This window comes from Grampus griseus, assembly GCF_964374135.1.
Source record: "Grampus griseus genome assembly, chromosome: 14".
In the NCBI taxonomy this organism is placed as follows: domain Eukaryota; kingdom Metazoa; phylum Chordata; class Mammalia; order Artiodactyla; family Delphinidae; genus Grampus; species Grampus griseus.
Window position 1 is genome coordinate 58780956 of NC_139008.1, and position 67865 is coordinate 58848820.

Below are 67865 nucleotides of genomic sequence, written 5' to 3' on the forward strand. Positions count from 1 at the left end.
GGGCAGGCAGGGGCTGACCCATGCTCGTAGCCTGACCCCAGGGGAGGTTAACAGGCAAACAGAAGTCCCAAATGCACCAGAAAATAGCTCATGCCTGCATACCGTTTCTGGTGAGATGTACTTGAGGTCTTGGTGCTTTCCATCCACAGTCTGTAGGAGGAAGGCCTGAAGGGAAGAGGAGAGAGAGGGGAGAGAGAAAGTGAGATTGGTAAGATGGAAAAGATGGAGTTTTTTCCCAAGCCCAAAGACCACACCTGCTTTGACCTTCAAATTCAGCTCTGGTTCCCATAGCAACCAAGAGGGGCCTCTAGGGTCTGATCCCCAGGGAACAACCTTCCAAGGGGAAATGAAGATGGGGAGAAGAGATGAACCCCCATGCCTCCTGCCCCCATGTATTGCCAAGCAAGCCCCAGGATGAGGCCCAAAGAAGCTCCAATCAAGATGTTATGGTTTGGAAATGTTTTCCAAGGTTGAGACACCACTGATGCCCTGTACAGATTTGGGTACAGTCGGGATATCAAGGAGAGTGAGAGAGAGGAGTCTAGATGAGAATAAAGGATAAGATGCAAAGGACAAAGCGAGGGGCCTCTGGGGAAAGAGGGAGTTGCTGAAGCAGCTGCTGGGCTCAGGGGTCAGTCAGTAAGGGATCGAGCCTTCTGAGGGATCCCACTGCTAGTACCTTGGAGTAATCCCCGATCAGTTCTCGGTGGTCACTGTCCAGGATGTTCTCAATCTCGTCATGACACAAGGACTTTGAGCGGAGAACGCGGGCTTTCTGTGAGGCAGGTGGCAGCCAGGGTCAGGGGTGAGGCTGCCCCTCAGTGCCCCGTCTGGCTAGGACCCCCCTTCCCTGCACCCTGTCCTCTGCCACAAACCCGGCTGAGAAGGACTTGCAGGGTGGACTTGGAGGGTGGCAGCTCAGCCCTGCCAAGCCCAGTCCTGCCCTAGAAGGAGGGCACTCACGGGTTCCTCAGCCTCCCGCTGCTCCTCCTCTGGAGGGGTCACGCTCCTTCTCCGCTTGCTCTGTATGGGCAGGTCCCTGTCCTGGGGCCGCTCCAGCCTCTTGAGGATGGGCCGGATCACGCTGCAGGGCATGGACGGAGAGCGGAAGAGCCGCTGGCACTTGCTGTAAATGATGAGGTCCTGGCAGAGGTGGCAGGTCTGGGGTCAGAGTTTCCAGCCCCTGCTCTCCACCCCAAATCCCACCTGAAGGGTAGGGCCCCACCCCTCCAAATTCTGAGGGGCCTCTCCAGAGGCTCACCTGCTCCTCTTCCTTTTCTGAGGTCTTGACCAGTGGGGCACTAATGAGGCTCTCCATGCCTGGGGGGACTACATCATCATCCTGAGGCCAAATCAGCAAGGATATGGTTACATTCGCAGGCAAAGGTCCAACCTCTAAGGCCCCGAGTCCTCCAGGATAGGCTTCCCAGTTCTCCCAGCAAACTTCAGGCCAGCAGCCCTCCCTGACCCTGCTCACACCTCCCTCGCTTTGCCCGAGCACAGGGCAGCCCCCCAGAACTAGAAAGCTGCAGGGCCCCACTCGCTGCAGGGGCTTGCATAGAACTGTGAGAAGTGTGCCATGCAGGAGGACCAGGCCTCCCTCTGCCCTGCCCATCCACCCTTCACTGCAGCACCAGCCACCTCCTCTCCTCTGATTGGCCAGAGGTCAGGCTGTGACTCAGTTACCTCCAATTCTTCTTCTGACATTGAAGTGAGGTCATAGTCTTGCTGTAGGAGCTCAGAGCTCTCCCCTTTTCTGAGATCCCAAGGAGGGAGAGGTAGGGGGCCTGACAGGGCAAGGCTGTTCACCTTTAAGTCACTCTCCAGGATATCCACGAATCCATCATCTTCCTCGGCAGCCCCCTTGGTTGGGGTTAGGGAGAAGCAGCATTGGGCCAGGGGAGTCAGTTCCTCTACTTCCATCTTCCGCTCAGGGGTGAGACACTGTGTGGGTGACGAATAGACACAGACGACTCAGGGGTGGGGCCCTGAGGCAGTCCCCACCCCAAATTTCTGAGAAAAGTTTCCCAGCGCCTCAGGGCTCAGGATCACCCTCAAGTCCCCCAGGCTGCCTTCACAGGCACCTGCCCCGCGTGCATGCCTGCCCTGCATGGGTCAGCTCTCCTGATGTACCATCAGGTCGGGAGCGGAGCTTGGCCTCTGGGCAAAGGCTTCTCTGCGGCTGGCCCACTCTGCCAGGGCATGGGTGTGGCTGGGATGTGTGGGCTTCCCCGGCATCTTGAAGACAAATCCATCCTGCGGGCAATACAGGGAGCGGAGGGGGGTGCGTGATCAAATGCCAGAGAACCATCCCAGCAAGCCCCCTTCTCTCCCTGGAGTGCTCCCACTCTGGCCTTCTGGAAGCGCACATTCTCTTTGTCCTCCCTAGAGCTGTGGGCAGCTCGGCCACATGCTTCACTCTTCCTCCAGGTGCCAGGTGCTTGGGAGTTGGTGATGTTCCGTAGCACAGGGCTGTGGCCCAGAAGCCTCCCCTAGAGAGCCAGGAGGGCAGCAGGTACAGAAGGCTGCATTCCTCTGGTGCCAGCCCAGGCCCTACCTTCTCCCACCCCTCTTCCAACTCCCCCAGCTCCCCTGTCCACCTCCAAAGCCCCAGCTCCCAGAGCCAGACCAGAGACACCCAACCGATTCAAGTCCACCCTCTGGGAACCAACCACAGTCCCTCCTGCCCCTCCACAATCCTGGCCAGCAAGCCCGAGCCTCCTGATGGGCCTCAAGGACACTCACCGGCAAGGACTGGAAGCGTCGGATAGAAAACTGCTCACTGCAGAAGGAAATAGGGATACCTCAGGGCTGAAGAGTTGGGCCGTGACAGAGAGCATGCAGGGTCCCCCTCCACCACAGAGCCCTGTGCACCCCTTTGGGAGGACCTGGGAAAGCACCCTCCCTGGGCCTACTCCACCCACACGGGGCAGGGGAGCCTGCGTGAGGAAGGCCCAAGCACTTACTTTCGAATAACTCGGCTGGCTGTCTGGATGGCCTGTTCAAATCTAGGAGAGAGAAGGGTCCCATGCATCCCAGCTCCCCTCACAGCCCATCGCCCACCCCCAGCATTACGTTTTTAGTCCACAAGGGCCAGGGCCAAGGTTCAGGCCAGGGGAAAGAGGAGGGAGGAAGAATGCAGACTATCAGGGGGCCCAGGTGTAGGGGAAGGGGAGATGAGAGGCAGCCTGGGATTTTAAAGGCTGCCGTGAATGAAGGAGGCCTGGAGAATGGCAGTGACAGAGACAGCTGGGGTAGGTTGCAGGGTGGCTGAGGAGTTACCAAGGCAACAACAGTCTCACCAGCCTGCCCACAGGCCTTCCACCTGTATGCAAATCACCTCAGCAGGGCCATATGGCTGCCAGGAAAGGCATCCATCCATCCTATGATGACAGGCCTTGTCCTGACAATGTGGATATCTCCAGGGCCTGGATGCCAGAAAGGCTGGGCTTCCCTCCCTTGTGTGGGACTGTCCTGGATCCTCCAGGACAGGGGCCTGGTTCAGTCTGCTGTACCAGACCCCCTAGCGACAAATGTGCAGGGTCACAACCTCTCCTCCCTCCTGTGGAATTTTCCAGGACCCAGATTCTGTCCTACCCCCTCCTCCTGCCTTAAAAGAGGCCAGCAGGCAAAGAATTCCAACAGATGTTCCTTCTGAGGCTAGCTATGTTACCAGAGATCACCTGCCAGGCGGGGCTTTTGTGTGTCTATGTGTACACACACACACACACACACACACACACACACACACTTCTTTCTGTGTAACCATCAAAGCAGGTGCAGTGGTGGTGGGGGGAACTGAGGGCTAAAGTGTCAGGGGGATGCCCCTGCCCCGAGTAGGGGGGTGGCTCTGCCCAGCCAACCTGGCATCAGGATGACCAATTTAATTGGCTTGGTTTTCAGTCTGCACCTGGGCCCTGGGGGTAAAGCAGGGACAGTTCTGTGTTACCATCAAAACCCAACGTGCAGTCCCCACACCACCACCCAATGCTCTCCCCATTTCCTGTTTATGAACAAACCTGCAGCCCAGCCCAGTCTGATCAAAGGCAATGGGAGGAAAGACAGCCACTGCCCTAAACCCAAAGCCACAGTCCCTTAGCCCAGGCCACAGATGCCCAGCTGTTCCCAGTAATGCCTGACAGCTGCTCTCCCTGCTGGGGCATGATCAGCTGGATGGGAACAGCTGTGCTCTGGAAGGTACTACTCATGCCCCACAACCAAGAAGCAGGGAACTATGCTGAGCAGAGCCCACCAACTTCTCTACTCCCCCCTCACAAAATGCCTGGTCCAGGGGTTGGCCAGAGGGTCAAATGTCACTGAAACCAGAAGTTACTGATAGGATGGCCAAGGGCCAAACCAGCTTGCAGCAACTGTTTTGTTTGGCCTAAAGTAAATTAAAAACTTTGAATTAGTTGGACTATATTTTCCTACCACCCCAGCCCTGAACCCACTCTAAGCTGCTCCCATGAGAGCAGACCCTTCCATGAGACAAGGAGCAGAATTCTAGGACATGGGAAGGTCAATTAGTGCCCCCATTGGGGATCCAGAGAGGTCTGTTTGCTCTCCCAGGATTCCCAGTGAGTTTAGGGTAGAACTGAGATTCCCCAAGGCAGGTTCCCCGTCCTTGGTAGTGTGGTCCCTCTTCTCTACTCACGTCTGCTCCACCACCTGGGGGTCCATAGGGCTGGGAGAGTCCATGCACAGACCTGAGGACAGAGTGCATTGGTTTGAAAGTAGTGGCATTTCCTGCACACTTTCCCCCACCATGTCCCAACCCTATTCAGAAAAGGGAAAAAAGCCTGTTGTTATTTTAGGTCTTGACATATTGAAAAATGAAACAAAACCCACCCATGGACCCCAAGGGCTGACACACTGCCAAATCACACAGGGCTCCACTCCCTGTTTACTATGGAAACTCCTCCCTGTAGGCTTTAAACCAGAACTCTGCTAAGCATTTTTCTAGAACTGGTTTAAAATAATCTGTTCTAGAAGAGATAATGGCTTTTTAAAGGAAAAAGTTAAAGCTGAAGGCAAGTGAATGTTATAAAATGACAGACTTTCAGCCCTGATGCCTCCCAGATGGGGCTGTGGTTCAGGATTTTGGCGCCTGGTTTTAAATAGGTAAGATCTCATCTCCCGCAGAGGACCCCACCCAACACCCACCTTGCCCAGCCAGTCTGTGCTGGGCATGGTAAGCCCCACCAGAAGTGGGCAGAGGGAGGCTGCTGGGCCCACCAGGTTGTGGTAAGGATGTTAGTCTGATCAGTAGTGAAGTGGGGAGGCTAAGGCAGCCCCCCAAACTCCCCTGGCACCCCTGGGCCTCACCTGCATCAGAAGATTCAGAGGACTCAGACGACAGGGAGGATTCAGACGCCCGACGGGACAGGGATAGGCATGTGAGCAGGCTGCCTACCTGACTCTTTGGGGTCTCGCTGGGAAGGGAGCAGGGACCCAGGGAAGGAGAAAGGTAAATATGGGGCTCAAGGGCTGGCCGGCCCATGTTCCCACCAGCCACCCACCTCTGAAGGGCCCATCCAGCCTCTGCACTGTCCCAGGGAGGTGATGGCATCAAGGGCCTACCCTTTTCTCAGGCCTTCTACAGAGACTCTAAGTGTCTTCTCTTTGTTGATTGATTTAACGTTCTCCTGGGTGCAGGGGAAGGTGAACCCGGAGCAAGAGCAAGGAGGTAGGCTGGAGGAGGTGGGCTGGGATCATCCTGGGGGATTGTGGGGCAGTAGACAGCCCTGGAGGGCTTTCCCCTAAACTCTTCAGGCCCCTACCCATCCACAAGCCTTTCTGGAGGAATGGCCAAGACTTTGGTCTTTATTGCTCCAAGGACAACCCAGGCTGGAGCTGCAGGCTTGCTCAGGAAGCAGGACCAGAGTTTAACCCCTTAACCCCAGGAAAGAACTGGGGGTGGAGGGAACAGGGCCACCCTCAAGTTCCCCCTCCAGACTCAGAATCCCCTGCCTGGGGCAAAATGGTGGAGATTTGGGCTCAGATTAGGAAGGCAGCATGGTGGAGGTGGGGAAGAGGGTCTCCAGAGGCTTGTGCGGGCCAAGAACAAGTCACCTGGAGGGTGTGAACAGCACAGCCCTAGTCCTGGGCCCCTGAAGCAGTCTCTGTCCCGGATGCCTCCCCATTTGGCACCCAGGCAGGGCTCCCAAGAGGCCTGGGACTAAACCCTAATGCGGGCCTCTCACCCCACATCCAGTATCCTTGGGGCGCCCTACCTGCCGAGCCCGGCGAGGTCGTGCATGGTCTGGGTGAGGGTGGTGACCGGCGAGGAAGCGGCGGCGCGCTTCGGAGACCCCAGGAGGCCATGAGCCCCCAGCCGGAGGCCCGGGAGGTGGCCGGGACGCTGGGCGCCACCGCGCACGCCGGCCGGACTGAGAGTCGAGGCTGCCGCGGGCTCCGGCTGGGGCAGCTCCATCTCGGTGGGGCGGGAGGGCTGGGCGAAGGGCGACCCACAGACGCCGGGCACAGCTGGCCGGGACGAGGTAGGGAGCCGGCCCGGGGTGGAGGGGGGAGGGAGGGAGGAAGGAAGAGCAACGGGGCCGGAGCGAGGGAGGAGAGGGAAGCGGGGAGGGTGGGGAAGGGAGGAGGGACGCAGGGACCAGCCACCAGCCCGGGAAGCCTCTGGCAGAAGCTGCCACCTCCACCTCCTTATATATTCGAAAAATAACAGCGGCCGCGCCGCCGAACGCCACCAATGGGGGTGCGGGTTAGAAGAGAGGCGGGACCGAGGGCGGAGCCCGTGTGGTGGAAGGCGCGGAGGCTGGACCAGCCGGGCCTCGCCCAGTTCCAGGCTTTGGGTGGGGTGGAGGAATTAGGGTTTCTCTTACACCCCTCGCACTCCCTCCCAGCTACGGTTCGAGGAGCCTGGCTTCCCAAATTCCGCTTCTCAGTATGTGGTTTGGAGCTACACCCCCCCGCCCCCAGCGAAGAGGGTGTGTAGAGGGCCTCCAGCGAAGAGGGCCTCAGAGGATGCAACAACCCCCCAGGGTGGCCTCAGAGGGACCCCCGCCGTTTAACATCACTCACAAGCACCGGTTGGCATCTTGAGAGCCTCCATTCCCGGAGTCTGCAGAATACAGCTGTGCTGTGCGGTCTGTTTTCTCCATTCCACTTTACAGACGGGGACAATGAGGCGTAGAGAAGTTCATTAACTCGTTCAAGGTCACATGGTTGTGCAGATGGTGGAGTTGAGATTCACCCCAGGTGCCTCTACTCCCACAGCTTCCCTGACCCTGCAACTGGCAGCTCAGAGCGGCCCCAAAGCGTAATTCCCACGGGGAGCCCCCAGTGCAGGAGGTGGACCCGCGGTGGGGGCTGACACGTAACTGATGGGTGCTTCCATAGCCTCTGATTAGATGTGATGCCAAGGGATCCAGTTTTCTCCCGCAGTCCCAGAGGAGGCTCTAATGGTTGGTCTAGCCATGAGTTTGGGCCGTAAGGGCCAAAGAGGGTGTCAGCAACCTCAGAACCCAGTTATGGAATTATCTCATGCCCACTGACGGTTTGGCTAATGTGGTGCCAACGTTTAATTGGTGTTTCTTTAATCAGGGAGGCTGAATTTGTCACTAGTTTTAACTGAACATCTTCTAATTATCTGATCACCTCCTAGGGAGCCATCTTTCCTGGACCGTGGTGGGAAGGCTGAACCCAAAAGCGAGTGGGTGGTAAGCTACTCTTGCACCCCATCTCCCCCAGGGAGAGGTGCCCTCCGGCTTGTCAGGTCGCAGCTCAGGAATGCTGGAGCCGCGGCCTTGAGTCCCTTCCCCTGCAGCCCCAATCTTTCAGGCCAAGGAGCAGTGGGTGGGGGTGGCAGAAGGGAGGGCATGGCGGTAGGGGGTTGGGTGGGCCAGGAGACATGTGGAGGAAGGGAATGGAAAGACCCCAATCCCATCTGAGAGGGGTGAGGAGGGTGGGGACGTGACAAAAGTATGTCTCCCACCCCACCGAAATCTTCAGGTCCCCTCCCCAGAGGCAGTCACTACTATAATTTGTTGCATATTCTTCTGGAGTCAGTCTAAACAGTCCTAGCTAATAGAAACAAAATGGGAGGCACAAATACGAGCCACATATGTAATTTAAAATTTTCTAGTAACCGCATTTAAAAAAGGACTTCCCTGGTGGTGCAGTGGTTAAGAATCCGCCTGCCAAGGCAGGGGACACAGGTTTGAGCCCTGGTCCAGGAAGATCCCACATGCCATGGAGCAACTAAGCCCGCATGCGACAACTACTGAGCCCGCGTGTCACAACTACTGATGCTCGCTTGCCTAGAGCCCGTGCTCCGCAACAAGAGAAGCCACTGCAATACGTCCACACACTGCAACAAAGAGGAGCCCCCACTCGCTGCAACTAGAGAAAGCCTGAGCACAGCAATGAAGACCCAACGCAGCCAAAAATAAATAAATTACAAAATAAATAAAGGAAGGGTGTTTAAAACAAAAAAGGAAAAAGAAACTTTAATATTTTATTTAACCTATTTTAAAAGTTATCATTTCAACATGTTATCAATATAAAAATTTTTAATGAGATGTTTTACATACTTTTTTTTGGTACCAAGCCTTCAAAATCCAATGTGCGTTTTACACACACAGCACATCTCAATTTGGACTTGCCAGAATGTTTTATACCTTGCTTTCTTTTACTTGATATTTTTACTCAATTCCCTAATGCTGAACATTTATTTAAATGATGCAACAGATATGCATAGAATGAAGTCCTAAAGAGAAACTGCTGGAAGGAATGGACTTTATTTATCAAAATCTCCTTTTCCCTTTCCTGAATCTCATTTTCTCAATCTGAGTTATTGAAGAACAGGGACCAAGTCATTTACCTCTCCTCCCGTCTCCCAGAACCTTGAATAGGCCCAAGCCCAATGTTGGTCTCTAACCCCCATATCCTACTTCTAGAGATTTCTCTTAAGAAGGTGATAAAAGTATACAGAGATGTATGTTCATAATAACAATGAAAAATGGAGAGCAAGCTGAGTGTCCTTCAATAGGGAACTAGACAAAAAAGTGGTTCCTCTATACTGTGCAATAGCTGAAGCATTTAAAGAGAACAGGTATTGGGAGGGTCGGGATGCCTGGCACCTGGCAAGCCCAATAATAATTGCTGATTATTGAATGATTACCTATTGGGCTCTTGGAAAATGATCTTTTGGAGAAAGGGTTCCTAGAGTAAAAGAATTTTGAAAGTCATTGATGTAGATATTTATTGACATGAGAAGATCTTTACAATACGGGCTAAAAAATATTATGCCAAGCGTGGTCCCATTAAAAATAATATGCACAGGGGACTTCCTGGTGGTCCAGTGGCTAAGACTCCATGCTCCCAGTGCAGGGGACCTGGGTTTGTGCCCTGGTCAGGGAACTAGATCCCACATGCCATAACTAAGAGGTCGCATGCCGCAGCTAAAGATTCCACATGCCACAACTAAAAGACCCCCGTGCCACAACTAAGACCGGCGCAGCCAAATAAATAAATAAATAAATTTTCTTTTTATTATAAAAAAAATGCACAGATAAGTATCCTAGAAGGGTATTCTCTGAGTGATGGAATTAATGGTGATTAAATGGTTTTATCCTAAAACTTTTCTGTATTTGAAAATATCTTCCAAAGAACATACTTTGGAATAATATTATAATAATAACATAATTATAATTTTTAGATTAATTAAAAGAACATGATCTCCATCTGGCAGTTCCTCAAACATTTAAACATAGAGTTACCATGTGACCCAGCAATTCCACTCGTAGGTATATACCCAAGAGAAATGTAAACATATGTCCTTGCAAATAAATATTTATAGCAGTTATTTATGATTGCCAAAAGGTAGAAACAACCCAAACGTCCACCAACTGACAAATGGATAAGCAAAATGTCATATATCTGTACAACAGAATATTATTCAGCCATAAAAAAAGAAAGAAGTACTGATAAATACTATGTCATGGATGAATCTTGAAATATGAAGCTAAGTGAAAGAAGCCAGTCATAAAAGACACATATGCTATTATTCCATTCATATGAAACGTTCAGAACAGGGAAATCTATAGACAGACAGTAAATTAGTGGCTGTTTAGGGCAAGCCAGGGAAGGGGCAGGGAGTGGATAGGGAGATGATAGCTAAAGGTTATGGGATTTCTTTATAAAGTGATGAAAATGTGCCATCTTTCCAATTCTCCACCTTAGGAAAGTCCACAGTCCACCTTCCCTTCTCTTGGCCTAGGCTGTCCAAAGCTGCCCATGAGGCCTATACCCATTCCACTTACGTCATCACTATCCTTTGTGCCTCTCAGCAAACTTTCCATTTTCCTTTTCACTTTATTATTATTTTAAAAACATTTTTGGCTGCACCACATAGCATGTGGGATCTTAGCTACCTGACCAGGGATCGAACCCACGCCCCTTGAAGTGGAAGTGCAGAGTCTTAACCACTGGACCACCAGGGAAGTTCTCTTTTTCATTTTAAAAAGCCTGTAGTACTTGCTATTGAAGAAAACTTGGAAAATTCAGCAAAGTAGAAAAAAAAAAGCTCATCTATAGTCATTTCACCCAAACAACCATTGATTATAAGTCAGGTTGGGTGGGGAGGCAGGAGGACATACACGCACATGGATGAAACCTCCAAAACTGTAGACTTGGTTTCCTGAGGGTTTGTGGGAAGGAGTCCTCAGCCAGGTGGTCCTACATTTACTTCTGCACAGGGACCTTACACCCATTATGGGCCAAGCATTGATCTGGCTCCTAAAGGAAAAAAATCTCCCAAGTTTTCTTCTGGACCTTGTGATTGGAAGGATATTTTTTATGTCTTGGGGTGGGGGAAGGGGGAGAAGCTCTCTCTAAGTAAGACACAAAATCCAGAAGCAATAGAGGAAAAAACTGACAGACCTGTCTACTTAAAGATTAAAAACTTCTCATATCTGAGATTCCCTAGGCTAAGTAAAAGGACAGTGGCAGACTGGGAGAAAATATTTGCAATATATTTAAAGATTTTATGTCCAGAGCATATGAAGAGTTCCTAAAAGTCAACAAAAGAGAAACAAGGGCAAAAGATATGACTAGAAAATTCTCAGGCTTCAAATGGCCAAAAAACATATGAAAAGAGAAATGCACACTGAAATAGCAGTGAGTTATACTTTCTTCCCTTGGCTTCCAGAACAGCATAGGAGCTTGAATTTCCTCCTACTGCTTCAGCTGCTCCTCCTGCATTTCTTGTTAGTTCTTTCTTGAGCCCTTAACCTTGGAGAACCCCGGCACTGTCTTTGGTGCTATTTTTTTTTTTTGGTGCTATTTTATTCTTCGTCTACACCCATTTTCTTGAAGCCTCATCCAGCCCCAGATCCTCAGCCTGTCCCTCTGGGTCACAGCCTTCCTCTCTGCCTACTCCTCAGGCTACTTGAAGATTTTTTTTTAAAAAAACACTGCAATTCATTCATTGTTTAAAGAATTTGTCATGTTTATGTGTTTGGTGGAGGAAGAGGTTTCAGGGATTTGTATGTATGTATGCTTATGTACATACATGACATTATTTCTGTAGGTGCAAACACATTTATGGCTAAATGCATGGAACAGCACAGAAAGTGAGACACCGAGATGTTATCAGTGTTTATCTATGAATTGTGGGATCATCATCAACCAGATTTAAAACTATACTGTTGCTTATAAAAATAACCTAAATATGTAACAATAGGCCTCATCGATTAGTGTTCAACCATAATTGGAACAATATGCAACTATTAAAAAGTTTGTTGGTAGTACTTTATCAGTAAGGCAATATTTTCATCACTTGATGCCAGGTAAAACAGCAGGAGATGCCAATACACAGTCTATATCGTCTGATGCCAGTTTTATGCGATAAATTTTTAAAGAAAACTGCATGCGCCTAGAGAAAAGACTGGAAGTACATGTATCAAAATGTGACCTGCGCATCTCTCCAGGTGTTGGGGTGAAAGGTGCTTTTTAGTTTCCTTTACTTTTCAGTTTCCTCAAAAAACGTGGGTTATTTTTACCTTAATAAAATAAAAAAGACAAAACATAGTTGTTATTCTTTATAAGCAACAAATGGCTGCCCACCCGGCGCAGAGGCCGGGCACAGCGCCCCGGCCCGCACCGTTGCCGGCGGGTCACCAGACGCCCGAGCGCTGGCCGTTCAAGCAGGCCGAAGCGCCCCCGCGCGGTCGGTCCGGGGCGGGGAGGAGGGTGGGCACGGAGGGCTGGAGGCGGTGCCGGGCGTCCCCGCGCTTCCCGCGAGATCCCGCTCTACCCGCTCCGCCCTGCTCGCCGCGCTCCCAGCTCCCCGCGTCGCGGCACTTCCTGCCTTCCGCTCCCGCGCCTCCCGCTCTCGCCCGCGCCCGCCGCCTGCCGCCCGCCGCCCGGCGCCGCGCCCGCCGGCGCCCCCGAAGGTGCCCCCGGCCCGGCCGGGTCGCCGCCCCGCCCGCCGCCCCGCGAGCCGCTTTGTCTCGGGCGGGGCGAGCAGGAGAGGCCGCCAGGTGCCCCCCGCCGTGGGCCCGGGCCCCCCGCCCCGGGGCGGCGGCGGTGGCGCCGGGCCCCGGGGCGGGGGGCGCGCCGGGATGGGCCCCAAGCGGCGGCAGCTGACGTTCCGGGAGAAGTCGCGGATCATCCAGGAGGTGGAGGAGAACCCGGACCTGCGCAAGGGCGAGATCGCGCGGCGCTTCAACATCCCGCCGTCCACGCTGAGCACCATCCTGAAGAACAAGCGCGCCATCCTGGCGTCGGAGCGCAAGTACGGTGTAGCCTCCACCTGCCGCAAGACCAACAAGCTGTCTCCTTACGACAAGCTCGAGGGGCTGCTTATCGCCTGGTTCCAGCAGATCCGCGCCGCTGGCCTGCCGGTCAAGGGCATCATCCTCAAGGAGAAGGCTCTGCGTATAGCTGAGGAGCTGGGCATGGACGATTTCACTGCCTCCAACGGCTGGCTGGACCGCTTCCGCCGGCGCCACGGTGTGGTGTCCTGCAGCGGCGTGGCCCGCGCCCGGTCGCGCAGCGCTGCCCCCAGGCCCCCAGCGGCGCCCGCCAGCCCGCCCACGGTGCCCTCGGAGGGCAGCGGTGGGGGTACCACGGGCTGGCGCGCTCGGGAGGAGCAGCCGCCGTCGGTGGCCGAGGGCTACGCCTCCCAGGACGTGTTCAGTGCCACTGAGACCAGTCTGTGGTACGACTTCCTGCCCGACCAGGCCGCGGGGTTGTGTGGCAGTGATGGACGGGCACGCAAGGCCACCCAGCGCCTGAGTGTCCTGCTGTGCGCCAATGCAGATGGCAGTGAGAAGCTTCCCCCACTTGTAGCCGGCAAGTCCGCTAAGCCCCGTGCAGGCCAAGCCGGCCTGCCCTGCGACTACACCGCCAACTCTAAGGGTGGTGTCACCACCCAGGCCCTGGCCAAGTACTTGAAGGCCCTGGACACCCGCATGGCTGCAGAATCTCGGCGAGTCCTGCTGCTGGCTGGCCGCCTGGCAGCCCAGTCCCTGGATACCTCGGGCCTGAGGCATGTGCAGCTGGCCTACTTCCCGCCAGGCACCGTGCAGCCGCTGGAGCGTGGAGTGGTCCAACAGGTGAAGGGCCACTACCGCCAGGCTATGCTGCTCAAGGCCATGGCAGCACTAGAGGGTCAGGATCGCTCAGGCCTGCAGCTAGGCCTCATGGAGGCCCTGCACTTCGTTGCTGCAGCCTGGCAGGCTGTGGAACCTTCGGACATAGCCACCTGCTTTCGTGAGGCTGGCTTTGGGGGTGGCCCTAATGCTACCATCACTACTGCCCTCAAGAGCGAGGAGGAGGAAGAGGAGGAGGAGGAGGAAGAGGAGGAGGAAGAGGAAGAGGAAGAGGAGGGTGAAGGGGAGGAGGAGGAGGAGGAAGATGGTGAGGAAGAGGAGGAAGGGGGGGAAGGAGAGGAGCTGGGGGAAGAAGAGGAGGTAGAAGAGGAGGGTGATGTTGATGACAGTGATGAAGAGGAAGAGGAGGAGGAGGAGAGCTCTTCTGAAGGCTTGGAGGCTGAGGACTGGGCCCAGGGAGTAGTGGAGGCTGGTGGCAGCTTCGGGGGTTATGGTGCCCAGGAGGAGGTCCGGTGCCCTACCCTCCACTTCCTGGAAGGTGAGGAGGACTCTGAGTCAGACAGTGAGGAAGAAGAGGAAGATGATGAGGAGGAGGACGAAGATGACGAAGATGATGATGAGGATGGTGATGAGGTGCCTGTACCCAGCTTTGGGGAGGCCATGGCTTACTTTGCTATGGTCAAGAGGTACCTCACCTCCTTCCCCATTGATGACCGTGTGCAAAGCCACATCCTCCACTTGGAACACGACTTGGTCCACGTGACCAGGAAGAACCATGCCAGGCAGGCAGGAGTTCGGGGTCTTGGACATCAAAGCTGAGCCACTGGGCCTAGCCATGCCTCCAACCCGGATGTGGCAGCACCAGCCCAGGGCAGAGGACTCTCTGGGCAGCTGTTGTGGATGGAGCCAGAGTGGGGAACCCCAGATCCTTTAGTGATGTTCTCCTGGTCTTGTGACAGGCCCAGTCACCGCGGTAGGGCCTGGGGCTGGTGTCAGCCTCACTGCCTGCTTATTGCCTCTTTCTCAGAATCCTCTTTCCTCCCTATTTGCCCCTGGGCTTGGGGGACCAGGTGGGGAGGGTGGGGAGCTGTCCGGTGCTACCACACCGTGCCATCAGTGGACTAGGCCACAGTAGCAGCCAGGGATGGACCCTGGAAGCTCCTGGCCAGAGAGTGCCTCTCCCCTCTGCCATCCACACCAGGTCTTTGGTGGGGGGGACCCCAAAGCCATTCTGGGAAGGGCTCCAGAGAAAAGTCCAGCCTAGGACCCCACAAGGCTGGCAGCCCCGCATCCCTGCCCCGAGGCCGCCTTGAGAAGCACAGTCTAACCGCAGGCTCCTGGGCCTGCCTCTGCCTGCTTCCCCACTTCCCCAACCCCTTCCTCTGGCCCAGTCCATGTTACTTTGGCCCTTGCTTTTCTTTCCAGATTGGAGGTTCTCAAGAGGCCCTCCAGAGGAGTGGTAATGGGCACTTCCCTTGTGGGCAGCTGCAGGCCCCATGCCTCTCCTCCCTCTCTGGCAGGGCCCTATCCTGGGCAGGGGTCCTGGGGCTGGGCCCAGAGTCCAGCCATCCAGCTGCTCCTTTCCCAGTCTGAATTCAATAAATCTGTCCACCCCCCTTTTGTGGGAGTGGACATTTTAACAGCCAAGGGTGCATCCTTCATGGTCTGGGCTTGCGTCTGTCTTGGGGACACTTTCTTTCCCGGTTCCCTTTGGTCCTTGCTCTGGTGGGACAAATGTTGAGAGAGTGGCTACAGCCCAAGCCCTGACCAGGGTGAGGGGCAACATGTATATCTAAGTGTTGCCTAGGCTTGGGTGGGAGGGATTTTCAATGCACCTGCCTGGGGGTGGGTTTGAGCAAGCTGGGCCTTGCACTGCTTTGGGGTTAAAACTTTTGGGTCAGTTGGCTGGGACAGGAGGGAGGGAGCCAACAGTCCCTGGAGGGCCAAATTAAACTGTGGGCACCTCGGAACTAGGCTTATCAAGGACCATTAAAGAAGATCCCTGCAGGAGAGGGGTCAGAGGGCAGAAAGAAAGGAGTGTTGGGGCAGCTCCTGTGGTCCAGGTTGGAGTTTGTAGGGGCATACAGGGCATCTCTTGTATGGTGCCTTAAGAGGGAGTCCTCTAGGCCTTTCAGTGATTGGCATTTCCAATTCTGGTGGCTATCCTTGGGAACAGTGTCAGGATGGAGGTGAAATTGCTGGGGACACATTGCACCCCCAAGAGGTTAGCCACTCCCTGTGTGGTACCCTCTGGACCCCCCCCCCCCGCCCCCATCCAAAGGTGAGGACAGGCCCTCTGCTGATCCTACCCAACCTTTCTCTTCAGGGCCAGCTCGCCCCTCCCGGGCCCTTTGTCACTGAGGCCCTCAGGCCCCAGTGGTTCTAGTGAGGGGAGGGCCTGAGCTTGAGCAGGCCAGCAGCTCTGGGCCCCAAACCGGTTTTCCCACCTCTACTGAGGCTGGCACATCACCCCTGTGGTTCCCTGCCCCCACCTCCTCACAGTTCCTCCTCTCTCCACCCTGGAATGTGGGGTGGGGTGGGGGGTGTTGCAGGCAGTTATCCAAGTCATCTTTTTAAACAAGAAGGTGGAATGACTTTCCCTTCCGTACCTCTGACTCTCAGGGATTCCCTTAAGACCTTGAAGGCTTCAGAACTAAGTGAAAGCAAAAAAGCAGTTGGGATTCCCAGCCCCCACCCTGGCCCCCATCCAGTTCCCATCTGAGCCCCGGAGGATGAGACAAGGAAGCCCAGCCTACCCCCTGGCCTGCTCTGGAGTAAATATGTGGGAGCAGTAGCCTTCTCCCCAGATGCCCCTGGCCAACCCAAGGCCCTCACCTCAAATACCAACAAGGCAAATACTTCCATTTGTCTCCTGCCAACAAGAACACCTCTTTTGCTGGAACTGAGATCATCTCATTAATGATAACACCAACTGGCATTAATAGGGCTCTTGCTGTGTGCCAGGCTCTATGCTAAGTACTTTAGATGCTCACAAAGCCCCTGTGAAGTAGGTAAAACCATGAGAAACACAGAACAGAAAGGTTCAGTAATGTGCCCAAAGCCAAACCACTAGTATGTGGCAGAAGCAAGCTCTCTCCCCAGGCTGACTCTAGAAGTGCCCCTTTACTAAGGAATTCCTAACCCTAACCATATTCCTAAAGGAATTGCTTACTGACTCAGTTTCTTTTTTAAAAAAAAAGCTTTTTATTTATTTATTTTTGGCTGTGTTGGGTCTTCGTTTCTGTGCGAGGGCTTTCTCTAGTTGCAGAGAGCGGGGCCACTCTTCATCGCGATGTGCGGGCCTCTCACTGTCGCGGCCTCTCGTTGCGGAGTACAAGCTCCAGACGCGCAGGCTCAGTAGTTGTGGCTCACGGGCCTAGTTGCTCCGCGGCATGTGGGATCTTCCCAGACCAGGGCTCGAACCCGTGTCCCCTGCGTTGGCAGGCAGATTCTCAACCACTGCGCCACCAGGGAAGCCCCTGACTCAGTTTCTAACCCATGGAAGAATAGCTCTTGGAGATGAGGGATGTGGAAGTGTCTACAGGAGCTCTTGAAGCTCCTGTACCTATAACTAACCCCTGTTCCCCCAGTCCCCAAATACAGGGCTTTTGTAAATACCCTTCCCATTCTCTGTATTACTCCTTAGGGATGGTAGGTGAGAACCATCCCCATTTCATGAAGGAGGAAATAGGGTTCAGGACTATAAATGACCTGCCCAAGACACTGGCCTTGAGCTCTGGTGCTCTCCCTGGGAGTCTGGGTTACATATAAAATGCCTCACTGGGACACTACTTGGGGGGTGGGGGTCAGTGGTGTGGGGATGGCCCTGTGAGCACAGAGCTTTGAGGAGGGACCTAGCAAGGAGGCACTGTCACCCAGCCTACCACACAGTCCAGATGTGAAGCAGCTGGTGATTAACAATGGACCACCAAATAAAGCTGACAAACACTGGGATGCTGACTTCACTTGGGACTGATTGCTAAAGGACCCTGGAGGAGTTTCCTTGTCCTGAGGATACTGATGCAGGGGTTCTGGAGGCCTGGTTGGCTTTGGCAGTTCCTAGAGTGGGCCAATGTCTGGTGAGCAGTTGGCAGAGGTGATTTCTTGGGAGGTGGACAAGACAAACCGCCTTTTCAAAGCTGGGGCCTGAGAGGAGGTAGCTGGAGGGGGGAAAACTACAACTCCCAGAAGCCCTTGCTCCCCCGGCGACTCGAGTATGGTTGCCATGGTTTCAGAAAACAATATGGCCGCTCCCAGCTGGAAAGTGAGTCTGGGTTAGAGAGGCAGAGGAGGATCTGGGTGGCAGCAGTGGCGATAGAGGAAGCTCTTGAGGGGTCGTGAGGTTGGGCCTGGACTCTGCACGGCTGGAACGGCCTGACCTTTCTGAGGGTGCCAATGGCGGGCAGCGTGGACGAGGAAGCGCTGCACCAACTGTACCTGTGGGTAGACAACATCCCTCTGTCCCGGCCCAAGCGAAATCTCTCCCGGGACTTCAGTGACGGAGGTGTGCGCTCCAGCGTGTGTGTGTGTGTGTGTGTGTGTGTGTGTGTGTGTGTGTGTGTGTATGTGACAGACGTGTGAGCTCCAGCGTGTGTGTGTGTGTCCGCGTGCGCGTCTGGGTGTGTTCTGTATGTCCTTGTGTGTCTACGCGTTCTGTCCTGTATGTACGGGTGTACGGGGTGTGTGTGCATACATGTCTCTTGTGCTTGTGTGCTTGTGGCGGCGGAGGCGGGGGTGGGTTGGTGGGAGGGGTGTCTATCTCCTAGAACTTCAGTTGTAGAAGTGTGCATCTTGGGTATGTGGGCATGTGTGTGTCCATATTATGTATACATGTTCTATCCTTTATGCATGTGGTGTGTGTGTGTGTCTGAGTCTGTGACTCCCTCCTGGGACTTTAATGACTAAGATGCGTTCTGTGTATGTATTTGTACATTTCTGTGTGTGTGCATGCCTATTCTTCTATTCTATATATCTGTCTTGTGGGAGTCTGAGCATGTGTTTGGTCATATGTGTGTTGACATGTTCTGTCCTGTATGTATGAGTGTGGATGTTGTGTGCATATGTTTCTTTGTGATTGTGTAGGTGTGTGTCCAAGACTGTCTCCTGGGATTTTAATAATAGAAGTATGCACCTCTCTGTGTGTATATTGGTGACACTTTGTGCTTCTGTGTGTGTGTGTTGGTGACTGTCTCTTAGAACTCCAGTGATAGAAGTATGTGTCTGTGTATGTTTCTGCATCTCTGTGTCATTTTGTGTGTGTGTGTGTATTTATGTCAATTCCTAGAGTGAGGCCCCAGCCTCCTGAAGCGTTCTCTTTGAGACTCATAGAGGACTAGAGACCTTAGTTTTTATATGCCCCGAGTTAATGGCAAAGGAGTGCAGCTCCTTTGGGGTGTGCTGGAATTTTTGTCTCTGGCTGATCACTGATCTTGCTTTCTTACCTCACCTCCATATCATCCTTACCCCTTTCCACATCTTCACCTCTCCGCTTGGCCCCACCACTCTGAAAACCCTGATTCTCCCATCCCACCCATTCTTTCTCCCTCCCCCTTCTTCCTTACCCATCTCTACAACTTCCATGTCTGCTCCCACCCCCTCTCCCTCAGTCCTGGTCGCAGAGGTCATCAAGTTTTACTTCCCCAAGATGGTGGAGATGCACAATTATGTTCCTGCTAACTCTCTCCAGCAGAAGCTGAGCAACTGGGGTCACCTGAACAGGTAGCAGAATACCTGGGCACACTAGTGGGATCTCCAGCCCCTACACTGGGATCCCAGGAAGGTCTGCCCAGCCCCTCCACCTCCTGTGGTCTCCACAGTCCAGGCTGGTGGCTGGCTGGGAAGGGACAATGCAGACAGAATCTGTCTGGTAACAAAATCAAGCGACTCTTCTTTTGGGGAGGTGACAAGGACCCTCGAGACATATAAACACTGGGCTCAGGTTGGGTGCCCTTCCATTCCCCCAAGGCTGTGCACTGAAGGGCTGCAACTGCTGCACCCCTTTCCATCCCCCAACCCTTCACTCCATCCCCCCCAGGAGCCAGTCCACCATCCCTGTGTCTGCCCCCCAGGAAGGTGCTGAACAAATTGAGCTTCTCTGTACCAGATGACGTGATGCGCAAGATTGCACAGTGTACCCCAGGCGTGGTGGAGCTGGTGCTCATTCCACTGAGGCAGTGCCTGGAGGAGCAGCAGAGGCGCAGGAAGCAGGGCACCAGCTCCTTACAGGTGCCACCCCATTCAAGTTTCTTGCACTGCTCTGGGGGAGTTTCCCAGGCAGCAGAACGCTCTGCCTCAGCAATAAGTGTGGGAGAAGGGTGCCTGGCTAAAGGGAGCCTGGCGGGCGGGCGGGGGGAGGTGCTCTTTGCGGGTGGGCAGCCTGAGCTCACAGCAGACCCTGGGGGTTCTTTCAGGAGCTGGCTCCCCAGGATGGCACTGACTACATAGATGTGGGTAAAGTGGCCTTTACTAGATGTGGGTAAAGTGGCCTTTACTAGATGTGGGTAAAGTGGCCTTTACTTTTCTTCCCTCCCAGGAGGAGCTTTCCTCCCGTCCTTCCTTCCTGTGGGGGAAGGGGTGCGGGTGTGGGGAGGTGGAAGACAGGAAAACAGGGCTCCATCAGGATTACTCCTACACTTGCCTTGTCTCAGGTTTCTCCCAGAAGGCCCGAGGGGAAGGTGCTCCAGACCCCCAGGGAGGGGGGCAGCTCAGGTAAGGAAACTGGGAGCTCCTGACCTCACCAACCCTGGTAATCTCCCTATGCACATGGCTAGGAGGTGAGGGTGAGGTTTGCACCTGGAAAGGTAGGGAAGTCAGGGATGGGTGGGGGAGGGTGGGGGGGAGAGAAGGCCTGGTCGAGGGACACTGGAAGGGTGAGGGTGGGGCCCAAGATCCAAGCCTGGGCTAAGCTGCTTCTCACCCCAGGGTGGGCCGGCTGCCTGTGCCCCGGCCTCTGGGGTATAGCCAGGCGCTGCAGGGCGACCGAAGCTTCGTCCTCCAGATTGCTGAAAAGGAGCAGGAGCTGTTGACCTTGCAGGAGACTGTGCAGGTGAGGGCGCACTGGGAAGGCGCTGGGGGATTGGGGCCTGGAAACACAGGGGCGGGGGCAGCAGGCTGCAGGCTTGACCTCTATGGGGCTCCTCCCAGGTCCTGCAGATGAAGGTGAGACGCTTGGAGCACCTGCTCCAGCTCAAGAACGTGCGCATCGAAGACCTCTCCCGGCGGCTCCAGCGGGCGGAGCGTAAGCAGCGGTGAGCCAGCGGCTCCAATGAGCCTCCTGGGACAAGAGCGCCTCCCCTCTCTTGGGGTGTGAGTTAGCATGGGGGGCAGCGGGACAGGAACCCTCCAAGCTGAGCCCCGTGACTGAGCCCCCTCCTTCCACTCCATCCGGGTCAGGAGAATGGACTGCTTTCCAGAACCTAGAAGCCACATGCAGAGACCTGGCATGCACCTCAAAGCAGTGCCTGACACCAGAGGGGGTTCTGCCTTGGTGCTCCCTGTGCTGGGCCTTGGGGGGTGGTTCCCCAGCTCGGTCCGCACCCCTAGAACCCGGTCCCCGCCCAGCTCTGATGACAGCAGCGTCTCCATCCAGGCTAGTCCTCTGTGCCCTGGGCCAAAGGGGAAGCTGCCCCAGACACCTGAGGGGCTTCCTCGCCCCTCCTGGGCACTCACCTGGGACCCAGCTGGAGGCTGGAAAGTGCAACAGCTGAAGGGGTGAGGAGTGAGCTCAGCCAGGAGTGGGGAAGACATGGGCTGTGCTTGTTCCAATTGCCCTCCCCTCACAGGGGTTATGTTAAGAATGTCTGGGCTGCCCCCATTAAAGGTATGCTCTCCTTCCTGTGCCTGCCTTCTGTTCTCTGAGGGGGATTTCCTGTCCCCCTTGTGCTACACCCCACCCCTTAAGTGAAAGAGCCTTGTGGGCCCAGAGTGGGTCTCAACTCGTGGTAGCTGGGCCCTGAAGTGGCCACTGCTTGGTAGGTTGATGATACCACCAGGGGTTAGGTCTTGTGCACTAGGACAGCCTGACTTCTAACTCTGGCTTTAGACTGACCCCCAAACCTATCCTCACAGTGTCCTCCAACCCTGTTCAAACCCAACCACAAACCCAGGCTTCAGATTCTCACCAAATGTAGCCACATAGTCACCCTCAACCCTGCTTATGGACTCACCCCTAAACCTGTCCTCTGTATGACTCCCAACCCTGCCCACAGACTGACCCCAAGTTCTGTGGACCAAGGCCAAGCTTGACTCTCAACCCTGACCAAGATACCATGGCCTTTGGTGCCATCAGCCTTTGGTGCCAGGCTGGAATCGAGTCCATGTTGTTAGATCTTCTGATATTTCAAAAGAGGAACAAGAAGAAGCAGAGGAGGAGGAAGAGGAAGAATAATTTTTTAAAGCCCCATGTGGACTAAACAAAATACATCTATAGCTTACTCTGGGTGCACTGTCTGCCACTTTTAGAGCTTGAGGAATAGAATAGACGTGTGAATACAACTGTGGGGGAGGCATACCGGGGCACATGGAATGGTGGGTTGGGTAATAAGAAAGCATCTGGCAAGAGTGGATGGGCTGGGATCAGAATGTAGAAATCTCCCAATGACCATGCTGGAGGACAGCATCTCAAACTTCAGAGTGTGAACTTATCACCCAAAATGATGCTAAAAAGTCTGAGGCTCTTCTGGAGACAGTCCCAGAGCACAGAGCGTTTTGGAACAGGGGAGGATTCAATAGTAACAATAGCTCATGAAGATTAATTTGCCGACAGTGTGTTCACCAGAGACCCGAAGATATGTTAGGGGCCACAGGGATCCAGCGGAGGGTAGGAGCCTTGGGGGCTCCCCAAAGGCAGTGACCCCGCTCTTTCTGAAAGGAAGCTGGCCTTAAGCTGCCCATACCATTTCTCTCCTAGTTATGTTGGAAGAAGGGACCGTTCCCCGCGGGTACTTTAGGGACCCTGTTCCAGCCAGCGAAATCGGGAGGGGGTGTTGTTCAAGGACCTGCAGGCGCAGCAGCGGCTAGAACCCTTAAAGATCCGAGGGCTACATTTCTGCTCCCAGACTCTGTGCAGGCGCCCACATCCCACCCCGGGGCGCTGAACTAGGCACATCCCCCTGCCATTGCGACCGCCTCCGTGGAGATCGAGAGCAGAGGCTGCGGTCCCCGGCGGCTCCTGCACAAGTTCTCCCACCCCCCACCCCGCGAGCCTTCTTTGTTCTGATTCTTATCCGGGCCGGCAGGGCACCCAGGACGCGTCTCAGTTCCTCACGGGAGCGCTTCCTCCGAGGCAGGGGGATGGGACGGAAGGGGAAGATGCCGAAACCCGGCGATCGCAGAGCGGGAAGAATGGAGGGTTCCTCCGCTCCTGGACAGGACCTAGCGATGCCCGTATCGACTGCCAATGCGGGCTTGGAAGCCTCGGAAGGCGACTTTCAGGTGCCTCACCTAGCTCTGAGCCCCACCCTACGGCCGCTCAAGGGACAGAGCCCAGGGGACGCCCCTTCCAGGTTGGGCGGAGACAGGAGGAGCAAAGCCCCAGGCTGAAAGTAGACACGCGTAGGGCCTATTAAGGGCGCTTCTACCTTCTCTCGCTTCTACGGTATCCTGCCGCCTGGCCACGGAGAGCGCCCTGGCTGACTTCATCGCGAGAACTTGCGGGTCCCCGGGGCGTGGGCTCGCACGGCGCAGCCGCAGGGGCTCCTGCAGGTGACGCAGAGGCGCAACGCCCGTTGGCGGTTCTTTGGGGCCTGCTTATTGGTCTGAAGTGCCCTCGCCCCACCCCTTCGGTCGACCAATGGGCGGAGGTGGGGGTGTGCCCTTGAGGCGAGCGGTAGCGGCGCGGGGCTCTCTCCTCTGGTTCTGCGCTGAGACCCCGCTGCTGCTGCCACCGCCACGGCTGCCGCCACCGCCACAGCTGCCGCCGCCGCTGTCGCGGTCGTCCCTGCCCTTCCTGGCTTCGGGGTGCTCCCCGCACGGTGAGACTGCTCTTCCTTCCGCCACCTCCCGGTTCCGCCCCGCTCGCGGAGATCCCCTCCCAGCGGAGCCGCTGTTCTGGGTAGTCGGTGCCTGCGACCCCATCCGGCTGGGGCTGGAGGGTTCCGCTGTCGGGCCCGGGACGGGGAGGGCTCCCTGGCATCTGAGCTGGGGAGATGTCAGGCCCCAGGGCCGCAGGTGACCGTTAGGTGGTAGAGCTAGAGTGCTTTCCGGGGGGCGCTGTCGGGGGCACGTGTGACACAGTGAGGGCGGGGGCCAAATGGGGTCAGCGCCGTCAGCAACTCCGCGCCCGCCCTCCATTGTCATCGCCTCAATGTGTGACCTTGGACGAGTAGCCTCTGAACCTCGCGTGGCTCGGCACCTTCAGGGAGGAGGGCTGTGATATCGGGGAGTACGGGCTCCCGAGACAACAGCGTCAGCAGAGATGAGGGTGGGGACGGCACAGGATTATGAGGGACAGAGCCGACGCCTCGCAGCCCGGGAGGAGTGTGATGGGGGGGCGTCCAGACTCCTCTGTCCCCTTAGAAGATGAGGATGGGGTGGGGATGGGGGCGCCACACCCACGGGGATGGAGGCGGGAGAGGGTATAGATTCCTATACCCAGGCCCCTGATGTCTCTGGGAGCTTGGCCACCACTTCCCCTTTGTCACAGAGCAGGAAAGGTTCGTTTAGGTTCTGGACCAGTGTTCCTGTTAGTGAGCAGGAACCCTGGTGGACTGAGAAGGGTGGGCTTGGGTTGCCTTTCCTCTTGAACCTTGGCCTTGGGAAGTGTGGGTAGGGCGTTTCTCTGCTCAGGGAGTTGAAGAAGGTCAGAGGCAGCTGTCACCCGCTGGACCTGGCCTGGCCTCTACTAATTGGGGCCTGGGTGGGGCAGGCAGTCTGGAGGCTAGAGGGGTCTGAGCAGCCTCTAGCTGCGGGCCTGAGAGGTTGTGGGGAGGAGATGCTGGGGAGAGGAGGGCAGCACTTCTTGGGGAGAAAGGAGGGTGGGAGATGGTGGGGGTCCCTTCCTGAGTTCACCCCTGCTCCACTCATTCTTTTTCTAATTAATTAATTAATTTATGGCTGCCTTGGGTTTTCGTTGCTGTACGTGGATTTTCTCTAGTTGCGGTGAGTGGGGGCTACTCTGTCGTTGCGGTGTGCGGGCTTCTCATTGCCCCATGGCTTCTCTTGTTGTGGAGCACCGGCTCTAGGCGTGCGGGCTTCAGTAGTTGTGGCTCACCGGCTCTAGAGCGCAGGCTCAGTAGTTGTGGCGCAAGGGCTTAATTGCTCTGCGGCATGTGGGATCTTCCCCGACCAGGGCTCGAACCCGTGTCCCCTGCATTGGCAGGTGGATTCTTAACCACTGGGCCACCAGGGAAGCCCTCCACCCATTTTTAAGAGAGAGAACACCCATACTTATCCTTGCAACTTTGGCCTGCTGGAGGGAGGAGAAAATGGAGTCATATCCAGTCTGAGTTGATATAAAACTGTCACAACCACTCCTGACCTTCAGCCTTGTCTTTCCAGGCCTTGTTCTAGGTATGTGGGCCCAGTCCTATGTCAGGTCCTGGAGTCAGCAGGTTAGTGTGGCCTCAGTGGGTGCTCTTTTTACATGCTTGAGCTTTGATGAGAGGCTTCTGTGGGACTGAGTGCTTAAGCCATGACTGAGTCCTAGGCTGGGGTGGGGAGGATGGAAGATTGTAGAGTTCCTGACTCAAAGTCCTTGAACAGGTTGAGAATGTGGATTAGGAATGAATGAGAAACGAGGCCCCAAGAAGCTTGTTCCTAGCCACAAAGCAGAGGACAAGCTGGGGCTGGTCCTACGATGCCTGGGGTTTGGAGACTGCAGAGACGTGCTGTGGGGATGCAGCTGTGAGGTACAGGGCAAGAGGGTGGCAGATTCTGGAGCTCCACTTTGCCATGGACAGACTGTCTTTGACCCTCCCTTCAGCCTTGGGCCCCAGTGTGGGACAGCCTGGAGTAGCAGCTAGCACTCTGTGTGCAGGGCAGGAATCTAAGGGGCTGAGAACTCTGGGTTCCTGTGTAACTGTCCATCTGTCCATTTGCCCAGCTGCCATTTCCCTGTCCTGCTCCTTGTGCCAGAGGCGCCACTGGGCCTGACTGAGCCCTTCCCTGGGTAGAATAACCTTGAAGCAGCCTTTCTGTCTAAAGCTGAGAGGGATCTGAGCTGGGAGCTCTGTTTCCCAGAGAGAAGGTTCCGCCAATTTACCTGAGATTAACTGAGAGCTGAAGGAGTCCCCAAAGGCCCTTGTTCCAGCTTCCCAGCCCTCCCCATCCTGTAACTCTCTGTGGTACCACCCCTGACCTGTTGCCAGCCCATCTAAAGGTGGGGGTGTCTTTTTTTTGCTCGAGAGGGATGTATATTCTTCACATCTTCTTTATGAGTCCTTCTGGTTGTAGGGCATAGTGGGCTCCCAGCAGTCTGCCCTCTGGCAATCCCTGGAGACCTGGTGGGGAGGGGAAGGCAGGATGAAGGAAGGGAGAGGGAGGCCCCTCAGCCCTTGAGCTGTTTTTCTTTTTTTTATATATAATTTATTTTTGGCTGCATTGGGTCTTCGTTGCTGCACGCGGGCTTTCTCTAGTTGCGGCGAGTAGGGGCTACTCTTGAGGTGCACGGGCTTCTCAGCGTGTTGGCTTCTCTTGTTGTGGAACCCGGGCTTTTTAGGCGCACGGGCTTCGGGAGTTATGGGGGCTTCGGGAGTTGTGGCCCAATGCCATCTCCTCCTGATTCTGATGAAGAATTGTGCGTGGACGAGAGTCTGGCTCACAGGGGACAGCGACCAGAGAGGCTTTCTGCTAGGAAAGGAGCTTTTTCCAGCCTTCTCTGAGCCCCTGAAGTCACTTGCCTCCTCGCTCTGCGTTCTCATTGCCCAAGGGTTACAAGGCAGTGCCTGAGTGCTTGCTCTGTCTTGAGCTCTGGGCAGTGCAAGAGACGCAGGTCCGGCCCTCAGTGGACCTTCCATTTCAAGGTTGAGGGGGCAGGTAACAGCTGATTGTGGCCAGGCTAGAAGATGCCCATCGGGGGGCCCTACTCCGAGATGGGGGGAAGGGAGTGCCCTCCAGGGCAGGGGTTGGCTTAAAGAATGAGGTGGGGCGGTTGCTCTTCTGAGAGCCTCTGGGCCCTGGTGCCACATCTGCCTAGAGGGCCCAGCTGAGGCCCATGCTTGGGCTCCACTTAGTTTGGTCATTCATTCATTTAACAAATATAAACTGAACACAGCTGCTCCCTGCCAGGTGCTGGGCTGGATGCTGGGAACACAGCGTTTGGCAAAAACACAGTCACCGCCCTTGTTAGGTGGGGGACATAGATATCAAATGATCCCAGAAGTGAGAAAGGGGATCCTTTTTGAAGATTTTCAGGCCTATCCTGGGATGGGCGGTGGTGGGATAGGGTTGTGCTACCTTGAAAAACGTCCTCTGGAGCTGAGACCCAGGCTAGGGTGTGGATGGGAGGCAGGATTATTCCAGGCAGAGGGGATGGCCTGGGTTAAAGCAGGCAGGCAGGCAGGCAACAGGCAATGGACTGGGGAGGAAGACAGGGACCGGACTCTGTGTGTACTGGGGTTTTATGAAGTGAAGAGAGTTTTATGAAGAGCCCCAGGAGCCTTTGCTTACCAGCCACTGTTTGAGTTTCATCCAGGCCTCCCAGGAAATGTCCTGGGAAATGGGGGCCTCTTGTCATTTCCCCTGGCTGCAGAGGTGTGGCTGGAGCAGCCTCTGCCCAAGGTAGGAGGAGGGTCCCCTTGCTCTTGGCCCCTTGCTCTTGGCCATGTTTCACATGCTCTGAGTCCACAGCTTCAGGGGATGGCTGGAGTGGGTAGGGTAGGGCAGGCTTCTCTCCAGGGGCCAGTCTCTCTGGGACAGCTAGGCATTCCAGGGCTCAGGGGCTGCCCTTCTGGGAGTGACCTCAGAGTACTCACCTGGGGCTGTTTCTGCCCTGGCCGCTCCTGCATTCCTGAGACCCAAGCCTTGCCTTTCCCTGTACCTCCTGAGGCCTCGTATGTGGGCTCCTGGTACCCAGGCTGTTTGCCCTGCCCTTGAGGCCAGGCTTGGGCCTAGGTGGACTTCTCTTGCATTGGGAAGTAGGGAGGGAGGTGAGGCCTGCTCTCAGGGCAGCTCGGCACCTGAGGGGCCTCAAGGTTATGCCCTCCACAGGCCCAACTCTGAGGCCACCCCAAGTTGGCTAGTCTCTTCATTCCCTGGACTAGCCAACGTCGTTCACTTATCTCTCCTTTAGTGTGTATCTCTGACAAATATGGACATACTTCTCTACGTAATCCAAATCCATTATCGCACCTAACTGATCAGCTTTTATTTCTTAATGTCATCTAAGATCCAGTCCCACTCATTATTTCCCAATTATCCCCTAAATGTCTCTTTTTAGAGATAGTTAGAAATCCCCTACCCCATTTATTTTTCTTCTTGAAACTGACGTGGTGGAAAAAACGAGGTCAGTTTTCCCATTCTTGGTCTCTTTGTGTGTTAATTTAGAACAGCGGTTGGCAAACTTTTTCTGTGAAGGGCCAGATAGTAAATATTATAGACTTTGCAGGCTATGTGGCCTCTGTAGCAACTACTCAAAGTAGTTTTGCTTTAGTGCAAAAGCAGTTTTAGGGAATTCCCTGGCGGTCCAGTGGTTAGGACCCAGCACTTTCACTGCCAGGCCCAGGTTCAATCCCTGGTCTGGGAACTAAGATCCCACAAGTAGCATGGCAAGGCAAAACAAACAAACAAATAAAAAAAACAGAAGCAATTTTAGACAACACGTAAACAAATGAGCACGGTTGTGTGCCAGTAAAACTTTACAAAAAACAGTGGCGGCCCCCACAGGCTGTAGTTGGCCCATCCCTTATCTAGAACCACCTCCCTCCTTTATTTTCCTTCTTACAGTTTGGAAAAAAATTAGGTCAGTTGTCCTGTAGAATATCCTGCCTTCTGGGTTTGTCTCCTTGCTTTCTCGTGGAGTCATTTATTCTGCTGGCCTCTGTGTTTTTGGTAAGCTGAGGTTGGAGTTCTAGGGGCTTGTTAGATGCAGGTTAGACATTTGGGGTGGGGCTGCCCTGTTAGCACTGCTGTGACTTGGTGCTGCCTCACATCAGTAGACATCAGTGTGTCCAGTTGTCCCACTCTGAGTGAGAGGAGATTGACTGATGCAAGACTGACTGATGTCACATCCCTCCATTGCAAACTCGTTCCCTTTAACCCTAGGTCATCTGTCAGTGGCACTTGCGCATATGTGAGCATCCATTTCAACCTTTGCCTTACTGGTTTAGCACCCACTGATTAGTGCTGCTCCTAGCATTTGTGTTTTGGGGGTTGCAGAATTATTTAGCAGTTGGTCATTCCTTTGTTAAAGAAGAGCTGTCCTTTAACCACCAGGGCAAGTTGGTTATAGGAAAGGCCAAGAGAGAGGCTGAATTAGTTCTCTATATTGCCAGTTTCCAGTAGAGAGTTAGGGCATTGCTACTGTCAGTAGTGACAAATGAGGATTTGGGTTCGTTTGTTTTGCTTTCTCCCGTTTTTTGTAATCTCTGTGAATGCTCTGATTTTATGTAATTCCATCTGTTTCCATCAGTTGCACTTATTATTCTTTTTGATGTTGAGATGGTCTCAGCCCAGTCTTTCAGAGGCCTGGCTGCTCACACAGGCTTCCTGGAGGCGCCTCCCACAGTCTCTGCCCTGAGGCTGCCCTTGGGGAGCTGAGCTGGGAGGCCAGCCGGATAGTAATCAAGCCAGAGTCTGAATGGTGGGTTTCGATGGACGGCAACCCCTTCATGGGTATCTGTTCTGTATATGGCCCTGACCGATCACTCGGAGGGAAAGCTCTGAGGACATGTTTTATTATGTGAGCCCCCATATTTGCCCCCCTCCAAGCATATTGTTAACTCTGACCTGGACCCACTTGTGCCACGTGAATACTGTGGTCTCTGGATGTAGGATGGTACAGCCTGTGTGTCTGGGATGGGCCAACCTTTGGGTCACCAGCACCAGAACTGACCCCTGGAAAGTGCCAGTGAAGTCCCCTTCCTTTGCTGGTTGCCTCTTCCCACCAGCCTTAGGTGGGCTGGGCACAAGAGGCTTGTGCTGGTGCTTTGGCACCCAGAAGCTGCAGCTCAGTACATGCTGGCCAGGCCCTGGGTCAGTAGTGTGTCAGGCAAGGGTGAGGGCTCTTGGTGAATGTGGGGAGTGGGTGGAGGAGTGGGGGGGCAGAAGCCCCCTCTGCTAGGGGGTGCAGGTACCACTTGGGCTACTGAGAGCAGCAGGGGTTTGGGTCCTTCCTAAAGGGAACTCTCTGCTCTCCCCTAGCCACAGGCCCATTGGTGACCCTGACCCCTGCCCTCCCCACTCCCCATGCATCAGGCTTCTGCTGGTGTCCCTGGAGCATGGGAAGCTGCTGAGCTTGACCAGTGGTGTCTGGCAGGAGCTGCGTGTCTCACCCTGTGGCAGGGAGGGCATCCATGGCTGCAGCCAACAAAGGTGAGTGCCTGCCTGGTCTGGCGGGGTTTGTAGCATCTTCCAGCGGGCCCTGGTGGGAAGGGGCATTGCTGCATGTGGGGCCTGCGTTGGCTGTGAGTATGTGTGTGTGTCTGTCTGAATGTGAGGTACTAATTACATTACACCAGTGTTTGTTCTGGGGACACCCAAGCCAAACCCGGGTACCCCTGCTGGCTCCATGGTGTGCTGGTCTTTGGAGGTGTGTGCCTTCATGGCCCCATGTTCCAGCCTCCCTGTTCCACTGTGGGGGTTGGGGAGCACAGGGGGCTTTGGGTGAGCATTGAGGCTGCTGAGGTGGGTAGGGCCACAGCAGGTTGTGGAAAGGAATTTGGGTTTCATTCAGAGTCTAGAAGTGCTCATAGAAGGTTTTAGGCAAGAGAGGCCTGGTAGGATATATGAGGATCAAGTCTGGGGGGCTCAGCAGTGAATGTGAAAATGCCAGGCTGGCCCCCTGGCCCTCCACTGAGTGTGCAAGAACCCAGGCAAGGGCTGGCCCAGGCCTTCTCACCAAAAGGACTCTGGGTAGGGCTGTTGGGAGCCCTAGGGGCTGTGGGGGTCAGAGAGGATTGGGGTCATGCTCTTGGCAAGATGGGCCTCTTTCAGCCTTAGCCTCCCCCGGTACAGGCCCTCAGCCCAGTTCCCACGCTCTGCCTGCCTTAATCCCTGACTTCCCGGCCTTGGAGAACCTGACCCAGCTGGAGACAGCCGTGGGCCATGTGAGGGGTTAAGCAGAGGAGGAAAGGCGTCTCTGGGAGGGGTCCTGGAGGCTCCCCTGGGTTCTTCCTTCTTACCTGCCAGTGATCAGTGATGAGGTTTAGAGGCAGCTGCGGCCCCTCCTAGGAGGGCTGAGTGTGGTTTTTGACCCTGTTTGTTTCTCCCACTCCCAGGCAGGTCCCATAGAGCCCATTCCTGTCTCTGCCCTTCTCCCCTCTCAAGTTGGGTCAGCAGGAGGGGCAGGCAGGGGGCCTCAGGTACTGACAGACCTGGAAGAGGAGATCCCAGAGATGGGGAGCTTGCTTGGCACTGTGAAGGAGAGCATGGGGCAGGGTATCTTGAGGACTGGGGCTGAGTCCTGCACTGCTTGGTGTTTGGAGTTGGGAGGACTGTCTCTTCCCTGTTAGCCCCATTCCCTCTAAGTGAAGGGTCATATTAGCTAATCCCTGACTCCCACCCCCACAAACCCTCTCTCAGGATGAGTATTTTCTGTGGGAGGACTGAGCAGGTAGGGGCAGGTGGGAGCCTCAAGCCTTTGATCGCCACTGTCCAGTAGGATGTGGCCTAGCCCAGCAGTGGATGCTGGATGATGTGAAGGGCAGTCGCAGAGGGCGGGGAGGTGACACGGTGGAGTAGTTTACTGGGATAGGTGAAGGCAACAGCCCCGGTAGCCCTCTCCCACTCTCTTCGTAGGCAATAAGCCCAGAGTCCGGAGTATCCGCTTTGCGACAGGCCATGATGCAGAAGGCTCCCAGAGCCATGTCCACTTTGATGAGAAGCTGCATGACTCTGTGGTCATGGTCACCCAAGAGAGCGACAGCAGCTTTCTGGTCAAGGTATGTGTGCATCTTCCCCGCCCCCCCGCGCCCCCCCCCCCCATCATCAGCCTCATTCCATCTGTCTTCTCCCTGGCCCTGCCTGGCTTCCTGAGCCTGTTCCATTTCCTCTAAGTTGGCTCCATAGGCACATCTTTGTTCTTCCCTGGGCTTTGGTTTCCCCATCTGTAAAATGGGAAGTGTGAGACTGTGGTAAGATGAGTGCACTTAGGACAGGGGTCCCCAGCCCTCAGGCCACGGACCATTACTGGTCCATGGCCTGTTAGGAACCAGGCCACACAGCAGGAGGTGAGCAGCAGGCGAGTGAGCGAAGCTTCATCTGTATTTACAGCTTCTCCCCATTGCTCACATTACCTCCTGAGCTCCACCTCCTGTCAGATCAGTGGCGGTATTAGATTCTCTTAGGAGTGGGAACCCTACTGTGAACTGCGCATGCGAGGGATCTAGGTTGCATGTTCCTTGTGAGAATCTAATGCCTGATGATCTGAGGTGGAGCTGAGGCGGTGATGCTAGTGCTGGGGAGTGGCTGCAAATACAGATTATCATTAGCAGAGAGGTTTGACTGCACAGAGACCATAATAAATCAGTTGCTTGCAGACTCATATCAAAACCCTATCAGTAAGTGGCAAGTGAAAACAAGCTCAGGGCTCCCACTGATTCTTCATTATGGTGAGTTGTATAATTATTTCATTATATATTACAATGTAATAATAATAGAAATAAAGTGCACAATAAATGTAATGCACTTGAATCATCCCGAAACCATACCCACCTCACCCCCACCCCCTGGTCCGTGGAAAAATTGTCTTCCACAAAACCAGCCCCTGGTGCCAAAAAGGTTGGGGACCACTGACTTAGGATGTTACTTGAATGGGAGTGGAGCTGTTGTTATCATCGGCATCACCCCAACCATTGCAATTGGAAGGCAGGTGTCAAGGCTGTGGTGTCACAGGCCTGGGTTCAGGTCCAGGCCTGCTATTCTGGCTCTGACCTTGGGCAGGTCACCTCAGTTTCCCTTCTCTGAAGTAGAGACAATTTATACCCCAAAGAGTTGGAAATGGAAGGATGTATGTATGTCACTCAGGTGTAAGGCTAATTATGCTGATAACAAGGTGTGACTTTATTTACTCTTCTCTGCCAAACCTCTGGCTGATTTAGGCTCTTTGCAGTAGTATTTATCACCCCCATGTTTTTCCCCTCTCCTCCTCTCCGAGTGGCCACATCTCATACACTCTTGTCTCCTCTGCTGCTGGGACACACACAGTTGGATCCCACATCCACTTTGGAGGGGCAGGAGGAAGTCTCTGGAGGGGATGGATTGGAGGGAAACAGGGACTGAGGCCCTCAGGTTGGACAATAAATCAGGGCTCCAGAGTTGAGCCCTGGAGGGCATGGTGGTGAGGATGCGGGATGGTTTCTGGTTTATTGAGATCACCCTGAGGAGGGGCCCAGAGTCATACCTGTTTGCCCAACTCTAAAACCCTTGCTCTTCCTCCAAGAGCTGACAACTTCCCCAAGGGAATAAACATAATTAACCCAAACTTTCAAAAATAGCTCCCTGCCTCCCATTGCAAAATCCATTCATGTAATTAGAGAAAATCTGGAAGATAGAAAAAACTATAAAGAAATTTAAAAGTACCCGCAATCATACTATCCAGAAATAACTACGGTTAATATTTTGATGTGTGTTATTCCAGTTTCTTTTTTAGCTTTGTTTCCAAAAATGAAAAACTGGTATCACAGTGTACACACTGTGTTTTGCTTGCTTCTGTTGTGAACCATCTCCTGATGGTTTCCACGAGATTTTAAAACTGCCTGGTATTCCACTATATGTATCATCATTGATTTAGCTGGTTCCCTATTCCTGGTGTTACAGTTTTGTACTGTTATAAATAGGGCAGTGATGAGTATTTTTTTTTGCACATCTCTGAGTATTTCCCCTGGAAAATTCTGCAAGTGATACAGCTGGATCACAGGGTCACCATTGGCAGGTACAGCCAGAAAGTCCTCTTGAGAGGTGTGCCCTCTACCAGCAGAGTGTGGGGGCCACAGGGACTGAGCTTTATCATGCAGTGACATCATCTGATCTCATTGAAAGGCTAGTTGCTCCCCCAAAGGACAGGGCCATCCATTTCCTGAAACTGAACAGGAGTGTGTGTGCATGTGAGCTGTGGATACAGCATGCGCCCCTGCACCTCCTGGACTGGCACTCCAGTCAGCCTACCTGCCCAACAGCCACCCTGGCCTGTGACCCTTCACATGGCTGGAGTTTCCAAGGATGGCCAAGCTCTGTGTGTGAACAACAGAAATTGCTCGGGCTGTGAATCAGGGCTGTTGGACACAGTGAGCCTTTGAGTGGGCAGGCAGGAATCCATGTTCACATGCCAGCAGGGTGGGCCGGAGCCCAGGTTCCATGGCTGGTGCCAGTCTTGTGGGCCAGCTTTGGACTGACACAGCTGGTCTAGTGTCTGTTTTTCTAATTCTGTCCCATCCTCCATCTTGTGCTATCTGTGTTGCCTGGTGGCCCTGCCATGACTAGAGGACCAGAGTCCCTGGGCTATTGGCTCTGGCCACATGCTGGTAGTGGTGGGAGCAGGTGGATGGCCTGTGTCGTGAGGCTTTGAGCCTCCCCTGTGGGCAGTGGCTGGTGCTTTGCTGTGTGCCATGTGTGGCAGCAGTAGCCAAGAGGTCCAGGGAGGACTATACCCTGACCACACTGTGGCCTTCAGCCAGTCATTTCCTAGCTTCCATTTCATCATCTATAAAATGGCCACCAAGGAACTTCAGGGCTCATGAGACAGATGCTGAGGAGTGTGTGGGCCAAGCTGTAGGGATGGGGTCCTTGGAGAAAGGGCCTAGAGCTACCCGGCCAGGGGTGTGGACCAACTAGAGTGATGGAGGGAGTCAGGCTACCCTGGGATTGTCAAGGAAGCAAGTATAGGGCCCCACAGGATCATCAGTGGCACAACCTGGGTGGGCCCTGGGGGAGACTATAAGTGAAGGTGCCTCCTTCCCCCACCCCTCCTGCTGCAGGTTGGCTTCCTGAAGATCCTGCACAGGTATGAGATTACCTTCACTCTGCCCCCAGTGCGCAGGCTGAGCAAGGAGGTCCGAGAGGCACCTGTCCCCAGCCTGCACCTCAAGCTCCTCAGCGTCATGCCCATCCCAGAAGGTGCGTACCCTGCTTGGGGTGCTGGAAGCCTGCCCTCCTCCAGCAGGGCCTGGGTGTGAGTGGGAGTGAGAGCATGGGGTACTTCCTTCCCCCATCTAGGGCTGATGGGCAGCTTAGCAATCAGGGGTCATGATGCCTCTTTATGGCCTTGCAGTGTGGCACCTTGGCAGGTCCCATACCCCAGGCCCCACTCCCTGAACAGAAGTCCATGGGCTCACACAGTTGGCCTATGTCTGCTCATTGCCTGATAGTTACCTTAATGGGACAGTGGGAGCCACTGAGGAACTGGCTCTGGGCCTCTAGCCCTCCCTCTGCCTGTACCTCAGGAAAAAGCTACTGGAACCTCAGGGACTCTGGGCAGCTACCTCCCATCACCCGCCAAACCTGGGCTTGGGCTTGGGGCTGCTTCTCTATACCCTGCCAGCTTTAGTGCCCCCCCTTCTCCCAAAGGCTAGGGTATCAGTTTCACCATGTACCGAAGCCCCAGCTTCAGTTTCATTTCCCTCTACCTCTACCTAATGACCTCACCCTCAAGTGGATTGAGCAAGCCCCCTCAGGCCTCTTGCCACCAGATCTGCTCAAGCCCTGCCCTGCCCTCCTTTCCCCTCCCCATCACCCTCTCTCCTTGCTTGCCTTTTTGGGGAATCCCACCTCTTGGAAGCCTGAGTTTGACCTCTGGCCTGCAGGCAGAGGCATGTAGAGCTCAATGAAGAATGGGAAGTTCCTGAGGCCCATGCGCCCAGCCCTGGGGGTAGGGTCCTGGGCCATCCTTGCTCCTCTGGAGGTCTTGGTGGTGGGTGGGGGCCAGTGAGTGCTGGGGGGTGGGGGCAGGAGGCCGCAGAGGTGCTGATCGCCCGGGCAGGTTACAGCATCAAGTGTGAGTACTCAGCGCACAAGGAGGGCGTCCTCAAGGAGGAGATGCTGCTAGCCTGCGAAGGTGGCACCGGCACCTGCGTGCGCGTGATGGTGCAGGCGCGCGTCATGGGTGAGAGCTCGAGGCCCGGGTCTGGCTAGAGGAGGGAGGCACCAACTTGGCTGCAAGGAGTTTCCACCCTCCTTGAGTCTGAAAAAGGGATCCTTGTCCCGGCCCATCCCCAACCTCCTTGGTGGGTGCCTTTCTCCCCATCCCCTAGCAGAGCCGGGAGGGAAGGTAGAGGAGTCCCCTTGGAGTAGGTGGGGCCAGGGTCCAGCCTGGCATACTGACTTGTCACCTGCCTTGCAGACCGACACCACGGCACACCCATGCTGCTAGATGGTGTCAAGTGCGTGGGTGCTGAGCTAGAATACGACTCAGAGCACAGTGACTGGCACGGCTTCGACTGAGGCCCTCGCCCCCACCTGCCTCGGGGCCTCTCAGCCTTAAACCCCACCTCGTCTCCTCAAATGCTGCGTGATGGTGTGGCTTCCTCACCCTTCCCAGGGATGGGCATGGAGGTGGAGGGTCCAAGGGCCTCCAAGCTGGAGCCTCGCCCACACCTCTCACCTCATTTGTGCCACCTCCCTGCCTCTCCAGCATCCTCCTCTCCCACTTCCTCCTCTCTGTGTGCCTCAGTCTCCTGCTGGAAGAAATGGGCTGAGCCCCCAAGGAGGCTCTCTGAGGAGGGATGGAGAGGGCCTGGGGTGGGTTCTACCCACCCCCCTACCCCAAGCCATAGGGGCTGTAGCCAGGGCCTAGGAGAGGAGGGAGCTGGCTCTGTGGTGTAGCTGCCCCCATTACTGCTGCTGTCGTCTTGCTTTAGCCATCTCTCCTGTCCCCTCCCTCTTTCCCACTGCCGTCCATGGTGAGGAGGAGGGAGGTGCAGTTCCCAATCCCTACCCCCCCAGGTCTGTGTTTCTTGGTTTTTAAACAACTGGTTGGGATAAAACCCTAAAGAAATAAAACTTCCAGTGGATACCAGAGGCCAGCAGGATTTTTGTTCTCCAGGGCCCTGAGAATGCCCAATCCTTTACAGAAGGGCCAAGGAACGGTTTTGGCTCAACTCATTCTTTTTGGAGGCAAGGTCACTTTGTGGTATTACAGCACCTGGCCCCAAAAGAAGTATGCACAGGGGGTGACATTTTAGGCCTGGGAATAGTTGCCAAGACAGAGTTTGGGTGGGGAGGGGCCTTCTGCCCAGGTCAGAGAGAGGTCTTGTGGAATGGGGCGTTCAGTTTGGGAGGCTTGACCCAGAGACAGCAGCACCCGCTTCTGGTCAGTTCCCAGCCCCAGGCACAGCTGAAAACCTCCCTTTGCAGATCCCAGCCCCTCTCCACTACTCCACTATTAGGGTCCCCTCTTGTGAGGTACCAGGAGGCTATAGCTTCACCTTGAGCATAAATGCTTTATTGTCACCTTAGGGTTCTCAGGCAGGTGGAGCTGTTGCACATCATGGGAGGGCAGGTACACTGAGTTGATGGCAGAGCTGCGACGAGTGCTCCCTCTGTCCTCCCTACCCTCCCCCCACTCCGTGGCTCGATGGAGTGCAAGTGGGTCATTCATAGGCTGCCCCTGGGGCCTTCTCAGATAGAAAGGAAAGGCCCCCCCCGACATGTGCCCCCACATCCCCCTCATAAGTGCCTCGCCCTGTACCCTTCTCATAGTCTGCTACTGCTCTTTCTACAATTAACATTCATACTTGGGTGGTCAGTACCACACCCAGGAAGGTCTTACTACCCCTGTCCCTTTCCTGTCAGTTTCCAGTCCTTGTCCTGTCTGGCTCCCTAAACAGGCTGAGCCAGTCAGTCAGTGCACTCCGCCCTTCAGGCCCAGGCCCTGCACAACCTCCTTCCTCTTGCTGCCCCACCTGCAGCTGCACCCCCACCCCCCCCACTCCCATCCCGGACCCCAGTTCAGACCAGGGCTCAAGTCTTCCGGTGCATTCTGCTTTCAGGATCATGTGCTCCCTGTGGGCACGCCGTCTTGCAAACCTCTTTTAAGTCTCCTTGACCTCAGTCCTTGGCAGGGCCCTTCAGCCTTCCAGTCAGCGGACCGGGGCCCAATCCTAAAGCCAGAGTTTCTGGATATGTCCCCACCCATCCTCCTGTGACCTCACCTCCCCTCACCTCCCGGGGCAGGATGGTGGGGAATGGGGCCGGTTGGTCCGCCTCAGCCCGCTCCCCAGGCCCTGGGCCAAAAGAGAGTTCAGCGGGGCCGACGGGGGCTGGCACTGCGCCCTCAATTGGAAAGAAAGTCGATGGCGGCGCGCACGGAGCGATTGGTGCTGACGTCGACGGCAGTGACCTTAATCTCGGTGTCGCCAAACTGCATAGCAGTGCGGATCTCGCGGCGGCTAGGGAGCGCGCCGGCGGCATGGGGGCCTCCCTCGGCGGGCTCGAGCTCTAGACTGAGCGCGCCGCACTTGCGCACGCCTGGGTCGGTGATGAAGCGCGCGTCCTCGGCGGCGCAGCAGTACAGGTTGATGAGCACGCGCCGCTGGCCTGGGCGCGCTGGGCAGTAGCTGCGCAGCACCTCCTCGCCCAGGGCCACCGACTGCTCGGCGGCCACGAAGCGCTCGAACACGTCGGTGCACCAGCGGCGGCCGTCGCGAACCAGCAGCTTGTCGGGCGGGTGGCGCCCAGCCACAAAGCGGTTGAGCACGCCCACGCCGTAGGTGAGCGGCGAGCGGCGCACCCGAACGACGCCCGGAGCCTGCCCGAAGAGCACCGCGCCCTTTAGGATGGTGAGGCCCACGTCGTGCGGAACCACCACGCGGAGGCCGCGGGCACCCAGTGCTGCCTGCACCGCGTGCTGCAGCACGGCCGACTCTGCGAAGCCGCCCACCAGGAACAGCAGCTTCACGCCCTGCACTTCGGGGCGCGCCAGCAGCGCCTCTGCGGTACAGGAGTGAAGGGTGGGGGTAAGGAGGAGGGACGGGGAGTGGGCCACTGAGGCCACCACTGCGCAGCCACTGGTGCCTCTCCTCTGCCTGCCTGTATCCTCAGGCAACCAGAAACTAGTCATTTCACTATAAAAGGGTAGCCTGGTTTTCATAAAGAAAAACACCGGGCACTTTCGTGAGGGCCCCTGGCAATCTTTATGGGCTCTGCTTCCCCACCACACTGTGGAGGGCTTGAGATAAGGGTCTGCATTTACACATATTAAATGCCTACTACGTGCAAGACATTGCACTCTCTAGATACTTCAGCTCATTTAAATCCCTGTGATAACAGTTTGGGGGACCTAATACTATCACCCCATTTGGGGAAACAGGCACCAGAGGTTCTTTAACCTGGCAAGACTGCACATTTTCCCGCCTATCTCTTAATCCCCACCACACTGCATCCTCCAGGTATTCCAGATGATTCTGGGTCTCATTCCAGTGTGTGGATATGGGGAGGTTTCCAGGCACTAACAGGGTAACATATTCCCGCATCTGGGTGTGTATGTTGAGGTGAATGAAGGACCCAGGCTCAGGTGCTCACCTATGTGCTGGATGATCCCGCTGACCGTGGGCTGAAAAAGGTCGTTCATGGCCTCACAAGACATCCTGAGCATCCCCTGTGAGGACCACTTCACGAAGTTCACGCTGTAGGTGTTGAAGGAGGCACAGGCCCATGGGTCAGGGTCCCGGGCGCTACCCCTATTCCAGGCCGAAGTACCTGGGCACTGACTGCACATTATGTGTTGTGCCAGGCATACTTTCAGGGCTTTAGACGCAGGTCTGTACCAGGTCCAGGCATGAGGTCCCAGGAGAGGAGCCTCCCTTTGCCTCGAGCAGAGGAACCCAGACCCATTGGCTAGCGTGTGTGTGTGTGTGTGTGTGTGTGTGTGTGTGTGTGTGCGCGCGCGTGCGCGCGCGCAGGGAATGGGAAGAGGTAGATGTTGGCCTTTCTGCAGGCTCAATATTCTCGCCCCAGTTTGGGCTGCTGATTCCAGCTGGGGTACTCATGCCTCTCCCACTGCCTACACCGGGGCTGGCATGATATGTGCGTGGGATAGATAAGGTGGCTCCCCTACTCCCCCCCGGGGCCCACACCTTCCCCTGTAGGTGCGGTCCCCCGGCCCACCTGCTCCTGCGCAGGGCTGTCTCCACGTTGTGGCCTCGCTGCTTGCGGTAGAAGTCAATAAACGAGAAGGGCAGCGAGATGTTGAGCGACCCCGCACGGTGTGGGCCTGCGGTGCGTTTGCGGGCCTCGAAGGCTATAGTCAGATCCACCCAGGCTGCTGGGCGTTGCCTTTTGAAGGTGGCGATGAAGTCCTCGCCGAAGATGCGGCCCAACAGCTGCTCGAAGGCCAGGTCCACGCCCACCGCGCCACAGGGGCCACCTTGGGTAGGGCAGAGGAGGAAGTGGGGCGTCAGTGCCGACTCCGCCGCCAGGGGGCGTTGGCGGGGCCAGGGCGGTCTGGGTACCAAGGGCGCTGCCTGGCTACTCACCAGATGCCTTGTAGAGCTCCTTGAGGGTGCCATGGGGCTGCTCCAGCTGGTGCACGGTAAGGTCCACCGTGCCTCCCCCGCAGTCTGCCACCACGTAGCGGTCTCCTACGGGGGCGAGCGTGAGCACACACTCGTGGCACCTTCAGCTCTGTGCCCTCTGCAGACACACCCAGCCTCCAGCCCTGCCCCAGGTCCTGAGCCCTGTCTGCGGGGCCATGGGGGTTAGGGTTGAAAGGGGCTTCAGGTGCTTGAGGGTCACCAGGTAGGAGCACAAGGTGTGGGGGAAAATGGTCCCAGGATTCTGCAACTCATCTGCAGAGAATCCCCCAGGGGAGTGGGGGTTAGGGGCATGGCTGTGAGTGGGGGTGGGAGTGCAGGTGACTGAGGGGAACTACGAGGTTAGGTACAGCTGAAAGAGTTGGAAGGGGCAGGGCTCCTAGGGGCTAGAGCTGACTTTGGGAATGTTCCCCCCACCTTCAGTATACGGTGCCCCACAGGGCCCAAGGAATATCCCTCCATCTCCCCTCCCCCACCTGCTTGCATCTCAGCCCACAGTTCTCCGACACCCGATTCCACCAGGAACGTGCGGCTGTGGCGGGACCTTCGAAGCTGCTCTCGGGCTGTGTTTTGAGGGACAGCAGGACAGTGAGGTTAGAAGGGGTGTCTCAGCTACCATGCTCAATGCCCCACATCCTTCCACCAACGCCCTCCATGAGCATCTGGAGCAGCCAGTGCTCCTGAAACTCCTGCTCCACTCCTAACTGGGAGAGGGCAATGCTGAACCCCAGAGGGTCCAGAGAAACTGGATGGGGTAATCTTAGGCACTGTAACCAACAGCTAAGGGGGAATATTTCTGGCTGCAGGACGTTCCCTTAATCCAGAAGGGCTCAGGCCATGGCAAAATCAGAATTAAGAAGGTCTGAAGGAGCTGGTGATGGGGTGGGGGGAGGTCCTGGGACCTCTCCCTGTCATGGGAGATGGCATCTGAGGGGATGATGAAGGTTGACCATAGCTGTCCCAGTTCCTGGTCCTGGCAGCAGGAGCTGGGGGCTGATGGGGGAGGGGGGAGGACAGCTGATGTGCCAGGAGGGGAGGGAAAACTGATTCAGTGGCTGTTTAAGGGGCAGCTCCTGAAGACCTCCACCTTCAGCTCAGAGTACCCTTTGTCAGTACCCAAGCACCTCTCCCCAGGGTAGGCATCACTCTCCCACTCTCAGATTCAGGGCTGGGCTGAGTCCTACCATCCTCTGACAGTGCTACTCTAGGGCAAGGTGTAATCTTCAGCGCCTGCCTCCAAGGCCACCACTGGGCAGTATCCCTGGGGGTGGCTCACCCTGACGGAAGCTGGAATCAATGGAGCGGCGCTCGCCCAGGCGCCCACTGCCTGGAGCTCGGCTGCTCAGGTCCACGAGCTGGTGCAGACGCAGCTTGCGGCAGTAGACAGAGGCGGCCTCAGGCTCCAGGGCGATGAGTAATTGCTCTGCATCCTCTCTTGACACCAGTCCGGCCTGAGGATGGGTGGTTAGCAGGGTTGGGGAGCATCATGGGCCAAACATCACACTGAAATGGCACCTCAGGGCAGGCAACCGGGGGCCTGTGGGGCTCCAATCTCCTCTGGATTATACCCCACCCATGCTAAGCTTCTGAGGCCCCTCCATGCTGCACAAATTTGGAGCTGTCTCACAGCCACCCTGTGACCAGGCTGGGGAGGGGCATGGCCATGGCCAAGGATGCCATGGTGTTGCCCAGCAGGAAGAGACCTTAGACTGAGTGAAAACCTAGAGCACCTGGGATCTGCCTCCAGGCTGCCCAAGGTGTCCCTGGGCTGCAGCAAGGTCCCCTTCACAGATGCTGGGTTGGCCAGCTAAGCACTGGCTGAGGGGGTTAGTGGAGACTCCAACACAATGATGTATTGGGGAGGGTGGGTATAATGGCCAGACCATCAGTCAGAGGGGTGGGGGGGCCCCTTTTGGCTTACTGAACCCTCTTTCTCCACTGGTGATAGACAGTGGCTATGGGCCTCCCCACTCTTAGGAGAACTTTGTTCTCAGGGAATCTGATATAGGAGGAAAGAAACTTTAACTGAAATTTCAGGCGCCAAGGCAAGGCAGTCTGACCAGGTGGGGGATGGGGATGGGTGGGTATTGAGACTCCAGCCTGTTCTCAGCTGACAGGGAACAGTGTGGGAGGAAGCAGGGTGGGTAAACCAGCAGGGGGCCACTGGTGTAGGTGTTTGTTCTGGCTGGGCACAGCCATGCTTTCATCCTGGTCTCTGCAGGGGGATACCCACTGGCCTCAGGGTTAGCTCCTTCTAGAGACAAGTGTAGGCACCTGCGGATTTGACAGCTGTGGCATGCCTGGCCCAAAGTTGTGTTTGTGGGGGGTTGGGGGTCCTGGTATCTTCCATGGGAAGATGTACTGGAATTCCTGAGATCCCTTTTGGGGATCCTAGGGTGTCCACCAAGGCCTCAGGTTCACAGGCAGGATCAAACAATGAGCCCCCCTCCAACCTCCCCATTTCCACTTGAGAGGGGGGTGCCTGAGCCGTCCCCCTTTCTCCAGACCTTTGGGCACCTCTTATGGTAGGAAGACCAGCAAACATTGGCCAAAATCGCCTCCCTTCATAGTTTCATAGTCCTATTTCCCCTGCTCAGTGGTTGGGGCTGTGGTGAAAATACTGATGCTGGCTGAAGTGGGTGTTCTTGGTGTCCTGCCCAGCTACTGTGAGTGTTGGCTGCTATTGGCTCACCGCTGCCCCTTCTCTGAAGAACTGCCCTCAGCTGAATGAGAACCGCCTCACTTGGAGGGGCTTTTCCCAACCCCCCCAGTAACCAATGACAGACTGATAAGGATGGACAAAAAGCCACCACCCCCCCCCGCCTCCCCGTGGCCAACACCACAGTACATTCTCCCTCTAGAGCTCTCCATGGGATCAGGCTGAGGCTAGACTCCAGCTGAGACCACATCCTTGCTCAACTCTTTCTCCTGTCCTGCTTTCCTCACTCCCCTTTCTCCTGAGAGTCCTAGCAATAGACCACATGCACAAGAATCCCCATCTTGGGCTCTGCTTCTAGGAAACCTGCCCTAAGACACTGTTTAAGCTGGCCTGGGCTGTGTCTTTTGTCCCTCTGCTCTCTGGTCCTGCAAGCCCACCCCCTTTCCTGGTGGCAACAGCCCTCCAAAATGGCCAGCAGGGCGGGGCTGGCAGTCTTTACACAGTGGCTCTGTGGTCCCAAGGGTGGTGGGTGAATGAGGGTATGAGCCCTGCCCGGGGCCCTCCCGACCAACATGGTCCACGGCTCTGAGTGCACATTCTCACCAAGTAGGCAGCCTCTCGCATGAACTGCTTAGCTGGCTGTTTCCAGATGGCCGGCACTGTCAACACCCAGCGCACAGTGTCCTTCTCTGGCAGCGATGGGCACTGGTCCCTCAGCTCCTGGAGCAGGAGGGGGCAGTGAGGGGAATGGCTGGCTTGGTTTGCGGGGAGTGTCTTTAGCCTCTATGGGAGCTGGAGGAACTAATCAGCCCTCAGGAGGAACTTCCCAGCTAACTTGGAATCCTAACACCCACTTCCCCACCACCACCACCTCCCCAACACCTGTAGGGTTGATGCAGGCTCTACCAGATAGAAAGGCAGGGGACTGGAGAAGACGACCTCTGTCTTCTGACAGTGGCTACCCACTGGATGGACAGGGGATGGGCTGAGGGGAAAGGATGGACCTGGGGGCCCTCCACCCCAGTAGGCAGGGATGGGGTCACAGCGCACCTGAAGGGCATGCTCCTTGAAGAAGCGCAAGGCATGGGCGAACACCTCCAGAGCAGGCATTTTCTTTCCATTTACCGCTTCTAGCTGGGTCTTCAAGGTGAGATCCTGGCAGGGACACAAGGTGACTCTGCAGGAGGCCGTAGCTCTGCCTCCATTTCCTGACAACCTCTTATACTCACCCCATTTCCTGGTGCTCCTCCTCTTTGGCACTGTCCCACTCTGGCTCTAATCTCACATTAGTTCTCTCCCCAGCCCCTCTCTTTACCCTATCTTCACCCCTTGGTCATGCCTCCATCCCTTACATTCAAGTTCCGCCTCCTTAGCTACTCCTCCATCAGTCCCCTCCTCACCTTTTAGCTTTACCTACCCTCCATGAGGCCTCCCTCCCCGTTTTCCCTCCTAGCCCTGCCTCCCTGGCTGGAGCTGGGCCCTGAGACAGAATGTGACTCACAGTGGCACTGTGGATCTTCATCTTGAACTTCTCAAAGTAGAGCCAGTCACGAGCCTCCTCAGGGTCCAGATCGTGGTAGTAATCACGGGCTGTATAGCCAAAACTGTGAAAGGCACCCTCTGGGGTCAGCAGCAGGCAGGTGGGGGTCTTCTGGTGGGCCACACCTGGGTCCCCGCCCTCCCATTTCCTGTGGAGGCAGATAGCTGTCAGTGTGGTCAGCAGTAATCCTCCCTTTGTGGGGTTGGGTGCTGGCTCTGGAACCAGCTGTGTGACTTTGGGCAGCTCACTTGGCTTCCCCAAGCCTCAGTCTTTCCATATGTAAAATGGGAATGATAATAATACCTACCTTTTAGGGTTCTTGTGAATATGGTGCTTGGCATCCACTTAAATCTCCATAAACGTTGCTCATGGGATCCTCTCTATCCATGGGGCCATGGGTCCCATCCGACATCCTCAGCTCCTGATCCCTTCCATGAAGTATACCATTGGACCTCACCTCCCTTTTTTTTTTCTTTTTTTTTTTTGTGGTATGCGGGCCTTTCACTGTTGTGGCCTCTCCCGTTGCGGAGCACAGGCTCCGGATGCCCAGGCTCAGCGGCCATGGCGTACAGGCCTAGCCGCTCTGCGGCATGTGGGATCTTCCTGGACCGGGGCATGAACCCGCATCCACTGCATCGGCAGGTAGACTCTCAACCACTGCACCACTAGGGAAGCCCACCTCCCTGTCTTTTTAACAAGCAGCAGCAGCAAACCATCTGCCTTGTCTGGCCTTCTGATGTGTCTCTCCAGGACCCTGGCAGAGGCCTCCTCCCAGCCAGCTGGTTTGCCCTCCTCTAGGCCATCTTCCACAGCTAAGCTCTTTCAAGGTATTCATGATCACTCCTATCTGGCCGACATCAGTAGCTACACCCCAGCTGACTGCACCTCCAGCAGGCCCCCAAAACCTGAGACTCCAGACTTCCCTATGTGCAGGCATCATCTGGACCTCCACCCAGAACTCACTGCCCAGTTCATTAGCCTGGCAAATCCTTCCTCCCCTTCCTCTGCGTTGTCTGATGCCCTGACTCCTCTAGGCCAAGCTCACCAGTGCAGCCTTTTGGGGAAATAACTGGGAATCCAGGCAGAAGGAAGAGCATGTGCAAAAGCTTAGAGGTGTGAAAGACCAGGGAGAACTAGCTATAAGTTGGCTCAAAGCAGGAGAAAATACAGGAATCTTAAGATCAACTAAGGAGGAGTATCAAATGCCATATCAGAATTCTGTCTTGGTGGGTATTAGGTAGGGGAGTGAAGAGGCATGACCACATTTGCCTTTAGAAAGGTCACTGGTCCCCATGTAGCAACAGAGTGGAGGGGAGGGAGGATGGAGAAGGAAAACCAGGGAGGAGGATATTGCAACCGTTCAAGTGAGAGAGGGTGGGGCTGAACTTCGGGGTGGTAGTGGTGGAGAGAAGTAGGTGGGTATTACAGAGATATTAGAGATAGAAGTGATGGGGATTAGTGGCTAGTGGGGGTGGGAAGGACTTGGGAGGAGGCCAAGATGCCCCCAGTTACTTCCTGTGATTGTTATCTCCAGTGTTCCTTCATGTGTCCTCAGCCCCAGCAAGGGGCCCAGCATGGCCTTGGCTGTGCGTGCTGACAAGTTGGGATGCCCTGCAGCTCTTAGAGAGCTCTAAGGGCCCAGAGCCTTTGTGGCCTCATGTGGATATGGAGGGAGCAGAGAAGGGGGAAGGACAGTCCACGCTCATGTAGGTTAGGTCCCCTGTATCTTTGGGGCAGTGACCCTTTGCCTGTCTCTCCACCCACCCTTCCATCCAGCCTCCCAGGCCCTGGTGAAGCCCCCTGATTCCCCACCCCAGGCTGAGTTGGGAGCTTTGGGGTCTTCTATAGGGGTCTTCCCCCTATAGGCTACAGCCCCACTAAGATATATTCAAAGGATCAGGGTCTTGAGGCCTGAAGGGGAGTGTCAGACAAATGTTTCATTCAAACAAAACAAAATCCATCAGAATGGGTTTTTCAAACAGCTCTTTCATGACAACTGTGTGACTTGTCAACTCAGTTAACCCTCTGATCGTTCATTTCCTTGTATTTCATTTGAGCCGAACCTAGGAATCTGCCTCTAGGATTCTACCACATAGAAATTCCAGCACAAGTTTTCAAGGAAGAATATTCATTGCAACACTTTTTGTAATAGTGAAAAATTAGAAGGAAAAATAGCCTCAAAACTATCAATATAAGAATGGATAAATTATGACACATCTGTACTGTGGAATACTATGCAACCATTAAAACAAAATCGTGGCTCTCTGTATTCACATGAAACATCTAGAAAATAGTGTTGAAAGCTTAAAATAAAGCAAGTTGTATGATATAACACTTTTATTTTAAAACCACATATTTATTTGGTTTTTGCATATGTATTTGTGCATATGTATTTGTGTATGTGTTTGTGACTAGCCCAGAAAAAGATCTGTGTATTTTACTGTATGTTTGTTATCTCTTAATAAAAAATTTAAAATAAAAAACAAAGCCCAACATTTCCTGCAGAGGTCAGAGAGCTGCCCCAATTGGGGCTGAGGGCCCAGGCCTAGCACCCATCCTCCAAACTTTTGCCCCAGTGAGGAGCCCAGACTAAGGGTGGAAGGCACTCTGAGGAGACCCCATTTCTCCTTAGTGACAGTACTTCTGGGACCAGGTCTCTCCCAGGGTGTAGGATTCCCCCCGCACCCCACACCAATCTCCCAGCCCAGCCACCCTCACCTCATCATGTGGATGGCCTCAGGGTCACTGGCAAAGCTGAAGGCATAGCCACTGGATGTGGTGCCGAAGTCGATGGCCACTACCACGGAGAAGGGGGCCTGCTGGGGGGCTCGGGCCTCAGGCTTCTGCAAGTGCAAGACCTAGTCAGGGAGCAGCCAGATGGCCAGGCTGAGTGTATGTGGGAGCCCTCCCAACCCCTGGCTGTGGTCCAGACCGGCCCTGGCCCAACCCCACCTACCTGCCTGCCTGGCTTCCTTCCTCTCCTAAGCTCCAAGGTAAGCCCTTGAGATGCCAACTGTTCAGAAAGCCCAAGGCCTCTCAGGTAGCCCCATGAAGTTTTGGGCTTGAGCTCCTGCTTCCCTGCTTCTGGTTCTCTGCCCACCCTCTGCCTGGACTGCCTTTGCCCCACCCCCATCTCACACCACTTCACAGCCTGGGCCCAGCTGGGGGCAATTTTGCTGCTCTGAGCAGCTTCATAGCACATGGACCTGCGTATATTTGACCCTCTTGCTCTTTGTGGCCACAGTGACACAGCCAGACTCTATCCAGTTTTGTGACAGAGAAGAGAGGCCCCATGCATGTGCCCAAGAGTGGTCCCTGACTCCTCCCAGGCCAGGCCTGGGCTCCCTGAGAAAAAGGGGGTCCCCAGGCTGAATCACTAGGGTGAGGCCACCCCACGTGGGGTGACCTAGGGAGCTTGGGGGTGGTGGTTATGTCCTGGATACTTCAAGCTAGCCCCAAACTATTTTTTAGCAACATGTCTCCTCTTCCCTAGATATACCTTGTATTAAGGTGGCTGTGGTTGACAGGAGGGGAAGCAAGTCTCGGAGGCCCAGTGCTCTGAGAACACACAAAACTACTTGCTCAGAAGTACACCTGCCCCAGGCAGGTTACGTGCAATGGTCCCTAGATGTTATCCTGGAGAGAGATCACCTCAGTAGAATTGTTACCCCTACAGTCCAAGGTCACCTAAGGCTAACCCATCAGGGGGAACATGAGTGGAGTGTGTAGGGGCAGGAAGCATGATGGCACCCCCAGCCCAGACCTGCCAGGGCTCTTCCAGGCACCAGTGTGACCTTCCCCACTAACCAGGCCACCCACCACCCCAATCCCTGCTCTGGGCTTACTGGAGACTGTGAGGGTGTGAGGGGGGCAATGCCACAGCTTTCTTGGGTCCTTGGGGAGCCGGGTGGGCTGGGCACTGGAGACCGCTCTGGGCTGGAGCCTGCAAAGAGAGGGCAAATCACTCTGGCACAATCAGGGTAAGGGGCTGGTGGCTGGGGCCCAAGCTTGGGGGATTCTTCATCAGTCATTGCTGGGCCAAGGTGAGGGGTACCCTGCTGGGGAAAGGGGATGAGGGAGGGAGGGTAGGAAGGACGGGACTGAGGTCGGGGTCGGGGATAGCTGGGCTCAGGGTCTGTTATCAGTTAGAGGTGACCTATTCCTGAAGGGTGACATACTTCACCTAGGGACTCACTGTCTCCCCCAGCACTCCTCAGACACAGCAGGGAAGGGGAGAGACAGAGAAGCATTGTGGGGGTGGGGAAGACTGAGTCCAGAGATAGAAGGGCAGGAGAGATGGGGCAGGTGAGCTCCTGGGGTGAGGGTGGAGAAACCAGAAAAGGTAGGGGACTACAGACCTAACTGAGTGGGAGTGGAGCCGCTCCTCTCCCCACTAAAGTGCAGCCACATGGTTCTAATCAGGACCTGAGGGAGTTGCCTCCCCCCCTCCCTCTGCCCCACAAGGGCCATGGACAGGCCCAGCTGGCTGACTGGGACAACACCTCCCCCAGCCCAGCCCTGAGCCAAGAGGTGTCCACCACACTAGATTCCAAGCCTCCCCTCCCCCATGACACACATAGACCTGGAGCCAGCGTTTGGGGGCAGGAGGCCCCCTTAAGACCCTCTCACAGGCCCAGGACTGAGCTGGACCTTTGGTGGGAGGAAGCAGTGCAGTGCCCAGAAGGCAGCCCAAAGCCTGGTCTGGTCTGGAGGCTCTGGCAGCTCAGGGGGCAGGAGGGCCTGCTTTGCTGGTGTGGGCTGGTGGGCTTATCACTACCACACTGAACTTTGCTAAGGCCCCTGGGAGGGGCACTGGGGCTGCCCTGAGATCCGTGTGTGGGGACGGGGGCGCTGGCCAGGGAGATTGATGGGGTCTGGTATGAAGACACATTGGCAAATCAATGTCTGGCTTTAGGCTGAGCCAGGGCTGGGGCCTGTGTACTCGCTCAGCCACAGCTCTGTGGCCCTGGCAAGTCCCAGCCCTCCTCGACCTTGGGGTACACTTGGAATATATGTGAGGGGCTGGGCATGATTCTGGGAAGTGCCTGGACAGGGCTGGCATCTGTCTTGCAGTGCTGGAGGGGCAAGGACATGGTGGTCACACTCCCAGAGCCCCTTTTTCTCAGGTGGCCAGGGCAGGCTTGGGTCCTGTCACCAGCTCCAGCTTGAGGGGCCGAGTTGCTGTGGTTTGAGCCTGGGAAGGGAGTCAGGAAGGAAGCCCCAGCCCACCAGGTCTTTGTGAGTGGACTTCCTGAGGCGTGTCCGTCCTGCCTCCTGGCCTCCTACCCCTGCACAGAACCCAGAGCCTGCGCCCAGACCAGGCCAAAGGCAGATGCGCATGCACACAGAGTTCTGTGCAGACATACACACCCTGTGCCCAGAGACCTGCCCATAGGCAGACACGCAGACACACACACACACTCACATGCGTAGTCCTGTTACACTGACCCTCCTTGCGCACACACACTCACAGAACGGTGCTCAGGAGCCTCTGCTGGGCAAGGCACATGGACAGACTAGGGGTGGGTCTGAGTGCCAGGGTGAGGGGGGCAGTGGGTCCCGGGCAGAGGTGAGGGGGTGGGTCTTACCGCTGTACAGCCCCTGCAGGCCCATCTCCGGGACAGCCAGCATCTTTGTAGGCCCTGTGGCTGTGAACAGGAACAGACAAGCAGAATGGCATTTATTTGTTCCTTTGTTCCCTTACTGAATAATTGTTTATTTTATTTATTTACTTTTGGCTGGAGTACTTTGAAGCAAATCCCAGGCATGTTGCTTGACCTATAAATTATTTAATGTCTCTCTAACAGAGATTTTTTAAAAGACATTGCCACAACACCACTATCATGTCTAACAAAATCAACAGTAATTCCTTAATTTCATCCAATGCTCAATCCTCCATCCCAGCTTGTCTCAAAAATGTCGGGTTTTTCTTTGGGCCACGCTGCGTGGCTTGCAGGATTTTACTTCCCCGAGCAGGGATTGAACCCTGGCCCCCTGCAGTGGAAGTGAGGAAACCCAGACACTGGACTGCCAGGGAATTCCCTCAAAAATGTCTTTTTAACAGTTGCTTTGTTGGAACCAGGATGCTCCTAAGTGTTTTCAGGTGCCCACTCTCTGCCAGATGCTGTGGGACATCAGTGACCCAGAGAGGCACTGTCCCTGTCCTGGGGGCCCACAGCCTGGTGGGGAAGCCATTCATAATCAGATAATCATGTAAGTGAATCTGAGATTACAAACAATGCTGTGAAGGATACTGTGAAGCAGGGCAGAAAGGGGAGCATGGCAAGGCTGGAGAGAGGGGTTGGGCTAGGCTCACCCTGCAGGCAGACCCTGGTGGACCCAATTTTAGATCTGGTTTTACATGAAAGGCAACAGCAAATCTTGAAAGGTTTCAAGTGGCAGAGTGAAGGCAGGGGCATGACTAAATCTGTGTTTTAAAAAGCCCCTCTGGCTGCATGGGAAGTGTAGATTGCAGTGGGACGACATGAAAACAGGAGCCAATAAGTGCTCCAGGCAACAGATGGTGGTGGTGGCTGTGTGTCTTGAGACAGAAGTGTAGACATTTATGTTAGAGGTTAAAATCAACAAGCCTGATGGAAGATGGCTGGATTGGACATGGGAGGTTAGGAAGAAGAAGGTGTCAAGGATGACATTGCCTGATTCAAGCTGGGAGATGGATGGTGAAATGGAGAATACTGGAGCAGGGCAGGCTGGCAGGGGTAAGGGGCAGTGTTCTGGGTGCAGTTTTGAAACTGCTGAGAGAACAGACTGAGGAGTCAGATGACATATGACCTAGAGGACAGGGAGAAATCTGAGGTGGAGATGCGTGTCTGGGAGTCATTGTCACAGGAGGCTTGGCAGAAAGTAGAGTGGGGGAAGGGAAGGGAGGAGAAGCTCTGAATAAAGGTTGACTGGAGGAAGGTTGGCTGGCCAGGGAAACGGAGTTGCCTGCTATGGTTTCATGAAGATCTTGATAAGAGAAGGCTGTGAAGCTAGACGCCTTTAGAGATTTTTAGATGAGACTGGAAACACCTGTTTTTAATGGCATTTCAGTGGAATGATGGAGATGGGGCGGGAGTCAGGTAGGCGAGGAGGGAGCAGACAGTGAGAGAACAGAGCTAGCTAGCACTCCTCCAGCTAGCACCTGGAGGAACATAATGCTTGAGGAGGGGAGGACAGGTTTTTATTTTCTCTTCTAAGGTGGGAGGAACCTGAGCTTGTGTCTGTGAAGTTCTGAGGGCCAAGCTAGAGGCCTCGTCCTCCAGGTCATTGACAGCTTTGTTACTCAAAGCGTGGTATCAGGACAGCAGCACTGGGTCCCCTGGGAGCTTGTTAGATGTGCAGGCTCTCAGGCTCCGCCCCGGACCTGCTCAGTCAGCGCTTGCTTTTTCACAAGATCCCAGGTGGTTGGGAGCACCCTAAGGTTTGAGAAGTGCTTGTCAATGTATCCTGGCCCAGTCTTCAGATCACCAATGCTACTGTCCTCAGCAGTGAGCCTAAACAAGGATGGGGACAGCCCAGAGCCCACTCCCTCTCTGTAGCCAGTGGCCAGATCAGGAAGTTTTGCTAACAGAACACAGCGGACACAGAGCTGGGCACTGTCACACCCCTACACACATGTGCACACACCCTTGCTCACACAGAATTCACACAACCCAGCCCCAGCATGGACAGACACTGAGACACATCCAGGATATTCCCCCATGGCCAGCACCATGGAGATTTCCAGACGCATGCAGTCCTGCTGTCACTGGAGGTGCACAGGTGGATGTCCAGGAATTAGAATCAGGGGAAATACAGGGGCTGATCGTGGGCACTTGTACAGCAGCTGGATGATGCTGAGAAAAAGGAAAGTAAATGGTGGGGGTGGGTATGGGCCTTGAGAACCAGGGACAGGTGCCCAGTTCAGGGTGATGGAGTGTCGTGCTGGACGTGGATTCTACCAGCTCCCAAGAGCTGATTCTGTGCATCTCTTCTCAATTCTGCATTTATTGACATCACATTGATAGCTTGAAATCAGCCATGGTGATTCTACCATAGAAGTTGGTAAACTGCAAATTAGGTTTTTCTCCCTCTTGGGGAGCTGACTGAAAAACATCTACCAACACACTACTGGATCAAGCCCACAAGAGAGAATATGGCAGCCCTATTTATACATTGTTTTGATTCATCAGCAAAAACTTATTGACATTTCTTCCTGCCAGGTTCTGCAGCTAAGTGCTGGAGAAATGCTTTGCTGAATGAATGAATGGATTTTCTGAACCAAGGATACTGTATTTGGAGCAGAAACAATCTAGAACCACCAAGAAAAAAAGACTCAAGAGTTGTCACTCTAAGCTGATTCCATGTCCAAACCAATGCGTCTATAATCTCCCCAGCTCTGTGAACCTGGTCCAGTTATCTCCCATCTTTGAGCATGTGACACGGAATGCCCCTACACTCAGGGCTGACAAGGGCCTGTTACAGCACCTGGCTGGCATGCATCATGTTGCCTCTCTGTGCCTCAGTGCCCTTTCCTGTAAAATGGATCATGCAGGGGGCTTGTGAGGATCAAGTCCAAGAAAGGAAGGTGGCTGATAAAAAGGCAGGAAGTTCGACAGATGTGAGCAGTGTTCTTTCCCTTCGTGATGTGGATTCTGAATTTTCTCTTGTCAGAAGTTTTTGGTCTTATTGAGACTTTTTTTCTAGTCATTCTGAGTTCTTTAGGGAGGGAGGGAGGCCCTGAATCAATTTGTGTTAAAGAAGGAGGATCCTGCTGATTCTCTGAGAGGTGGAGGTACAAGAGGGTGGCAGCCACACAAGCACACACACATACCCCATATTTCTTTGGGACATCCCCCACCATGCATACACACCCACATACCAGAAACATGTAAGGAGAATGCTGATCATGGGACTCAGGACAACCTCAGCTACAAAAGCTATATCTGGGCGGGGCCTGCAGCTGGAAGTGGGGAGAGGTAGATCCCTGCCCCAGGGGCCCACTAATTTCAGACTGGTGATGCTTATGGGTTTGAGAATTGGGTGGGGCAGTTTGATATACAGAGAGAATAACTTCATTTCCTGGCTACAAGGGCAGGCTAAACCCTGGCCCCAGCCTGACCCCTACCCTACCCACAGAGAGACCCTTAACCCTGCCTATGGTCTGTCCCTTAACCTTGCCCATGGACTGACCCCTAGCCCTTGGCCTCATATTGACCTCTCATCTTCAGCTTTACCCTGACCCCTGGCCCTGGCTTCTACCCAATAGGCATGACTGGGGACTAGGACAGAGTGTGGCCGAGTAGGGACTTGAAACTGGAGACTCCCATCCCACAGTGTCCCCCAGACTCACAAAAGCCTAGGACTTTCACCTCCCTACCCCTGCAGGCCTCCTTTTACCGGGACCCTGCTTCTCCCATCCACTGCTCTCTCAGCATCCTGCCAGTCAGCAGGCAAAGAGAGGCCACAGGCATTTCTTCCAAGCCAGAGGCTGAGCCAATCAGGGCCCAAGGAACAGATCAGAAATGGCACCCAAAGGGCTGCCCCAGTCTGTCTCTGGAGAGGCACCCTCAAGGAGAGGGACCAGTGGGAGGTTGTGGGGTGAGGAAGCTGCCTTCTCCTGGCCTGAGGCAGGGAGTGATAGAAATGGCCTCCCAAGTCCCCTCCCTGTCCTCGACTTTTCTTTCTATACATCCTGCCCTGCCCCCATGGGTCCTCATCAAGGGAGCAGCCAGTTCACAAACAACCTCTGTCCCACACAGCCTAGGGCCTGAAGCCCCTCCCACCCTCTGCCCACTGTCCCTCATCTCTTACCTTCTGGGGATCCAGGGCTGCCTTCACTCTCCCAGGGAGTCCACATTTTAGAGCACCCTCCCTGTCAGTTTCTCTCCCCCACACAAGCTAACTTTACAGCCTGGCTCCACTGGGATCCCACAGGGAGCCCTGACCCCACCCCACCTGGATTCCCAAGCTGGCCTCACAGAGAGAAACCAGAGGTCCCTGTTCATGAGGCCAGCCCACAGTCTGGCACTGTGCCACCCAGCCACTCTTGAACTTTCTGAACCACAGGCCCTGGGAACTCCCCCTGCAGGCATCCCCAAATACACACACACTCAACCCCGGGGTCTCCACCTCTGGCCTAAGCACCGTGTCCTCCACAAACTGGCTCCCTGGAGCAGCCCCCAGCCCCACAGACACCCAGACACGGAAGTCCCTCGAGCCCCCCTCCCTTCCCCCAGATCCCCACCCTCCACAGGGCGAGTGTGGGGTCCCAAAGCCCGGATGTAGCCCTCCGTCGCTACCCCAATTGCCTTACTGAACCCACAGCCCTGCTGGAGAGAGGAGCTTGAAGATCTGCCCCAGTCCTGTCCCCCTGGGTCAGGAAGTTTGTGGTGGGGTCTCAGCCGCCAGCCCGCGATGAGACCGCAAACCTTGGCGTTTTCTCGTCTCTGGGAGCCCAGCGGTCTCCCGCCCAGAACTCACCTCTGCCCTGCCGACAGCTCGACCTGTGTCCAGACGCCTGGATCCCGGGCCCAAAGCCGGTGGGGCGGCTGTGCTCTGCCGCGTCGGCCAAAGCCCTCGACGTGCGCCCAGCCCCAGCCCGGCTCTCCGCCCCGCACCGCCCCCGCCCCTCTCCTCCCCTCCCCCTCCCCCAGGCCGGATGGCCGCGCCGCTGCCGCCGCCGCCGGGTGGGCCAGCGCTTCAGCCCAGATGTGCGAGGCCGGGGCGGGGCCTGCAGCACGGGCCTCCGCCGAGGGGCCCGGCCCGGCTCGAGTCCACCGCCCCTCCTTTTGCCCTTCCTGCGCCTCCCCCACTTCCCAGCCACCCGGGGGGCCGTGAGGGGAGAAGGGTGAGGAGACGAGGTGGAGGGAGGAGGAGAGGAATTTCAGGCCCTGGTAGGCCTCCTGCAGCCCGACTGCGAAGGGCTCCTCTGCCCACCCCAAGGCCACCTCGGGATTCAGCCTAAGGGGCCTAGCTGCTGAGAGGGAGGGCCCTGCCCAGACGCTCCAACCCCTGTCCGGGACTCTCGCAGTCCCTTCACCCAGACACCCCCACCCCACCCCCAAGATCCTGAGCTTGGTCTCCAAGGGTCAGAGAAGAGAGAAGAAGCCAGATTGAGGGTGAGGACAGGCCTTTAAGCCCCAGGTTGGGGCCTAGGTCTGTCCTTGCTGAAGTTTGGGGTAGGGAGGGAAGGGTTCTCACAGTTTGGGTCCCCACTCCTAGCAAAGGGATCACTCAGAACTCATCCTGCTTTGGCAAGGAGCACAGAGCTCCTTTCCTGTGAGGGTTCATGACCTTCTTCCTGTCCTAACCCATGCTTTCGTGGGGATTTGGGGACCTGGCCTCCAAACAGGAGACATAGAGTGGAGATCTCCTTGCTAGGCCCCTCTAAGGCAGCTGACTTCCCATAATGCCCACCACCTCCTGATTCTGGCAGGGCCTGGGCCTGGCCCCTTTCTCTCTGCCCAGTGTGTTTCCACAAAGGCTTAGGCTAGGCACGGATGGGATAGGGCCAAGCTGCTTCTTAGCTTGTCTCTCTGTGTTAGGGGGCCTGGCCTCCTGTCTGTTCCCCCAGCCCCTTCTCCAAAGAAGGCTCCCACAGTTCTTTGGGCATCAGCTGCCCCTCCCACCCCAAACCTTGGCAGGAGCTATTGTCCCTCCCTGGAATACTTTCTCTCCTCATCTCTGACTATCTATAAGGCTCCCCAGCTAAAGTGTCATCTCTCCTAGACTTTTTATTTATTTATTTATTTAAAAAATTTTTATTTATTCTTATTTTTAAATTTTTATTACTTATTTTTGGCTGCATTGGATCTTCATTGCTGCAAGCGGGCTTTCTCTAGTTGTGGTGAGCAGGGGCTGCTCTTCGTTGCCGTGTGCGGGCTTCTCATTGTGGTGGCTTCTCTTGTTGCAGAGCACGGGCTCTAGGTGTGCGGGCTTCAGTAGTTGCGGCACATGGGCTCAGTAGTTGTGGCACGCGGGCTCTAGGGTGCGCGGGCTTCAGTAGTTGTGGTGTGCAGGCTCTAGAGCGCAGGCTCAGTAGTTGTAGCGCAGGGGCTTAGTTGCTACGCGGCATGTGGGATCTTCCCGGACCAGGGCTTGAACCCATGTCCCCCACATTGGCAGGTGGATTCTTAACCACTGCGCCACCAGGGAAGTCCCTCTCCTAGACTTTTTGCCCTTATTGTCAGGGCCACTGCTCCAGAGCGCTCCCTGCAATGAGACTGGGGGTGAGGGGTGTGCAGAACCAAACAATTTTGTATGTTAGCACTGGCCAATAAGCCAGCAAGGTATCCAATCAGCAGCCTCCACTGGCTGTTCCAAATGTGTGTCTGTAAGAATGTGTGTATCTGTTGGTGTGTCTGTGTGTGTGTCTATGTGTATGAGTGTGTCTTTGTGTCTATGACTGTGTGCCTATGTATGTCTGTGTCCGTATGTGAGTGTGTCTCTTGGGATGTCTTTGTGACTGTGTCTGTATGTGTCTATGCCTGTCGGTGTGTCTGTATGTATTATATATGTGTGTCTCTGTATCTTATGCCTTTGTGTGTGTAAGTGTGTTTGTTGTATTTGTATGTTTGTGTGTGACAAGTGTGTGATGGGGGCTGGCAGGCCTTCCTCTCATTCCAGAGGCCGAGCAAAGCCGGGGAGGGTTGAAGTGTGGCTGGGCATTAGTGTATGGGGAAGGGGCAAAGGGTTGAGCCCCTCAAACACAACCTGCCTCTTGTTTTTCTTTTTCCTCCACCCCAGGTGTTCCTCCCTCCCCACCCCCAGCTCCACAGACTGGCTCATCTCTGAGGGCTACAGCAGCAGGCTCTGAGCAGGAGTGAAGAAGACTCGTGGGTGGGGAGGTCCCCAGCCCCTGTTGCCCTTCTGTTTAGCAGCCTTCTGTTCCCCCCTATTTTAGGCCCCCTCAGTCTGACATAGGCATCACAGCCCCACCCTTGGGTAGCATCCAGTCAGACACAAGAGAAGGACATCGAACAATCCCAGTGACTCCTTGCCACTGGGAGGTTTGATTCAACTTCCACCAGAAGATTTGGGCCGAGGTGGGCATGGACAAGGGTCCTCCAGAGGCCCTGCCCTTTGTCATCCTCCCTGTGCCCTTGCACCTCCCTCCTCTCCCCTCCATCGCTATGGGGACCCACCCACTGACCTCACCCGCTTCCTGCTTCTCCCCGGTGGGGGAGGAGCGAGGAAGGATCAGTTCCGAGTGTGTCCTTTCAGGAGCAGCCTCTCTCTAGGTCACGCTTCCCTCCTCTGGCCTGCACTCAGGATATCTCCCGCCTGTGGATGCCCTCGTTCCCAGCCCTGCCCCTCCAGTTCATCTCTATTGTGCAACTGGAGGAGACTTTAAAAAGTGCAAATCTGGTTCCATTGCTTCACTGCTCCTACACTCTCCGTGATTCCCCATTACCTACAGCAGAAGAGCCAAGTGATCCAAGGCTTGGACTGCCCTTGGCTGACCTCTCAAACTCCCCTTCCCAGCCCTAACCTCCAACCGCATCTGCTGCCCTTCAAGCCCAACTTGCCTTCTCTGCTTCTGAACCTTTGTTCCACCTGGGCTAGCCCCAGCCCTGCCTTGCTTGGCAGGCAGCACCCTTCGTCCCTTGGGCTCTTTGGGAGAAACTGGCCCCTGGGAACCTGTTGTGGGTGCTGTGTCTGCTCAAAGAGCCCCCAGCCCTGGTCACCACCAGGTGGGGCTTTTAGGAAAACTCTTTAGGTCTGGAAGGCAGGAGCAATGCTCCTCTTGCTTGGTGCCTGACCCGCACACCAGCAGGCAGTATTAGGGCAGAGGTTGATATTTGTCTTTAGGACATGTCATTTTCCGCCTAAGCTTATGTATTCTGTCTCCCCTCCCTCTTGCCCAAGTCCAGCTGCTTGCTCCATCCCAGAGCTTGGGGCAGGCAGACAGAGAGACACACAAACCACACACACACACACACACACACACACACACACACACACACCCCTCACACATACACCAGGAGGAGGGCAGGTGTTCCCACAGCGTTCCTCGGGAGGAGAGGATGGACAGAAGTCTTTTTCCATCAGTAGACCCTGTTGACTGCACCTCGTGGTGTGCTGGTGCCTATTTGGGTAACTTACCTGCCACTTACGCTGCCACAACACCCTCGGTGGGGAGGGACTCTCCATTCTACAGAGGAGAAAGCTGAGGCTTAGAGAGAAGAGTGCACTGCCCATTTCAGACCCGCTGCTGATTCAGGGCACAGATCGATTCAGTGGGCTGTCTCAGAGTCTGCTCTTGCAGGAGACAGATGAAGGAAAGATGGCACCTGGGCACCCAGACGCAGCCTTCCTGGATAGTTGTCCAGCCCTGCCTGCCCCTCCCTGGGGATGGAAGGTGGGTGGCTCCTGGGACAGAGGCCTCTAGAGTGTTCCTCTACCAGATTCCTGAGGTGCGAGCTTCCTTCCAGGAATGACTCTGCCTGCCCCACCCAGCTGGACTTCCTCTCTGTGGCTCACAGCATCCATCTGCATCATTTTCCTCATTGGAGATGGGAGCGTGGGAGGCCCAGCCTGTGGCCAGGGGTTCAGGATGAGCCCTGGTGGTGCCCTGCCTCCGCTGTTGCATGGGCAGCTGGCACCTCCTCCTTCATAAAAAGAGAGCCCTGGGGTTCCACCTTCCTGCTGAGCCTCCCTAGCACCCTGCCCCAAATGACCCCCAAAGCACCGGAATTGGCCCTGTCTCCCAGAGCTCTGCACTGACATGGCTCCACTTGCAGCTCCTTCTTCAGAGTGATGTTATTAGGGTTCCCAACAGGGACATTGGGAAGACTTCTTGGAGGTGGTGACGCTTGATCTGCATCCTGAAGGATGACTGAGAGAGTCATCCATGTGGAGAAGTGGGCAGAGCATTCCAAGAAGAGGAAGCTGCAGACAAAGGCATGGAGGGTGGAGTGAGCAGGAGGCAGAAAGGAATCAACAGACTCCATAGCTGGATGAGGGGCTGGCTGTGTGTGTGCCTGATGCTTTCAAGTACAGTCCTCCCTTGTGCCCTACCCCAGCAGGCATGCTGGTTCTTTGCTCAGGAACCCTCAACCCCGCTTGTTCAACTTGGACATCTTCTGTTTGGAATCTTTTGTCTCTAGTCCTGACCACCAGGAGTTCAGCTTCACTGCACAACCCTTTCTCTGCTCACGCCTTCACTTACCTTGGGCAGCACCTCCCCTTGCCAGCCCCTGCCCCACAGAATGGACTCTCTGCTAGGGTATGGGGGTACAGAAAAGGGCCACGACTCTAAGGGAAAAGAAGATGTTGCGGGAGAGAAGATACTTTCCTTTCAGCCATGTTAAGTTGGAGGGAATGCTGTGTAGACAGTGCTGGATGCCCCCTCCCCTATTATCTAGTTTCTTTTTCTTCATAATAGAAACTTCTCTTTTCAGCCATACAGAAGTGTTCCATAGTGTCTTTCAGCTTTTAAAAACTGCTGTTGGTTGCCCGTTGTTTCTTGTTCCTCATCCTGCTTTTCTCCATCTTGCTGCCTGGAATGTTGATGGGATGACTGGAGCTCTAACCACCATGTTGGACCATAAGGTTGAGGGATACACCCCAGTGATAGCAGAAAGCGACCAGCAAGGAGACTGGCACTCAGCAATAGCCCATGCCCACCCAGGGCTGAGTACTTGCAGACCTTTAAACGTGAAAGAAAGAAACTCTTTTGTTTAGGACCCTGTATTTTCAGTCTCTGTTACTCATAGCAGAATGTAATCCTATCTGATTTGACCCTAAGGAAAAATGTTAACTAGGCAGTGGGTAATGGACCTGGAGCACAGAGCAGAGTTTGGAGTTGTGGGTAGAAATTTGGCAGTCATTCTCACAGAGATGGGAATTGAAGCCACCAGAGCAATGAGATCAGCAAGACAGAGTGTGCTGTGTGGAAGAGCAGACAAGGCCTGCCCAGGAGGCAGCCTGTCCCTCTCTTGCCCAGAAAGATTGTTCTGGCTCTGCTGCTCAGGTTCATCCACCCGCTTCCGAGGTTTCATGAGGAGGGTTCTGCCTCCTCAGCACGCTTCTTGGCTATTATGATGCAGATTAAGGATGGAGGGAGGCTGGGGGAAGACAAGAGGTATATGGACTAGGGTTGGAGGAAATTGTTTGAAAGAGTTTTTAGAGAGATAATTTTAAGAGCAGCTGTGGTGTGTGTGGCAAAGTGGATTGGAGAAGGAAAAAGAAGAGGTTTTATAATGTGCTGTTGTAGTGTGAAAATCCCTTTCGCGGTGTTCAAGAAAACACACAACTTGAAATGTGTTGAAATTACTTTTTTTTTTTTTTTTGCAGTATGCGGGCCTCTCACTGTTGTGGCCTCTCCCGTTGCGGAGCACAGACTCCGGACGCGCAGGCTCAGCGGCCATGGCTCACGGGCCCAGCCGCTCCGCGGCATGTGGGATCCTCCCGGACCGGGGCACGAACCCGTGTCCCCTGCATCGGCAGGCGGACTCTCAACCACTGCGCCACCAGGGAAGCCCCTGAAATTACTTTTTGATTACTAGACTGGACCTCATCTGTCATAACATCACCTGAGATTGGTCCACTTGGGTGATGGCTTGAGAAGTGCCACACAAGTAATAAAAACCCATTAGAGCAGCAAAAGTAAAGGAGAAGCTCATATCACAGGGGTTTGTATGTTATAGAATGTGGGGGCAGAGGAGTGCATCTGGGCTCCACAAGGGTCTGGAACAAGGAACTGGAAATAGGCCAGCAGCAGGGAGCTGTCGCCCTGGCCACTTTCCTCCTTCTGCTCTCTGTGTATCTGCTAAATTCTTCTCTTGCTGCAGACTGCCTTTTTATTAGACTTCTTTTTAATACCAGTTTTAGATTTACAAAGATAGTGAGCAGATAGTAGGGAGTTCCCGTCTATCCCCTCCCTCACACAGCTTCCCCTATTATTAACATCTTGGACTAGTGTGATGTATTTGTTATAATTAATGAACAAATACTGATACATTATTAACTAGAGTCCATAGTTTACATTAAATTTCACTCTTTATATTGTACATCTGTGGGTTTTGCCAAATACATAATATCAGATAGTCACCATTACAGTGTCATATAGAGTAGTTTCACTGCCCTAAAAATCCCCTGTGCTTCACCTATTCTTTCCCCGAATACCTGATGACCACGGATCCTTTTACTGTCTATAGTTTTGCCTTTTTCAAAATGTCAAATAGTAGGAATTATACAATTCCTACTATTCCAAAGGCTATACAATACGTAGCCTTTTCAGACTGGCTTCTTTCACTTAGTAACATGTATTTAAAGTTCCTCCATGAAGCAGCCGCATAGCACAGGGAGATCAGCTCGGTGCTTTGTGACCGCCTGGAGGGGTGGGATAGGGAGGGTGGGAGGGAGGGAGACGCAAGCGGGAAGAGATATGGGAACATATGTATATATATAACTGATTCATTTTGTTGTGAAGCTGAAACTAACATACCATTGTAAAGCAATTATGCTCCAATAAAGATGTTAAAGTTCCTCCATGTCGTTTCATGGATTGACAGCTCATTTCTTTTTAGTACTGAATAATAATATTCCATTCTATGTATGTAACAGTGTATTTATTCATTCACTCATTGAAGGATAGCTTGGTTGCTTTCAGGTTTTGGCAGTTATAAATAAAGCTTCTATAAACATTTGTGTACTGGGGTTTGTACAGACATAAGTTTTCAACTTAACTGGGGAAATATCTAGAAGTGTGATTGCTGGATCATATGGTAAGACTATATTTAGCTTTGTAAGAAACCACCAAACTATATTCCAAAGTGGCTGTACCATTTTGCATTCCCATCAGCGATGCGTGGGAGTTTTTGTTGCTCCACAACAAAAATCCTTGTCAACATTCGGTGTTGTCAGTGTTCTGGATTTTCACCATTCTGATAGTTGTTGTTTTAATTTGCAGTTCCACAATGACATATGATATTCAGCATCTTTTCATATGCTTATTTGCCATCTATATACCTTCTGTGATGAGGTATCTGTTCAGATGTTTTGCCCATTTTTAAATGGAGTTGTTTGATTTCTTATTGTTGAGCTTTAAGAGTTCTTTGTATATTTTAGATACAATCTTTTATCAGATACGTTTTGCAAATATTTTCTCCCCGTCTGTGCTTGTCTTTTAATTCTCTTAACAGATTGCCTTTTGTTTACTTTTTTTTTCTCCATGCATGTGATCATTCCACAGCTCCTGAATGTATTTGCCCTTCATTTCAGCTACAAGCAGATGCCAAATGGTGTCTCTTAGTCCCAGTTCCAGATTTTTGGGCGAGACTATTTTTTTTTTTATTTTTATTTATTTATTTATTTATGGCTGTGTTGGGTCTTCGTTTCTGTGCGAGGGCTTTATCTAGTTGCGGCAAGTGGGGGCCACTCTTCATCGCAGTGCGTGGGCCTCTCACTATCGCGGCCTCTCTTGTTGCGGAGCACAGGCTCCAGATGCACAGGCTCAGTAATTGTGGCTCACGGACCTAGTTGCTCTGCAGCATGTGGGATCTTCCCAGACCAGGGCTGGAACCCGTGTCCCCTGCATTGGCAGGCAGATTCTCAACCACTGCGCCACCAGGGAAGCCCGGAGAGACTATATTATTTGACCAGTTTGCTGAAGTGGGAAATTAATTATGGCTGGTTGGCGTGGTGACATTAAGGTAGATGGTGGTCTGGGAAATGTAAATTTAGTTGTCTAGCCTTTGCAATACAGGAAAATAAACCAGAAGGAGGTGGGAAAGGAGTGGCAAACCTCCATGTAAACATAGGAGGTGGAGCCTGGTGGGTGTGTGGGGGGCTACTGCTCTGGTGCTGTAAGTGTAGGTAAAGAAACTCAGCCAATACCGAATGACACAAATCGAAAAGCAAAATTCTCCACACTCAGTTCCACTCCTCAGAACATCTTCCATTTTTAGATACTCCAGAGTCTTAACATCATAGTTTTAAGTAATATGCTTTACTGCTGTTTCTCAATTTAGTAACTCAAAAGAACATCTAATGATGCCTCATCATTAAAGCAAGAATTTAAATCACACTATCTCTCATCTCCCCATGCCTACTTTCTCAATTGTGTTAGTTGTATTATTATTGCAGGCTTATTTTGGTGTTATTCATAGTTGTAAACAGTCTGAGTTTAAAACTTAGTCCTCGTTCATCAACTTCAGACAGAATTTCTTGAGCCCTGCCGCTATATAAAAAGAACTAGCCCCTCTATGCCATCTGCTATCTTCCTTCCCCACCTCCTTCTAATTTCTGTTGGTTTTATCTTTGCATTTCCATGGTCAAAGTTTATAACACTTATATTCTGTACTGTAATTATAATTAAATCTTCCATTCTTTGTCTTTAGGTTGATTCTGAAAACTGAAAACCAACCAATTTTATGATTATATAAGCATTATTTACTGCAGAACCAAGTAATAAGATACCTCTACTGAGAAGGAAGTGTAATGGCATTTCCTCCACCCTATGCTGCTTGAGGAAGAATATTTGGTGTCTCAAATGTTAAGGTTAAGTAGATTCTCTTTTGTTTCACTCCACTAATTGCTCAGAATCATGCTTCAGATGTGTTTGCTCCACATTTGGTTCCTGGAATAGATTTTGTTGTTTCTGGTTTTCTAATTACCTTTTTTTTTTTTTCTTTGTTTTTGAGAGAAGAAACAGATGTTGCCTCCATTATGTTACCACAAAGTTAACTTGCTATATACACTGTCCCATGCTGGGTCCTTTGTATGTGTAGTGAGATATGGTAGCTGTTGTTGAGTTTATCCAGCATTCCATTCGCCTCTCCTTTCTTTTGGTGAACTGCTGCTCCCCAGTCCAACTGTATGATTTGGGTTTTTTTTCCAATTGCAGTACCTTCAGGAGTGGGCTATACCCAATGCCTGGCAGTTTACCTTGATGGTGACTGATGAGGGCTGGACACACAACTGAGGCAAGAATAATTGGAGTCCAGTGGGATTTGATCAGTGGATATTGAGAGTGAGAAGCACTCACCCCTTTAGCTTCAGGTAAGGCTTGATCCAGGGACTCCAATGATGTCATCAAGGACCCAGGGTCACTATATATCTTTCCTCTGCATTCAGTGTTGTCATCATTCCCTGGCTCCTCATTGTGGTCTGCCAGGAGCAACATGCTTCTCTCATGTAGCAAATGTAGGGGTGGGAGTGGGGGGGTCAATCAAACCCAATCCACAGGACTTGAGAATATAGGAAGGAAATCAGAGTAGTTTTTACCAAAAGAAGAATGAATTCATTTTGTACACCCAAACCACAGATGTTCACACTCCTTCCTATTGAATTCCTTTTTATTTCAGTAATTCTAGCTTAAAATTCCAAGAATTATTTCTTGCTTTTTTTTTCATAGCTTCCCCTTTTTGTTTTATGAATGTAATAGCATTAGAATCTTTCTTTTTATAAATTCTCCTCTGTTCCTTATCTATTTCCTCTGGGATCAGTTTGTTCACCTTTTATTTAATTTATTAAAGAGGCGGTATAGCTGAATAGTTCAGAGTATAATGCAAGAAACAGACTGCCTGGGTTCAGATTCCATCTCTCTGCCCTTTGCTAGCTATGTAAGCCTCAGCCAAGCTATGTTGCCTTTCTGTGACTCCATTTCCCAGAAAGGATAATAATAGCACCTAGCTCAGAGGGTCGTTACATGAGTTACTGAATGTAAAATGCTTAGACCATGGCCGGGCCCACAGTAAGCCCTGAAGAGCTATTTGCTATTCTTTTTTCTTCCTTCCCTCCCTTCCTTCTTTCCTTCCTCCCTCCCCCCACCCTTTCTTTCTTTCTTTCTTCACCATCTCCTTTTATTAAGAATAATGAAAAGGATGGGGCTTCCCTGGTGGCACAGTGGTTGAGAGTCCACCTGCCGATGCAGGGGACACGGGTTTGTGCCCCGGTCTGGGAAGATCCCACATACCACCGAGAGGCTGGGCCCGTGAGCCATGGCCGCTGAGCCTGCGCATCCAGAGCCTGTGCTCCGCAACGGGAGAGGCCACAACAGTGAGAGGCCCGCGTACTGCAAAAAAAAAAAAAAAGAATAATGAAAAGGAAACAAAGATCATTCTCCCAGTCAAATACACTTCTGCTCCCTCTTATTGGTGTTTTTAATGACAACTGCCAGGTAGTATGGGAAACACGCAGTTGCTCCCACCCAGATGTATGTCCATTTTATGACATTCTAATGATCCAGTTGCAAGTACATTAAGGTGGGTGCGTGTGTAGATAAATATATTGGATACATATATTTATATATGGCCCATATCTGGACAAGGGCTTGAGATGGTGCAAGACCTTAAAATTACACACACACAAAATGGGCTCTTTGCCCAGTGATATTCTTTTCTTAATCCTTCTCCTTTTGTTGGTTTTTCTCAGTTGTCTGGTAATACGTGGTGACCAGTTCATCTTTAGGACTGAAGGGCAGGGCTGATTGGTATCCGCATTGATGTAGGGTATTTCCTCTGCCCTGGAGCATAAGCAGTGGGCAGGGCGGTGGGGAGTGGTCCATATGTCGCCTACCATCCTTCTGAGGGGTGTTGTCTCCCGTGGAGGGTCCTCTCCTGCTTCCATGCCTGCTCAGGCCTCTGGAGCAGCTTTCTCTCAGGCAGGCTTCAGCTGTGTTTTCCTCTGCCCCCATTTGTGCCTCTTTGCAATCCGCCCTTCTTCTATCTTCTAAAAGCAAATAAAAATCCCTGGACAGTTGATGCCCCCCCCAACCCCCCACCCCAGCCATCGTGTCCTCAGCCCTTCGATGGATTTGCTTCCTTTTCTCTTTCCTCACTGTGCTTTTGGTGGTGTTTGAGGCACTAGGGGTGGTAGAGACATGTTCTCAGCCTGCCATCTTGAACTGGAAGTCTGTGTAGTGGTTTAAGTGTTTCTAACTCCATCCAACTCTGCACATATGGGGTCCTTTGGGGCTGGCAAGTAGTCACACTGGACGCCCAGAACTTGCACAGGAAGGAAAAAGGGAGATATTTGTAACTTATGTCTTTTAATCTTCTTGTGAAGTCTACATGGGCCTGTTGACTTCCAAGCCAGTCTCTCAGACCTAGTGGCTGTTTGGGGGAGGAAGGTGGCCCTTCTGTTTCCCTAAGAACTCCAGAGCCTTCAAACTCTCGGGGAGCAGAAGTGAGTGAGTACGAGATGTGTGAACAGGGGAGGAGAGCCAGAGGGACAGACCACAGGCTTGGTGGGATACTTGAAAGAGTGAAAATCCAGGGTGTATCTATTAGAGTGAAGGTCATCTTGGCGGGGGGGGGGGGGGGGAGGGGGGCAGAGTGGGAGCACAGCCTTCAGTCACTCTCACTTTGCACTCACAGAGCTCTTCTGACAGTCCAGGCCCTGTGGGAAGCTTTTCACACAAGCTGTTGGGAGGCTCCAGGTTCAGAGTGTTTGAGTGAATTCTCTGTGATCACACAGCTGGTGAAGGATATGTCTGGATTTGAACTCAGATCCATACAGGGCCCAGGCTCCTAACCACTGAGCTACATGACTCCCACCTGCCCCCAGGCTGACCAGAGCAGGGTCCCGAAGATCTCTCATGGGTCACTTGGGCTGAGCTGTCCACACCTCAGATGTTGCAGTTGGGTCTGAAAGGACAAAGACAAGGAAGCAGAGGGCTCTGGCGCCCTCTGGCGGAGATAGAAGACTATGCAGAGATGTGGTGGAGGAGTGGGCGGGGCCTGGGCCTGGGATCCTAGTAGGTCCAAGGAATGAATGCTTGAATTAGGGTCCTTGTTGCTCTATATAACAGCAGGGCTTTACCTCCCCTACTCCTTAGTAAAGAGCCCCCAATATTTACCTGTGTGCATCATCTATTGGAATAAAGACATAGGCTCTGTGTCTAACTTCTGGCTAGTGCAACATAAGCAGAAATAAAGTGTGCAATATAAGGAATTATCTTTAAAAGATGGGAGCGTGACCTGCTTTGTTCCTTCCTCCATCCTTCTTTCTGGAATGCAGATATAATGGCTGGAGCTCAAGCAGACATCTGGGACCAGGAGTGGAAACAGCCCATTGGAAAGGACAGAGTAAAAAAATAAGAGGGGGTCTAGTGGTTGAATGCAGTTGCCCTATCAGCCTTGGATGCCAACACTTTATTTGAGGGAGACAGAGATACACTTCTACTTTATTTAAACCACTGTTGTTTTGAAAAAAAATTTATTTATTTGGCTGCACCAAGTCTTAGTTGTGGCATGCGGGATCTTTAGTTGCGGCATGCGGATCTAGTTCCCTGATCAGGGATCAAACCCGGGCCCCCTGCATTGGGACCACCGAGTATTAACCACTGGACCACCAGGGAAGTCCCTTTAAACCACTGTTATTTGGGGTTTTCTGTACTTTAGCCAAACTTTTTTCTTTTCACTTAAAAAAAATTATGCTTGTTCATGCCAGAACAAAAGTAAAAAACATTATCAAAATTTGACTGAGTGCACCGTAAGCCATGAAATAAATTCACTTATAAGCCATTTATTTATGAA

At 54.0% G+C, this 67865-nt stretch overlaps 5 protein-coding genes across 6 annotated transcripts in view; 3 read left to right on the forward strand and 2 right to left on the reverse strand.

Annotated features, from left to right (window-relative positions):
- CDC25B (cell division cycle 25B) overlaps window positions 1-5429 on the reverse strand; it is a gene marked incomplete at its 3' end in the record, with an annotated part of 7054 nt that extends 1625 nt beyond the window's left edge. Inside the window, exons 1-11 of the mRNA XM_082670037.1 lie at window positions 5326-5429; window positions 4655-4706; window positions 2967-3008; window positions 2746-2782; window positions 2370-2492; window positions 2134-2256; window positions 1810-1944; window positions 1262-1342; window positions 964-1143; window positions 680-775; window positions 103-165 (exon numbers count right to left, since the gene is read on the reverse strand). Coding sequence (XP_082526163.1) covers window positions 103-165; window positions 680-775; window positions 964-1143; window positions 1262-1342; window positions 1810-1944; window positions 2134-2256; window positions 2370-2492; window positions 2746-2782; window positions 2967-3008; window positions 4655-4698 — 924 coding nt within the window. The 5' untranslated portion in view covers window positions 4699-4706; window positions 5326-5429. The remainder of the gene's footprint in view (window positions 1-102; window positions 166-679; window positions 776-963; window positions 1144-1261; window positions 1343-1809; window positions 1945-2133; window positions 2257-2369; window positions 2493-2745; window positions 2783-2966; window positions 3009-4654; window positions 4707-5325) is intronic.
- Window positions 5430-12569: 7140 nt separating this feature from the next.
- CENPB (centromere protein B) lies at window positions 12570-15046 on the forward strand. The gene has a single exon (XM_082670300.1). It carries the CDS (start codon window positions 12588-12590, stop codon window positions 14397-14399), a length of 1812 nt encoding a protein of 603 aa, XP_082526426.1. The 5' UTR covers window positions 12570-12587; the 3' UTR covers window positions 14400-15046.
- A 2929-nt stretch (window positions 15047-17975) lies between these two features.
- Window positions 17976-20851, forward strand: SPEF1 (sperm flagellar 1; the record flags this gene model as incomplete). Its single annotated transcript, XM_082670836.1, has 7 exons — window positions 17976-18084; window positions 19187-19298; window positions 19649-19805; window positions 19991-20030; window positions 20228-20288; window positions 20502-20625; window positions 20724-20851. The coding sequence occupies 7 exons, from the start codon at window positions 17976-17978 to the stop codon at window positions 20829-20831; spliced, it is 711 nt and encodes a 236-aa protein (XP_082526962.1). The 3' UTR covers window positions 20832-20851.
- A 2538-nt stretch (window positions 20852-23389) lies between these two features.
- ADISSP (adipose secreted signaling protein) lies at window positions 23390-36679 on the forward strand. Of its 2 annotated transcripts, none has more exons than XM_082671300.1 (6): window positions 23390-23551; window positions 29877-30047; window positions 31473-31615; window positions 34649-34787; window positions 35650-35772; window positions 36010-36679. In XM_082671300.1, exons 2-6 carry the CDS (start codon window positions 30029-30031, stop codon window positions 36108-36110), a joined length of 525 nt encoding a protein of 174 aa, XP_082527426.1. In that variant the 5' UTR covers window positions 23390-23551; window positions 29877-30028; the 3' UTR covers window positions 36111-36679. The 2 variants fall into 2 exon arrangements, with proteins under 2 accessions (XP_082527426.1, XP_082527425.1); XM_082671299.1 differs by having other exon boundaries at window positions 29931-30047.
- A 420-nt stretch (window positions 36680-37099) lies between these two features.
- HSPA12B (heat shock protein family A (Hsp70) member 12B) lies at window positions 37100-54956 on the reverse strand. Its single transcript, XM_082671459.1, has 13 exons — window positions 54862-54956; window positions 49986-50045; window positions 48243-48340; window positions 47116-47240; window positions 44359-44545; window positions 43908-44012; window positions 43461-43577; window positions 41475-41649; window positions 40675-40761; window positions 40142-40246; window positions 39774-40032; window positions 39189-39292; window positions 37100-38597 (listed from the first exon to the last, which is right to left on the reverse strand). Exons 2-13 carry the CDS (start codon window positions 50026-50028, stop codon window positions 37942-37944), a joined length of 2061 nt encoding a protein of 686 aa, XP_082527585.1. The 5' UTR covers window positions 50029-50045; window positions 54862-54956; the 3' UTR covers window positions 37100-37941.
- Between the last annotated feature and the right edge of the window lie 12909 nt (window positions 54957-67865).

Coding starts and splice junctions, on each gene's coding strand:
- CENPB (XM_082670300.1), top strand. CDS start 12,588: ATGGGCCCCAAGCGGCGGCAGCTGACGTTCCGGGAGAAGTCGCGGATC.
- ADISSP (XM_082671300.1), top strand. Junction 31,616..34,648: donor ACAGCAGCTTTCTGGTCAAG/GTATGTGTGCAT, acceptor CTCCTGCTGCAG/GTTGGCTTCCTGAAGATCCT. Junction 34,788..35,649: donor CGTCATGCCCATCCCAGAAG/GTGCGTACCCTG, acceptor TCGCCCGGGCAG/GTTACAGCATCAAGTGTGAG.
- HSPA12B (XM_082671459.1), bottom strand. CDS start 50,028: ATGCTGGCTGTCCCGGAGATGGGCCTGCAGGGGCTGTACAGCG. Junction 43,578..43,907: donor TCAAGGAGCATGCCCTTCAG/GTGCGCTGTGAC, acceptor CTCCTGCTCCAG/GAGCTGAGGGACCAGTGCCC. Junction 39,293..39,773: donor ACAGCCCTGCGCAGGAGCAG/GTGGGCCGGGGG, acceptor CAACACCTACAG/CGTGAACTTCGTGAAGTGGT.